Source organism: Sceloporus occidentalis, unplaced genomic scaffold, assembly GCF_023333645.1.
Source record: "Sceloporus occidentalis isolate IW3139 unplaced genomic scaffold, rSceOcc1.0.p SCAF_82, whole genome shotgun sequence".
In the NCBI taxonomy this organism is placed as follows: domain Eukaryota; kingdom Metazoa; phylum Chordata; class Lepidosauria; order Squamata; family Phrynosomatidae; genus Sceloporus; species Sceloporus occidentalis.
In genome coordinates, this window is record NW_028317062.1 from 3,210,850 (window position 1) to 3,282,938 (window position 72,089).

At 39.9% G+C, this 72,089-nt stretch overlaps 1 protein-coding gene across 1 annotated transcript; it reads left to right on the forward strand.

The window, feature by feature from the left end:
- The first annotated feature begins 3,551 nt into the window (after positions 1-3,551).
- LOC149285273 (vitamin D3 receptor-like) lies at positions 3,552-32,987 on the forward strand. Its single transcript, XM_089495632.1, has 9 exons — positions 3,552-3,576; positions 7,092-7,242; positions 18,389-18,519; positions 22,093-22,277; positions 23,998-24,103; positions 29,742-29,913; positions 30,284-30,435; positions 32,146-32,262; positions 32,728-32,987. The coding sequence occupies exons 1-9, from the start codon at positions 3,552-3,554 to the stop codon at positions 32,985-32,987; spliced, it is 1,299 nt and encodes a 432-aa protein (XP_089351758.1).
- The last annotated feature ends 39,102 nt before the right edge of the window (positions 32,988-72,089 follow it).

The window sequence follows — 72,089 nt, forward strand, 5'->3', positions numbered from 1 at the left end:
AGTGGTTCCCTTCCATAAGTCTTTATATCCTACGTACTGCAGGGAAGCATTTTATCTGGGCTGGTCAGCAATATGTATAAACATTAATCATTCTCTTATTTAGTATCAGAATAAAAAAAATTTCTATAACTATTGTAGGGCTGCAACAACTAATCGATAAAATCGATAATAATCGATAATGAAATTCGTTGCCGACGAATTTCATTATCGATTAGTTGAATCGATTATTATCGATTATAAAATGAGGGTTTTTTCAGAGCAAACGCTCTGAAAAATACCCCTCATTATATAATCCGTTTAGTCTGACTCACAGCAGCAGCTCCTACTTACCAGCCCCTCCCTGTAATCACTGTGACAACTTGCCCCGCCCCCTTCCTTCTCCCAGAAGGCCAGAACCACATGGCTGTGACACTCATCTAACTGTAAGTATAAAATTAATATTTGGGCTGCTGAAAGTTAGGGTAAGTGGGAGTTAATTTAGGGGCAGTTATGGTTAATGGGGTGTTTAGGGTTAATTTAGGGGAAGTTATGGTTAATGGGGTGTTTAGGGGCAGCTATGGTTAATGGGGTGTTTAGGGTTAATTTAGGAGCAGCTGTGGTTAATGGGGAGTTTGGGGTTAATTTGAGGCAGTTGTGGTTAATGGTATGTTTAAGGTTAATTTAGGGGCTGTTGTGGTTGACAGGGTCTTTAGGGTTAATTTAGGGGATGCTGTGGTTAATGGGGTGTTTAGGGTTAATTTAGGGGCAGTTATGGTTAATGGGGTGTTTAGGGTTAATTTAGGGGCAGTTATGGTTAATGGGGTGTTTAGGGTTAATTTAGGGTAGTTGTTTTGATGGGGTATTTAGAGTTAATTTAGGGGTAGTTATGGTTAATGGGGTGTTTAGGGTTAATTTAATGATGAGGACTGAGGGTTAATTTGATTAATTTAATAAAGTTAACTTAAGGTGCAGTTAGAGATAAAGGGGGGCCAAACTAAGGGGAATCTAAATCCTGGGGCAGTGAAGATTAACCCAGTACTTATTTAAAAAAGTATGATGTCAGTGTGATGTGAACGGGTCTGTGACTCTATGAGGGCACCATGAGATATCTGGGGGGTATAAGGCATATCAGGGGAGGACGGAGAGACATATCCGGGGGTATAAGGCATATACGGTATATAAGGCATATGTGGGGAGGGCAGTGTGGCATGTCTGGGGAGGACGGAGTGGTGTATCAGGGTGTATAAGGCATATCTGGGGCCACAGTGGCATATCTGGGGGTAGACTGGAGTGGCATATGTGGGGAGGGCAGCGTGGCATGTCTGGGAGGTAGTGTGGCATGTCTGGGGAGGATGGAGTGGTGTATCAGGGGGTATAAGGCGTACCAGGCACAGTGGCATATGTGGGGGTGGAGTGGCATATGTGGGAGGCAGCGTGCAGTGGCATATGTGGGATGCAGCGTGGAATGGCATATGTGGGAGGCAGTGTGGAGTGGCATATGTGGGAGGCAGCGTGGAATGGTATATGTGGGAGGCAGCGTGGAATGGTATATGTGGGAGGCAGCGTGGCATATGTGGGAGGCAGAGTGGAGTGGCACATGTGGGAGGCAGCGTGGCATATGTGGGAGGCAGCGTGGCATATGTGGGAGGCAGCGTGGAGTGGCATATGTGGGAGGCAGCGTGGAGTGGCATATGTGGGAGGCAGCGTGGCATATGTGGGAGGCAGCGTGGAGTGGTATATGTGGGGGGCAGCGTGGAGTGGCATATGTGGGAGGCAGCGTGGAGTGGCATATGTGGGAGGCAGCGTGGAGTGGCATATGTGGGAGGCAGCGTGGCGTGGCATATGTGGGAGGCAGCGTGGCAAGCCTGGGCTCAAACGTGCATAAATTGGGGGGGGCTGGTTGGGAAATAAAGACAAGAAATGTATTTTATCAAAGTTTTTTTTTATTCTGATGTTTGTATTTAACAATTTGTTATTTAAATTATTTTAAATAAATGAAAAATTTACATTCATTTTTTTATCCGATTAATCGATTAATCGAAAAAATAATCGGCCAACTAATCGATTATGAAAATAATCGTTAGTTGCAGCCCTAAACTATTGTGCTGTTTTTCTTTTTTGAAACAGTTCTATTTTTTGCATATGTATGTTTTCATGCAACTGCATATTAGCCATTTGTTAGCTTAGTTCCATCTACTAGACCAGTACCCTGACTCCTTATCATATTGCCTGTGGTAAACAATAGAATGGCTCAGTGTTAAATCAATCTGACTAATGAAAGTATATAGAGCAGGGTTGTCCAATTTTTTATTGCAGTGGGCCACTTCATCAGAAATGTATATGTTTGGGGGCCGCACTCATTTTTCACTGTGAGAAAATATAGCCTTTAATAAGATATGCAGATTAAAATAAAGTAAATGACAAAACCTTTTACTTTTCCTCTCACTGATTTATGAGCCTAGTAAGTTTTGTGACTACAAATTGAGGATTCTGGATAAGTAAAAATGAAATAGTTATATTTATTCTAGGGATGTACCGAAATGAAAATTGGACAAAAATTCAACAATATGACTTGGCATGATATGAGTGTGATTGCTAAGTCAACCAGTACATGCTGAAACCTGGCTAGCTGCCCCCTTGTGTATTGATGCTGCCAGCAGTATGGGGTCTGCACATCACTTATAGCCACCATGTGCCATGCCCCCCCACTTACACATCCATGCTATCACACACACACACACACACACACACACACACTCATTCATTCATATACTCATTCATTCACAGATTTATTCCCTCAGTCACGCATACTCATTCAAACACTATCCCACCGCCTTACCTGCACTGCAGCTCTCTTGATGCCGCACACAGGCTTCTGCAGGGGCTGCGGCCTCCCTCTGGGTTGTTCGCATTCAGTGCGAGCAACTTCTCTGCACAGAGGAAGCAGGAATGGAGCAGTCATGTGATGTCACGTACATTCACGTGACTCTGCTGGGTTCCGCTTCCTCTGTGCAGTGCAAAAGACCCTCCCACAGGTAAGCATAAAATCGTATGATTTTAATAGACAATAATAGCAGCCTGCGGGTCCGCAGCTAAAGGAATTAAAAAAAGAGGTTTTTTTTCCCCCCCAGTGGCTTAACTACTGGGGTCTCGAACACTGCTCTCTCCCTGCACACCAAAAGCTCATGGTGCAGCCTCGCTTTTACCGCGGGGGGCCTCGCTGCATTCCTGCTTCCTCAGTGCCGGTCCTATATTAATCACAGAGGGCTGTGATTGTTCTGTAAGGTAAGTATTTGTTTTCCTTTTTTCTGTACTTTAAAGTTGATGTCTGGAACATATGTAAATATTTTTATGGTTTTTCATGTTACATTAGTGGTTATATTGACATTAACCAAGGTTAATGCACTCTTTGCAAGAATGCAATAACTAAAGAGGATGCATACCTTTCAGCATTCCATCTTGTTATGTTTCAATGAGAAAAGCTATTTCTACAGCACTGACACTGGTGGACTGTAAGACTGAATAGGGAGGGTAGGAGCAAAGACTAGTAGAAGAAAAGTGTCATCAATCTAATGCTGCTGAAGACAGCAGGAATTTGTCCATAAAACCAGCAACTGAGAAGCTACTGAGGCTCAGGGACATAGCTTGTTTACAGAAAGATCTGCGTCTTGAACCCACAGCAATATTGAACAGCGTGTTACTGATGACCATGTGCACATGTGAAGGGAATCGTAATCAATAAAACAAAACATATGGTTGTGGAATAAAAATACTATACAAGTCAATTGAATGCCAGGCTGTGAAGGCTGTCTTTAACATAGGGAAAAAGGGGCAGTTGAGCCCGCAACAACTGCGGTTGCAGGGTCACACATCACAACTATGACGGGCCCTCCACTCTAGGGGGCCCACAGCTAACCTCAGGGTTGCTCGCACTGTGTGGGCTTATGTACATACCTAGGAACTCTTGACACGCCCCACTCCCTTCCTATTTTCCCTTTAAATGGGGGATTTTTCTGCTGCCGTCGGGGGGGCGGACGCCGACCAGAAGTTCCCAGGTATGCTTATGTACTGGGTTGGGTCTAGTCAATAAAGCACTTCTAGTGTTTGCTTTAGGATTTCATTTTTTTTAATGCGAGGAAGGTAAAGCTTAAAATTTGCTAATTACCTTTTGAATGTGATTAGCATTAGATATCATTATTATACTGGTTATAGAGAGGGCAGGTATTTTATTCTGGGAAGCAATGTTCTTGACTATAGTGGAAACCACATTTAAGAATAGTAAAAGCCCTGGGGTAAACTACTGTGCAGAATTAACTTGGTTGTATGAATAGAGAAGGTCTGACATGATTGGGTAACTAATCTACTTCTAGCTAATGAGGTGTGTGTGGTTTATTTATTTATTTATTTATTTTTTACATAAAAGGTTCATGATCAATTCATATTATCCCCCCCCCCCAATCAATAAGATATTATACAGTACATGCCTGCAATGTATGATGGTGCTTAATAAATTGGTAAAGTTTTTTTGGTACATGATCACCATAAGAGGGAGAGACTCTGATTCTGTCAGTGGCAGCTGGTGGGTAATTCCAATGGGGGTTCACAATATATAGATTTTGATAATGAAATGTACATTTTATGATGTAATGTACAGGTTAAAATAAATTTCCCTAAACACCTCATCAACCATAACTGCCCCTGAATTAACCCTCAGCAGCCCAAATATTAATTTTATACTAACTGTTAGATGAGTTGCTGAGCAGTGTGGACTCTATAAGGAAAGGGGCGGGGCCAATCGTCAGTGTGACTGCAGGATTGCAGTCAGTCACTAGAGAGGGCGGGGAGACTCCGCCTGGGCGGTGAGTTTGCTGACGGCTGGGAGCTGCCTCCCCGATCGCACAGCTTTACTGTGTGAATGCGCGGCTCAGCCGGCGCTTTCGCAAGCACGGCAGCATTGAGCCAAATAGGGTCTTCCTATCACACGTGCGATAGGCATAGGCAGGCTACATCAGGGGACAGGAGGCTTCATGGCATGTGAACCCCCAAGCGCAAAAAGAAAAAAAAAAATCTTTAGATTAAAATGGATTTTTGATGAATTTTGCTAATTTTTTTTTTCCTTTTGCGCTTGGGGGTTTACGTGCACATGTGCTCCTATGGAGGAGCCTCCACTACCTTAAGCTGACATGGCACAACCTTCCCATATGTCTGAAATTTTCCAGGTCACTCTTGGCAAATTCCTTAAAGGGAATTTATGCATATGATGGCAAACATTTTAACAAAGCATAAGATAGCTATGTGGTTGTTACAGGGTCACCGTACCCAAGGCTGGGTACCACTTTGGGCTGAGGAGTCACCAGTCCGTAGCCTCATACGGATAGCTCCTGCTATCCACGGATCAGTCAGACCACCATTCGTAGTAAAACAAGAAAAACTGTTATTACAAACTCATATAACTTGTATAGATCCTTTAATTCTATCAATATTCCCCTACCAGACGTCCTCAATACACACAGAACCCAACCCCAAATCCCATCAGCTCGGGGAGTGCACAGGCAATGGATCAGGTGAGGGGATTTAGGGATACAATCGTTTTTTCCCCTGCCTGTGTAGTGAGACTGCCGTCTGGGCAAACAGGGCTGTGCTGGCCAATTAAGAGCGCCAGGTTACATGATTGTTTCTTTGAAGGGCTGGAGGTGCAGCCACATTTCTTCTGGCTATAATGTTAAAACATCTTATAAACCACACTCGAATCTCCAACAAAGACCTCCAAAACACCCTCACACAACAAAACACTTTGTGCAAACTGTCCCCAGACAAACTGACCCAGAGTTCCATGAAAATATCTGCCCGGGAACAGGAGGTCCGGGGCAACTCCAGTTAACCTGTCACAGTGGTCCCTTGTAAATATTGTTGTTCATTCTGCAGATGCATGGGGGGGGTTCTGCAGAATATGCATTTGCCTCCTTTAAGTTTTTTTCTATTCAGACCCCAAAGTGCATGTGTGGAAAATGCTGCCATTTACCTTATTTCCCCATATTTAAGACGCCCCCATGTATAAGACGCACCTTAATTTTGGGGCCCGAAATTTGAAAAAAATGTATTATCATAAAATTCGTACTCATCCTCATCACTTCCATCCATTAACTCCCCCTAAATTAACCCTAAAGACCCCATTAACCATAACTGCCCCTTAATTAACCCCCAACTCCCCTAACTTTCAGCAGTGCAAATATAAATTTTATACTTACGGTTAGATGAGTTACTGTCTGAGCAGTGTGAAAGCTTTAAGGAAGGGGGCGGGGCCAATCGACAACGAGTCAGAAAGGGGCAAGGACATTCGGCAGTGTGACTGCAGGGAGGTACTGGGATGTACCATAAAATTGTTTATGCTAACGTCTGGGGATTTATGCGTTTTTTATTTTGTGACTTTTTTTTATTTTTATTTTTTTTTCTGGGACAGACAAATATCTTGTAAACATTCATGTGCTTTGTTCTGTTCCAAAGCAAATGGTTTGGTTTGATAAAATGTAAAATATTTGGTACAGTTTTTATATAGTTTTTCATTTGTACCGGTGCTTTTCCAAGGTCGACATACAGTATGATGTTAATATGTCATAGTTTGACAGCTAAATATGCTTTATTTTTACAGAAAGTCTTGAACGTGAATATATTATATCCGTGTTTTACATTGTTTAAATACCGTCTTTCAGCCTTGTGACTTAGTTAAGTATTGTTATTGTATTGAACAAATAACCATACCTAGTTATGGTTCATGATAATCGATGCATTTTAAAGGGGGGACTTACCCGATATCCTGATACTGATGCAGTGGAAACTGCATAGATAAGGTTTAGAAATATCAGGGGTCCAGTAGAAAGGGGGTAATTTGGCTTTTGGTTTCCTCTTTTGGTGTTTAGGAATTTTCTCAAAAGGGATAAGGCACTTTAGGGAATTGTATTATAAATGTGATTTTGGGGCAAAGTTTGCTGCTGACTGGACCAATCTGTTGGTTGCTTTAATGAGAAGACATTTCACACATTTTTAAACATAAGCCCGGTGTCTGAAAATAGTATTTTACACAATCTCTAATACACCACTTTTATCTATTTTAGCCATGGAATATATGGCAGCCAGTGCATCTATATGTGATCCTGATTTGGAGTTTGATAAAAATGTACCCCGAATATGTGGCGTCTGTGGGGACAAGGCAACCGGCTTCCACTTCAATGCCATGACATGCGAAGGCTGCAAAGGTTTCTTCAGGTGAGCCACTGTCTAATTTTGCTTTGCTCTTTGGTTATTATGGTTTTTATACCCTGTGTACTGTGCACTGATTTTAGTGATGTTTCTTTATCGATAAACATATTGCCCAATATATAATGCAGGTTAATTGATCAGTAACCAGCGCCAAGTATGAGTACCTTAAGTATGCAGTAAATTTGTAGGCCGGATGTTTTTTTTTTTTATCTGTTTTATATGTGGAACATCTATTTATGAAAGGGTTAGCTAGGTGTGAAATATAGACAGTTCTGTGCTATTTTGTCCAAGTAGAAGATCTAATGGAGGTTTCACCGTAAGTAGCTTACAGTACTGAAGGTGTCGTGTTTTTTGTACACATGTGCAGTGTTTTTAATACTTAAAATGACAGTCACATCCCTATTTTTTCCTGCCCTTGTTTCTGTTTAACCCGCACATTGTTTCACTGAGACAATCTGATGATTTACCTTGCAGCCTTCTACAGCTGCCATGCAGGTGCCTGCGCACGGTTCACTGTTAGGGAGGGACATTGCATTTTCCATAGAAACACTGTTTCAGTGTTTTATTAACCCTTTCTGTTCATGGCATACAATGCCATCATACAAATAATGGGCTAAAAGCATGGTGTGTCACAGTATGTCATGAACCCTACTTGAAATCTTTTTCCAGTGGGAAGAGTGAGTGCAGGAGACTTCCTCACACTGAAAAAAGTCTGCAGGAACTATCACATGTCAGTCTGAGACTGTAAGTATAGAAGCCTCAGGTTTACACAAAGTGCAGACGCTTTGACCGTGATCAAGAGAAGCTACTAATTGGCAGTGACCAATAAGCAGTTTCTCACTTATAGCAATGATTGGCACGTTCAGTAGGAAGCCCAATATATATAGCCAGACTGAACGGGTAATGGGAGTCCACCCAAACCTGTAGTGAAGAATGAGTTATAGTATTGTGGAAATATTATTAGTATTTAGCCATTTCTTAAGCGTGTGTCTACCCTGACATTTTCTGTCTACCGTTGTCTATATTGGCTGCATTTGCAATCTATTTACAGTTGCATACATAATTGTCGGTCACCTTTTTTTCATTATCCGGTTTGGTATATATGGGCAATCCATGTTATTTGATGCATGTTTTGTTGGACTGTACATATAAAAAGAGAGCCCCCCCCCTGAATAATTTTTATGGGGAGTGGTTAAACTAAAATTCAGAAGAGATTTGTGATTGAACAAAAATGTTATACTACTTTTGGTGTAGAAATGAAAAATTAGGTTCTGATCTTGACCATTCTGATAATGTAATATAAAACGCTGAATATAGCACTAGGGGGCAGATGTATTGTCAGTGACAACAGAAGAGAGGTCCTTGAGAGTAATTTATTTCCGAGGACTTAAAGTAAGGTAACCAGATTTTTTAAATGAAATCCGGGGCTTTTTTTTTTTTTTTTAAATTGGCAAATGGTAAAAAAAAAACATTTTATAAGCATGTTTTCTTAAAACTATACATGCAGCATATTTGGTATATGTTTATGAAGTGATTGTATGATTATATATGTTATTGCTCACATTTTGTCCATGAGATTAAAAAAAATATTTATTAGAATCATTTGGGTAGATTGAGAGTATCATGGGCCTGGTGTTATGGATTAAAATGGACAGAATCTTAACTCCTCGGCATCCGTGTGTACTGGATAAAGATGACATCAGTGTGAGGCAGATAATATAGAATATAATCTTATGTGATGGGATTGGGAGTACAACAGTACACTAAAAAAAATGTACACAAAGCCTGAAGCCACAATTTAGTGCCACTAATTTTTTTAATAAGATACAGATATTGAAATAGAGTAAGACAAAACACAAATCTTTTACCTTTCCTCTTACTGATTTCTGGGCCAATAAAGTTTGGTCCTCTGAAGTGACTACAAATTCAGGAGGGTGTTTGATCTCTGGATATGTAAAAATTAAATAGTTCTATTTATTCCTACAGTAAGTAAAATGCCAAGAAACAGATGACCAAACACACACACACACACACACACACACACACACACACACACACCAGGACAGGCTCTGCCACACCGACACACACACACACACACACACACACACACACAAACCAGGACACGTTCTGCCACACTGACACTAGGGATGCACCGAAATGAAAATTCTTAACCGACACAGAAAACAAAAAATTCAGAATTAAAAAAAATAAATAAATATTATATATATAATATATATATATGTGTGTGTGTGTGTGTATAAATATATATGTCCTGATGAAAGTCAGCAATGACTGAAACGTCATATATATAGTTTTCTTATTTCATCCCAAGTCAGCCAGTACATGCTGAAATCTGGGTATGTCTGGGCACGATAGGAGTGTGATTGCTGTATTAAATATATATGATTGCTAACCGCAATCACACTCCTATCATGCACAAGCAGCCAATACATGTTGAAATCTGTGTATCTTGCCCCCCTTTGAGTACTGATGCTGTCAGCAGTATGGGGTCCACACATCACTTACACTACACAAGGCTTGAGGAAGGCCTGTGTGTCGAAATGTTGCCTGCGTGAAATAAACGTACCTTTGCATTTGAGTGCTGAGCCTCTGCTTCTTTATTTTGGATATATTGAAGGACTTGCTGGTACCCTGGCTCGTGCACCATCTCACAACTGAGTGCTGTATGCCAACCTTTTGTTTCTGCGTACACATGGCTTACAGCCTCCCTGGGCCACCCGCCCCCACTTACACATCCATGCTATGACACACACATTCATTCATTCAGATACTAATCATTCACAGATACTCATAAATTCCCTCATTCACAGATGCTAATCATTCTGATACTCATTCATTCTTACCTGAACTGCAGATTTCCCGGTGTTGCTCACAGACTTCCACAGGGGCTGCTGCTTCCCTCTGCGTTGTGTGCGAACAACTTCTTTTGCCCGCACAGGGGAAGCAGGAACAGAGCAGAGTCATGTGACATAAATCCATGTGACTCCGCTGGGTTCCTCCTTTCCCTGGACGCTGCTCACAGTTTGCGCAAGCAATGCACTGTTAAGCAGCAGGGAAGTGAACATTAAACCGGCCCTGCATCCGGGGACTGTCCCGGGAAACCAGAGGTGTCTGGTCACCCTAAATTAAAGGAAAGCAGGGTGCTGGTATGTATAGCTAGATGCATTAGAAGAATTGGCTCTGCCAATTTACAGATCTCTGGTCAGACCACACCCGTATTTATGTACGGTTCTATTGACATTTTGGATTGCATTCGGAGGAGGAGGACTAAAATAGTAATGCTTATACTACAAGCCATTTATCAGGAAGAACTAAAGGAGCTCAATATGGCTTGGAAGAAAGGAGAGAGGACATATAGAATTTAAATACTTAAAGGGATTTAACAGGAGGGGTGTTTATTTCAAAGGGGTAGGAATGTTAGAACAAGAAGTCAAAGTTGAAAAACCAGAGGGTCGGGGCTTCAATGTAATATAAGGGAGTTTTACTTTACCAAGAGGGGGGTAAATGAATAGAAGAGCCTCCCATCAGAAATAGTAGAGGTTAGCACTGTAAGGGCTTCTAGCAGCAGGAAAATTAGGTGGGCCAAATGGTTCATATCTGCCATCATTCTATGTTTCCATAACTTAACCCCTTAAGGACAATGGGCGGTCCCTAAACCCATTGAAAACAATGCATTTTGAGCCCGTACATGTACGGGCTTTGTCATTAAGGGGTTAAGGAAAAATCATAATGTTTCCTATATATGTAAATCTGTTTTGTTTTCACTTACTGCGTATGTGGAAATTTATTCTCTGTTACAGGAAGCTATGACTTGTACCAGTTGTGGTATTAGGAGGAGCTCCAGTGTTTTGACTGGTGTAATTGTCTGTAGAATCTACTGACTCAGCCTGACCTAGGGCAAGTAATACTATCACTGAGTCCCTCAAGTGCCAAAATTAGATTTCTAATTCTTTGCAACATTTCCAATACAAGTTTACTTTGGGCAGATATAGAATGACATGCAATAGAAATTATTTGATTTCTGGATTGTAACATTGCACAAACAATACAAACCTATAGCAACAGAAATAACCACATTTGTTAAATCCAGTACATTTTTGTGGGCTAAAAAAAAACATTGGCCTAGAATATTTTTTCTGTAAGGAAGGTATGTTAGATTGTTCCTGTAACAAAGTTATGTCGGAATAAAAAAGTTCTACATTGCTGACTTAAAGTACAGCAAACAATTATGTCACCCTTGGCAGTAGGAACAGATAAGGAAACACTAGACTTGTGCATTTGTTACAAATTAAAATTTGAGTTATATATATGGATTTCGTTAATTTGTCTAAAAAACAAGGAGGGCCCCAAGAAACAAAAACTAAGCAGAGATGCTAGTTTGCATTTCGTTGATTTTACTCATGCTCTCACTCTCAATGTGTTCCTACCTTCTCTGCCAACCGCTTCTATGTCCCCGTATCCTTTTCTGCAGCTCCGTTCCTTGCCTTGGCTTTTCATGTTCTTTTGCTTTCTTCTGTCTACTTTTTTGGTGTGCGTCTCTCCGCAATCTGCTTTCTTAACCTGCCTTGCCGCAAACCACAGGGACGACATCACCCTCAATGGGAGTGCTCCCGAGGGATTTGTAGTGAAGTGTAGAGATGCTTCTCCCTCTCCATGGATGTGTCTGCATTATTCTACATTATTTTGCTCCGGGAGGCCTGGATAATGTACCGGATAAATAGTATAGTATATGATATCAGTCAGTCGAAATCCTATGTGTATATGGGCTTAAAGCGTTTACCCTGATTTTTATGGGAGAGCTTTCTTGCTGTTAAGGGGGAGCTGTAGCTTCTACTAAAGGGCATATTAAATTACTTTATCAGGCATATTTAGTAAGGCTGACTGAGATGGACAATAGACTGTACCTTTAATTTTGAAGTATCTGCGCCAGTCATGGCCATAATTAAAATGCTAGTGTTTTATTACTGACTTTTGCTAATTACCTCTTTTAAGCCCAGCAACTTTCCACATAAAGCAAATGATAATCATTAAAAACAAATACTTGGCAGAAATAGAAAACCCCACCCGTCTTTCCCAGTTAAAGCCGGACAAGAAATTATCCTTACCTGGAAAAGCAGGGTATACTTGGAAGTTATGCTGATAGATGTTTGATGGATAGCATATTGCTTTATTTACAGTGATTCAAGTTTCTGTTTTGTTTCTCAAAATCTAAAATGCAATGTCTGTACATGTCTCCTAAGATGAGTCTCTAGGGAGTAATTTGGAGCAGCGTGGATGTGTTAATGCAATACATTTTATTTTTTTTTACAAGCAAAAGTAGATAAAAAAATTAAAACATTTATGTTCACTGAACTTTCAAGTTCCAAAATTTAGTTGTGGGAATTTTCTATAAGGTCAGGGACATATAATTGAAGCCCCTGTACTTATTTGCAGGTATAATTCACAATAATGTTGTTTTCTGAAAAGACTAAAGTCTGTATTCTCCAGTGTTGTGTTTTATGCATTAAACCGAACTTCCAGTAAACTAATAATTATGTACAACGGCGACTTCATACATTTCTGACAATACCTCCCATTTAATGTTGTATACATATACAGCTAAAACAAGACTTCTAGGGGTCACTTGTCATAGGAAGGCCAGGTAGTGAATGTCCACTGGGGTAAACCCTGGATGGCTTTATATAGACCGTGTCAGTATAGTGACAGTGTGTTAAACTAAATGGTGCTAATTGTTAATTCACTCACTTGTGTTTAACAGGAGTTTTTTTGTTTTGTTTTTAAAGTATAACATTAGTAACCAATTTACCCGGTTGAAGTGCCAAAGTGTGAAATTCTAAACCTTGACAGCCACTAAAGGCCTAGATATTTGTATACAGGAAACAGTCTCACCAGCGATAAGTGCACATTGAATAAGGTAGTAAATTTGTGCATTTGTTTTTTGTAAGAATGTGTTTTTGTGCCGAATTCTGCCATTTTCTACGTATAAATAATGAACAACTGCAAAATTGGACGAAAGAAACAGAAAACTAATGTGGCAATACGAAAATCTTCGTCCATTCGTTCGCCCTGGCCGCCATTTTAACTATACTAAGAGGAGAAATCTTGCCATTTTTAAATCAACTTCTTCTACGCGTTTACTTATCGTTTCCATGGGAACCCGGACAGACAAATGGGATTTCCGAAAATGAAAATGTTTTTAAAATTTGGTCCAATATGGCAACGGATGACTTTTGTCGAATAGAAATATATATATATTATTTATTTTTTTTTCAAAAAATGACCACGAACCTTCAAATACACCTCTTTAAAATTTTCAATTGTGCCTGCAATCACCTGCTTTAGTGAACAAACCCCAACATTACCTTTTTTCGGGTATAAACCGTGTTTGTTTAGACTTCTACCTCACGCACCTCTTTGTGGTTTCTAGCTGTATCCATCATACAATGTTGAAAGCATGTTTTTCTTGGAGGAACACACTTTTGATGATTTCATCAACTGGTAACAGATTACCGTGACTCCTAAGATTACTTTCTCAGCATGGTAGCAATTGTCTGCTCAGGATGTCTTCTCTAGTGTTATATCAAGCCTGTCTGAATTTTTCTCTCTGCTGCTGCTCACTAGAATACAGAGATAGTTGGATCATTGCAAGAAACCGTTCAAAGGTAGACTCCAACCATCATAAGTACTGTAACGCTTATGGTAGTTAAATTTACGTTTTTATCCCACACAAATGGAAGGGGGAGTCTTCAGAATCCTCTCTATGCATTCACACTGCTTGTCCATCCCCCAGATCCCTTAATTGTAGGAACTGCATCAGCCAAACTCATCTGCTGCTTACCAGTCACTGGCTCACATGAGAGTGCCAGGGAGCCTAAATAAAGGAAGTTCTGCTGGAGCTTCTTCTAAAGGCAAATCTTTTTTTTTTTTTCTTTTTTTCTTCCATACACATGAAAAATACGTATTAAAGTACTTGCAAGACAGTTACACACATATAAAAGCAACTAAACAAAACATACAAGCTATATCATTTAATAAAATATTTAAGTCATGCTGAAGGTTGTAAAGTAGTCCGTTTCCTTGTTACAAGTAATTTGGGGAAGGAAGGGGAAAGTGGGAATTCTCTTTATATCCACAGAACGTTGCATGGCCTTTTAGGGCAAATCTAATGAATGAAAAGAGTCTGAAACCTGTTTTAGATCACACTATAGGATTAAATGCTATTATAATAATTTACTTAAATTGAGCCCCTTGCTAGGGATTGCCCTGCTGCCCATTGGCATTAAATACGTACCTGCCTGCATAATTAATTGTAGTACTTCGCACATTTAATGGCTTTTCAAAATGAAACCGTGAAATGTAAAATAATTAGAATTTAGTACCAAGTTTGTATGTTGCTTGTACATAAGTTGAAAAATATGCCAAAATGTTAACACAGTTTTTATAGTTACAAAATTGATTGTTACGTCTATATAAAAGGAGGAATATTGTAACATTTGGCACAGAACTCATCTTCAAACAGCATCGTTTTTAATATTTGTTTTTAGAATTGAACACAAAGAGCTGTGTAAGTTTATACAGACATTAGAAGCTACCTAGACACTTTTTGGAGCATATGTACACCCGCAGTAATAGTTTTTACTGATTTTGTATTAATGCAATATTGAGCAGATAAAAATAGTAAAAAATGGTTTAGCTTTTTGTATAGAAAATGTTTGGATAAAATCAGCTTTTTTTATATAAATACATCATATTGAACTACATATAAAAGTTGTTAAGCTAATAAATAGAAAATGTATATGCACATAAAGTAACCTATAACTACTTTGTACATTATCCATGATAAATCCTTAACTGCCTTTTTGTTACTGACTTTTTGATGAGTAAAAATTCATGACATGCAGCGAAATTGTGAAAAAAAGCTTCTCGTTAGTAATATATGCGTATGCAGTATTTGATGACAAAAATGTTTTCCCCATGTTACCCCCCTGTTTTTTTTACCATGTTTGCTCTCAAGATACATGGGATATAAGCTACACATCTTGGTAAACAATTTCCTTCTTGTTCTCTTTGAGACGTGGCGTGAATACAAACATACAATTTACACAACATTTATTTATAGTTCTGTGGCTCTGCAAGAATTTCTTAAGAGTGGAAACTGTAATGGGATTTTCTTTAAATAGCCCATATTTTTCTTCCATGATGTGGTGCCTTTCCTCTACTAGTACACCAGTGGTTATTTTAAATAACATCAAGTCCAGAGCCAAGGCACTTTTTTTTTTTACATTAATGTGGCTCCATCATGGCAGTTTGCATTACCATTATGGTTTGACCTTGTCTTCCTCCCAGATTCACAACAGAGATCTTTCTTTATCTTTTGTTTTTAGAAATAAGAACTGGCCAACCTGCCACATAATGTTCTTCTGAATATGTGGTTCTTACTTTCCTGTTTGTGTTATATTATTTTTATCTGTTACCAAGACAGATTTTAAAAAAATGGGATGGAGTAGGAGGGATGTAAATAGATCACCCAAATAACACCTCCCGCACAAGCTTCAACTACATCCATAGTTGCAGACTCTTCTGAAATGGCCAGGACAGTTAGTTGTGAGATCCCAATCAGCGTCTAGGTTAGTTTCATGGTGCTGGCAAGATTTTATCCATTTAAAAGCAAATATATGTCGATATATGAAATGGGTTTGACCAGAGCATAAAATGGATTAAGTGTGAAGTCCTTGTGCCACCCACGTAAAGTGGTTAGAGTAATGCTTCTGATGTCATGCACTACCAATACCGTATTTGCTCGATTATAAGACGACCCCCCAAAATCTAAATATTAATTTAGGAAAAAAAACAAAGCCTGAATATAAGACGATCCTATAGGAAAAAAAGTTTTACTAGTAAATATTAATTCATGTCATGTCAAATTTTTTGATATTTAATAAAAGCTATGATTGAGAAAAATATATATTTTTTTAATTTCCTTTTATTTGCCAACCTGCCCCCCCAGTTATGCACATCTGCCCCCAGGGTTGCCACTCTTCCCCCAGAAATGCCTTATACCCCCTATTTGCCACTCTGCCCCATGATGTGCCTTTTAACCCCCTATATGCCACTCTGCATATAGGGGGTTAAAAGGCATATCATGGGGCAGAGTGGCATATGGGGGGTTAAAAGGCATTTCTGGACATTTAAATACTCATTCATTCCATTAATCACACATACTTGCTCAAAAACCCTCCCCCACCCCCTTACCTGAACTGCAGATCTCTCACTCGAAGACTTCTGCAGGGGCCCGGCTGTGCGAGCAACTTCTCTGGCCCCGCCCCCAGAGGAAGGAGGGGGGAGGCAGAGTTATGTGACACTCTTCTAGCTTCCTGTTCTCCTGCTGCTCGCGACCAAAGCACCGGTAAGCAGCCTGGCCCCAGCGGACATTTTGAGGTCTGATTAGAAGACGACCTCGATTATAAGCCGAGGGGTATTTTTCAGAGCATTTGCTCTGAAAAAAACCTCGTCTTATAATCGAGCAAATACGGTATTTTGGGGTTTATTAGTTATTGTGGGGTCCCTCGAAATGTGGAGTGCGCAGTCCTTTTGCAACTACTGAGTTTCTAAACAACTTATTTCTCCCAGGTTCCTCTGTTTGGGAAAGACAGTGCTTCTGCACCTCTTCCTATTTTTTTTTATTTTTTATTTTTTTTTTTTTTAGTTGCCCGGATGAGTGCATTATTGGGCTCCTAAAACACACACTAAAAAAAGTATACGGTTTAGTATACCTTATCCAAGATGCTTGGGATCAGATGAATTTCAGATAACGGGTCTGTCTTCTCACCTGTGTCTGCTCTGTTGTTCAGGCTTCTCCTCGCGGTCCCAGAATGTTTCTAGTCTGTTTTTCAGGCTTCCCCAGAACACTTCTGCTCCCTTTTCTTGACTGCTTTGGGGAAGCCTAAACAGAGCAGACAGCAGGGAGAAGCTGAAAAGGAGGCAGGGAAAGAATCTACTTGTGGGGGGGGGGTCAGACACCTCTTTATTGCCCCCCCCAAATTGTAAGTATCCTTTATCTGAAAAAATAAATCTGATTTCAGATCATTTCAAATAAGGGATTTTTGCATAAGGGATACTTAACCTGTATATAGACCAGGGGTGCTCAACTCTGATTCAAGAAGGTCTCAAACGGGCCAGAAATTGTGTGCTTCCCTAAAAACATATAGTTAATATTTCTAGAGGGATAGGAAGGCATGCAACAAATCCAGATTTTGATTATAGGTGCTGTGTTACCCCCAATACTTCATAAAGAATATTTATTAATTGTGTTTTTGGGTTGTGGCAGTTACACATTTCTGAAAATGTAATAAAAAGGAAAACATGCATACATTGCATGAATAGTATTTTAGAAGGCAGTTATTGAAGAGCCTCAAACATTATGCCAAATAATAGTATGGTTTTAGTGTATTAGGCATATATTTTCTGAAATACTAATACATAAAATAGTAATGCTTTCAGCTATGATTAAGAACCTTTTTAAGTATATTTTAGTTGCTGCTTTTTTTTTTTTTTAACTTAACAAATCTTAATACATATATATATATATATATATATATATATATATATATATATATATATATATATATATATATATATAATATATAATATATATTCTCTAAGAGGCTTAAAAACAATATGTGGAATTGAACCTTACAGCATTTTGGTGACAATAGTTATATGTATCTTTTGTTTAAAAAATACTGTGAGGGCTACCAAAAAATTATGTCAAGAGACGCCAAGGAAACGTTCCTTACGATTCCTCCACTTTTGCAGGGACAACCCTAGGTTTTTGGGGGCTCTGAGCAAAATGCATTTAAGGGACTCCATCACAAATGTAGGTTTGGTATTCAATTGTACTCGCATTAAGGAACAACTTGGATTGAGAGTTTTTGTTTAGAAATAATTTCACAATTTGATAAATTGGCGCCCTAAGCAATTTTACTTGCATCTATGGTAGCATCACTTTTGCCACATTTGCACCATGTATACTTGTTATATGTAAGCTGCTAGTTCTCATATGATTCTTTTACAAGACGAGATGAGTTTCTTTCTCTGAAGACTTCACACGTCTCCATTTTCTTCTTGACAGGAGGAGCATGAAGCGGAAGGCATCCTTTACTTGTCCTTTTAATGGTCATTGTCAAATAACCAAAGATAACAGGCGGCACTGTCAGTCCTGCAGGCTGAAACGCTGTGTTGATATTGGCATGATGAAGGAATGTAAGTAAACCTATAAAAAAACATGAAGTAGGCTTGTCATTTTATGCATTTTTGCCAATGTGCTACTGTCCCTTTAATCTTATGTGAGTGTGGGTTCTCCTTTCATATTCATCAATAAAAGCAATATCAAAAAGCCCTTCAGAATTAAATATAGCTCAATGTGGAAAAGTCTAGGCTATATGGCTACTCAACAGAATATACTGAATAATGTTGCATTCTGTTTATTAAACATAATTTACATGTATTTATATGTGGCTGTAGTTCTTATTCTAAAACTACTGCTTTATACACTATATTTTACTTCTAAATGGCTGATCTGAATCTTCTTTACCTCCTTGAATGATACAATATGGGTTTTTTTCTGCTGTGTATACAAACTTTTCTTACTGTATACTTCATTGGTGAACATTTTTAACTTCTAAAATACACTTATATTAAAGACTGGAAACTTTAATTTAAACTGAAAAGTCACCTTTCTCAGAATTCCTCACTTTATTTAATTATTTTACTGTACGATTATGTTGTGAACAAAACCACGGTTCAATAAATATAGATAGATGAATATATATATATATATATATATATATATATATATATATATATATATATATATATATATATATACACACTAACCTTGAAAAGTCCATTATTTTTCCGTGTGTGAGCTGGAGGGGCTTTGAATATAATTATTTCTGTTGAAAATGGCCACTATTGTGATATCTGGGAAGTCATCTTTCTTAGAATCTCCCCCCCCTGGCTATGCTTTTATTGATGAGTTTTACTGTGGTCTGTTTGTCTGAGTGGCCAGTGGTCTTCCTTTAATGATAATAAGTGGAAGATCCAAACTGAGGGGGTGTTGCTGTGATTCCATAGAAAAGAGTTAGGGTGAGAATGAGTGCGGAACATTGAGAAACAGAATGAAGGGTGAAGAGTGGACAGAGCTTTGAACTATAGTTGTGGTGTTCCCAACACTGTATTCTTTTTCATTTTCATATTCATTTTTTTTTCACTTCACACAGAGGGTGGTAGATAAATGGAACAGCCTCTCATCAGAAGTGATAGAGGCTAATACAGTGAGAATTTAAACTGGCATGGGATAGGCATACAACTATCCTGAATCCAAGACAAGACCAATGACTAATTAAGGTCTCAAACTTTACATCAGGAACAAATGTACAGACTAGATTGGCCGAATAGTTCTTATCTGCCATCAAATTATATGTTTAAGCTACTGATTAACTGTTTTTTTAGACACACATTAGCTAAAGCGTGAGTGCAATGATCTAAGCATATGCTTTTGTTTTTCGGTACGGTAAAAATAGATGAGACATAGGACAGAGTTGTTTTTTTTTTGTAAACAATCCATAAATAATTTGCTTACAATAGAAATGTTAACAGGTTATCTAGAAACCTAAGTGTGTGTTCCTAGCCTTGCTTCCCGCTGCATTGAGACTATTAAACACTACCCTTTCCTTAATTCACTGCGGTTACAGACAGGACAGTGGAAATATTACAGACAGAAAAGATTAAAGTCCCTGATAAAACCATTACTTTATTAAAGAATACTAATCTAGTTTATCTAAAAATAAAGCATGTATCCACTAGGTAGTGATGAATGCTTAATGTGTGCCAAGTAGTCACGTTCTGGTTACGGAAATCTGCTTTGGTCACTTATTAATTGTAATTGAGAAACAGATTAAGCTTTTTATTTACCAACAAAGCGATATTAAACTTTGCACTGGATTGAAATTAACTGCAGAATATTTTACCTTCTACTATATTTAGGAAATATCTTTTCCACTTGTTTTTTTTTTATTTTCTTCTATGGCACTTATTGAAGCTGGTCTGTTCTTTCCCATACATTCTACTTTTTTTTTTTTTTTTTTTTTTTTGCATAATTATACCTACCCATTAGCTTTTCTTTCTGTTTGTTGTTGATTGGTTCATGCAGCTTTCGTAAGGGTTGGGTGAGAAGAAAACTTTCAGACAGGTTGTGCTCATTTTGCCATTAGCTTCTCCTTCTCTGGGATAAAAAAAAATCAATTTCAAAATCTCACCAAGATAATTATACAGTTCGAAAAATGGATGGTATAGGTAGTTTTAATAAATGTATTGTGAAAGCTCTGAAGGCAACAATTACTCCAAAAAAGAAAAAAAAATCTGTTTGAGAGTCAAGAAGTGTTAACATTCTGGACCTAAAGGGTGTTTGCAATTTTTCGTTTTTTTGCCACACTTACAACGCTCTTTCACCATTAGGTGTCAGCTAGCCTTAAAGTACTAGGGCTGCCTCACCATCCCCGGTCCGACCCTGATCAGCATACAAACATCTATAGCATACTCTACATTTCTGAGATGTCCAAATCAGGATATCCTTGTTAGGGGGCCGGATAAGAGGTGGGGGCTCAGGTTGTGGAAAGGGGTGCAATTATATCTGGCGACCTCAGTGTTGCTGTGTGGCCACATAGGAGTATGGTGGGCTAGCCAGATGATCTCCCCAAATGGCCCATGAACCCCACTTCCCACAAAAGCAGGACAGTGAGGCAGCTCAGTGGGACAGTGCCTGAAAATAGTGTGTCCCACCACAAATAGGACAGTGGGTGAGTATGCTGTAAAGTCCTTGATAAGTCTGGTCTGAGCATATGGCAAGTGTACATGTACAAGGTGTTTTGTTAACGATAAATTACTATGATTTTTTTTTCTCTAGGCTTCTCCTTGTCACATCTTTCTTGATGGCTAATTATAACTAAGGAACTTAAACTATTACGGTATATAGTTGATTTTTCAATTTAGGTTATGAGTCTCAGTAAGCAGTAAAACACCACACATCATTTTCATTTAACCATAAATTATTACATTATAAACAACAACTCTAAACCAGGATTTATTTGCTGTTGCCTAAAGGCAATTATGACTGTTTACATTTTTTGAGTATTTCAAAATTTCATCTAGACCTCTTAAAAGATTTGGAATAGACAGCAGGCAGCATATAATTATACAGTTAATCTTTCTCCCATTTAGTGAACAATTTTAGAAAAAAAAAAGATTAGATTTAAACTCAGGGACACACAAACTGAACCATAAACTCTTTGACCTTTTAAATAGGAGAAGGAGCTAAATCTGTACAGAAACTATATTCTTTAATACCTGCATGGTTATATAATCATTAAAGAAAAAATCCAGCAGTTTTCCAATAATTATTTAGGGGCAGTTGTTCCAGGTGTTCAGCGTTACTTAGTGGATGTTAATGAGTGAAGTAAAAGCATGTTATTTAAAAATAAAAGACCCTGTCTGAGGCTAGTAAAATACTCAATACCTTACAAACTAAGGCACATTGTGACTACTCAATTCTTACTTCTGGCTTATGAATGTTTTACTTGCTAGGCGATACTTTTCATGCCCTAGCTAATTTCAAAAGTAATGGTTCTCTTATTTAGGATTCTTTAACTCATTTTAATTTGAGGCTTCAATCGTTTGTTACAAATGATCGATTTTCTCTGTTGAAGTCTGTGAATAAAACTGGCCACAATAAATTATGAGGAGAGTTTATGAATGATATGTTTGTTTTGTATGCAGTTATCTTAACAGATGAAGAGGTTCAAAGGAAGAGAGAGATGATAATGAAGCGCAAGGAGGAAGAGGCGCTGAAAGAGTCTCTAAGGCCCAAAATCACAGAAGACCAGCAGAAAATTATTGATGTCCTTTTGGATGCTCATCGGAAAACCTATGACCCAACCTACAAAGATTTTGGCCAGTTCAGGGTAAACAATTCTGAATTTGTTTGTGTAACAAGAACCCATAATGTACACCCACCATTTCATATTGCACATTGATCCCTCTAGTGATCTGGTTCAACCTCCTAAAGAAATTTGTCTTTACATTTTATCTCTCATATGTCCCATAGATGAATAAACTTGATGCTTAAAGGAACATTATGGTCTCTAAAAATGTATATTTTGTTAATGCCATTTAAATATACGGCTTTGTACTTTTACCCCATGCAATTCAGCGACTGCGTTTTTTAGTTGTTGAAATTAGAAAAAGAGACTTCTATCTTATTTAATGCTTTCCCTAGAAGACTATACTGAAACCAGGGAATATAAAAAAAAAAGGCTAAAAGTTCCATTTCCAACTCCAGTAACTAAAGAATCAGTAAAACACATTGGAAAATGCATTCAGAATGAAGTGCAATATTTATTTAACATGAAAATAAGGCTGCAGCGGAACTCTATGGAAATGACAGAGGCAAAACAATCCTCTGTCTTTCCATGTGACTTTGCTAGCCTTTCGTTCGTTATGATTACTGTTACTTTGATCCACCAGCATTTTCCTAATTACTGTTACAAAAGTGGGTTTGGTTACCTTTGAGTCACATGCTCAGCTAACTACTCTTATTGCACAGCCCAGCACATTGTAGCACGTGATAAACAGCGACACTGGTATAATTTTGCATACCATATCTCCGAAATTTAGCAAAGAGTGCATATGTGTGAGCACTTTTATTCTACAAACTAGTGGGAATGTAAGCTTTTAGTACTTGTCCACCCTAATCCTGCTTGGACAAGCAATACACAGCCCTGAGATGTGAGATGTTTACACAGCACAGGTTGTGATACTGTATACATTTTATTTATATGTATGAATAATGAACATGGACTTGACGTCAGGAAAGTATTACGATTACTAGACATTGGTACGTCTTTCTGTGGATTCTTGGTACTCACAAAATGGCGTCTCTCTTAAAATCGATAAAAAGTTTACATCATACCCAAGTTTTATTAGTTTTTATTTTTGCTGATTTACGTTAAATTGTGTTTTCTCATTTATATTTTTGAGTGAATTTGTTTTTGTTTTTTGTAGTTGAATAAATAGACAGTTTATATCAATTGAAAAATGTGTACAAAAATATTTACAGTTTTCTTTCTCGAATTCTATTTATGGGTATACACCACATAAAAAAAAAAACCTTTGGGAGTTTCTGGTATCATTACCAAAAGTTTGTGGAACAACATTTTAGTTTGAAAAGTCAATGTGACTTTGGAATTCCAAAAATATTTGGAATGTGCAACAACCAACTCAAGAACCAGTAAAAAACAGCCAGACTGCTTTGATTAATTGGCTCTTGTCTGCTGTTACTCCCTTGGATGTCCAAGGTTATAATAGAACTTGATTGTAAAGGGTAGACAGGTTTGTAAGATCAAGGCCTTTGTTGGAGCCAAGTTAGACCCAGTGTAGCCTACACTCGAGCCACTTGCACATGACATGAACACAAGGACCATCTGCTGAAGGGGAAGGATTTGTTTGCAGTCCTTCTCCCAACATCAAGCCAGGTGGTTTGAACCTACGCATTTGTTATTGATTGTCATTATCCTCCTTGACATTAATTATATCTCTTCACTTCCTAAATTTAATAAAAGGTAGCATACTTTGCCAAATTGAATACAAAGTAACCCACAGTTACGTCTTTATTTTTTTGTGCAGCCTCCTGTTAGAGAAAATGCTTGTGAAAGAATCGATACACGATCATCATCTATTAACACAAAGAGTTATTCATCGGAAGACTCTGATGCTTTTAATTCATCTCCAGGTACTTTACATAGATTTTATTCTAATCTGTCATTATTACATTTCCTAAAGAAATCTGTATTGATAGTTTATAAACTAAACCCAGGATGGGACCGGAGTATTTCGTAGATAAACATAATCTATTATATTTTTGATAATGTCCTACTTACATATTTCATCAGTAAACTCATTAGTAAAGGGAAATTTTAAAAGGGAGAACATAATTAAAATACATGTCTAATTTAAAGCGGGTGAATGTCTACCACATACCATGACAAACACATTATAGGATATACATATGAAATATGGTCATAAACATTTTTTGCTTTTTTCCCCAAAAATATGTTTAGTTTGGGTATTGAACTTTTTAAGATGTATTTTCAAAATGTAAGTTACATTTTTAAAACAAGCAATATTGTTTTCGTAATTAAAAATGGAAAGTTTGTGTTTTTTGTAGAATTCTACTACTTAAAACGAAATTTGTTTCAAGTAAAATTGTGTGTGTAAACAATACTAGGGCTGCAACTAACGATTATTTTAATAATCGATTAGTTGGCTGATTATTTTTTCGATTAATCGGATAAAAAAATGCAATTTTTTTTCAATTTAAAATAATGTAATAAAAAACATACAATTTACACTTTCATCTCTTTATCGCAATGGCCTCCCTCTATTCACCTTCTTATTTTACCGACATAATAATAAAAGCTACAAGAACCCAAACACAGTGTTTCTCAAACTAGGTTTTAATACAAAGTTATTGGTAAATATGAAAAATAGTTAACATATGAATTAATATTTAATAAAAACTATGAGAAAAAAGCCTTGTTTAAATTTTTTTAATTAACCAAACTGCCCCCGGTTATGCACATCTGACCCCCAGTTTGCCACTCTGCCCCCATATATGCCTTATACCTCTTATATGCCAGTGATATGCAACTGAGCCCCCTGATATACCTTTTACCCCCAGATATGTTTTATTCCCCCCTGATATGCCTAATATCGATATGCCTTATACCCCCTATATGCCACTGAGCCCCCGATATACCCTTTACCCCAGATATGTTTTATGCCCCCCTGATATGCCTAATATCGATATGCCTTATACCACCTATATGCCCTGAAATTCATAATACCCCCCATACACCACTATAACGCACCCATACACCACTCTGGCTCCTCCTCCTCCCATACACCACTATGGCTCCTCCCCCTCCCATACATCACTTTGCCGCCTCCCCCTCCCATACACCATACTGGCTCCTCCCCCCTCCCATACACCACTCTGCCTCCCCCCTCCCATACATCACTTTGCCTCCTCCCCCCTCCCATATACCACACTGGCTCCTCCCCCTCCCATACACCACTCTGCCGCCTCCCCCTCCCATACATCACTTTGCCTCCTCCCCCTCCCATATACCACTTTGCCCCCTCCCATATACCACTTTGCCCCCTCCCATATACCACTTTGCCCCCTCCCATATACCACTTTGCCTCCTCCCCCCTCCCATACTCCACTCTGGCTCCTCCCCCCTCCCATACATGACTTTGGCTCCTCCCCCTCCCATACATGACTTTGGCTCCTCCCCCCTCTCATACATGACTTTGGCTCATCCCCCCTCTCATACATCACTTTGCCTCCTCCCCCCTCCCATACTCCACTCTGCTTCCTGTCAGCAACGGAGGTTCACAAGACACCAGGGAGCCGGGTAGAGAGCCAGAGTGCCGTATGGGAGGGGGAGGAGCCAGAGTGGTGTATGGGAGGGGGAGGAGCCACCCTCCCATACACCCCTCTGACTCCTCCCCCCTCCCATACACCGCTCTGCCTCTCTACCCGGCTCCGTTACTGACAGGAACTTTCACTGCAGCTTCATAGAAGCCTCAGCGTAAGTGAAGGTGAGTAACGGAGGCTGTCTGTGCGATGCAGACCCCCACCGGCTGACAGAGAGGATGATTCTCTGTCAGCCGGTGGGGGTCTGCACGATGCGCACAGCCAGCCTCCGTTACTGCCCTTCACTTACGCTGAGGCTGCAGTGAAAGTTCCTGTCAGTAACGGAGCCGGGTAGAGAGGCAGAGTGACGTATGGGAGGGGGAGAGAGACGGAAGTGAGAGACCGGCCGACAGTGAGGGGAATCCAGGTCCCCTGCAGCGTTGCGTGGGATCTGGATTCTAGTGTTATAATCCGATCTCTGTTTGAGGTCGGATTATAATTTTTATAATCGATAAAAATCGATTTGATCGATAATGCAAATCGTTGACAACGATTTTCATTATCGATTATTAATGATTTTATCGATTAGTTGTTTCAGCCCTAAACAATACTGTATATGTTGCAAAAATAAGAATTAGTGAGTCTGTTTTTTGCCCATTTCTGGGTTTTTTTTCGTTTTTTTTAAGATTTCAACACCGCACTGTTTTGTGTTGTTTTTTTTATTTATTTTTTTTTAAATATTATAGCTGGATGTTTCTGGTCCTAAAGAAGGACACTTTTTTTGTTGAGTGTTGTTTTTTTTTGTTTTGTTTTGTTTTTTGTCATCTCAAGGCTAGGAGCTTGCTCACCGAAAGTTCAATACATAATACATTTTTAGGTATCTCTTGAGAAAGAACCCTAAGACATTTCAAAAGTTTTACTATATGCAGTACTTAAAGATCCCAATATGTTAGCAATTGTCCTTGTTCTTTGAGTTCACCCTGTACATAACGCCTCATTTAACAATCTTTTACAAAGTTAAATAACCCAAATCTGGAGTCTTTGTGGTTTATAAATATGTATTGGATGATTTATTAAAGAATTCAAGAAATTGATGCATCTCCATTTCAGGGTACATTAGTCACTCAAAGTGCTTTAGCTTGATTTTGATTCAAATAAGTAAAATTTGAATAAAATTATTTTAAGAAGTTGCTAACGACAACAAAGTACATATTTGCAGAGATATGTTAAAGTATGAGGTGGTTTCAAGTATTTATGATACTTTAGCTGATAGGGTTTCTTGTTTTTCAAGAGATTTTCAGTACCATGCTGGGAGTGCGGTATACCCCAACACTGTGAAATCTAGAGGCAATAACTCCTTCAGCGTTCACGGTCTCTACTTTTTTGCTGACTCTTTTTGCTAATTGGCTGAAATTCAATGGCAATAACCTATGAAAAATGCAGGAATTAAGTCTAGTGCTATATAAACTTCCTTATAGACACAAATATATTTGTTTTACATTCTTAGATGTTTATATAAGTAACAGAGGGACGCAATGGTAAATCATATCCGTTTTTGATGTGCTGGCAGGGGAAGGTGTTGGAGTCCTCAAATGGGAAAACGGATAGCATGAAGTATAGCCGATAAATTCTTGAATAGTGATGAAAGGAATATAGTTAATTTAAAACTCGCGTGACCATCAGGCTGCATATTTAGGTATTTATAGAAGACTATTCTATATATTTATTTGTGTGAATATTCAATAGCAATCCTTTCATATTATTCTTTCATTTAGATGTACCATGATTTTACTTCCGGTATGTATTGATGCAGATTAGCTGTAGTATGTATTGCTTATACAGAAAGCTAGAATTGTGCCGTATGTTGCACCGTTGGTGTTCAGTTAGTGCTCAGACTACTAAATATTATGCAGTGACTTCTTACTGTGACTCAGTAACGGTAAACGGGTTAAATCTTTTGAATTCTTTACCCCTAGCTTTTCTGAATAGTATTCATAGAAATTAACAGTTGTTTTGTTTTTGCATACGGCTTTAAAGTTGATAACAAGAGCTGTGATTTTCACTAATTGTCTAATTTAGCTTTTCCCAAATGCATGGCCATGTTTTTTTTACATTTTTTTTGTTACATATAGTTTGAAGTATTTTGTAGTACATACTAGTATTACCAATCTAAACTATAAGGAAACATCAGAAAAAAGTAGCATAATTTGTGTTTGAAGGATGTGCCAGAGGCCCACTATTTTAACATCAGACCAGTGACAATTTAATTTGGGGCCAGTAATACTCCTGTGGAAGTAATGCCTTGACCTGGGCAGTGCTTTCAGAGGTGGTTAGGGGCATCAAGTTTGGCTCTGGTTACACCCCCCCCCCCCCCAGCTCTACCTACTCTCCACAGTGGCTAGTCTATCTTCCAAACTATGCTTTATCGGCTCTCGTCCACTGGACCACTATAAAAAAAATAAAAATAATAAATAAATATTAGATAATAGAATAAAACAGATATTTATTTTTTTTTATTCAGCACTTTGAGGGTTTAATACTACATAATTGCATCTGTAAAGTAGAATTTGTTCCTTAACTGGTCCTTGTGCGTGTAACATACTGTATATAGACTGTAAACCAGAGGTGGACAGCAGGCTCCTTTGCAGTTGTTGTGATATCTCTAAAAATGCATGCCTATTATTTGTCCTGAATATGATGTCATTGCCCTGGTGCTTCCTCTTTCAGTAGCTAATTCACATGATTTTTTCTTAAGTTTTTATCTGCTTTATGAAATTCTAGCACGTAATCACAGCGGTCAAAATGTTGCATATTTCCAAGCTAGAGATTTAAAGATTAGATTAGGATATAACCAAGCTCTAGTACTAAGTCTCCTCAAATTCATAAGCAGACATTATTATTGCTACTATTTCTTTGTTGTGTATTGTGACCATTACTGATTATTACACCAGGAAAAAGAAAAACCTATATAAACCTAATCAATGAAATAACTGTTTTACCCACCAAAAATGATGATGGTGATTCAGTGGTATAACAATCAGACAGATTACCTCTTCCTGCATTTTTTGGAACTGCAGTACTACTTATTTGTTAATATATTACATAATACATACTGTCAGATGTAAAAAACAAATAATCATTGTGTAGTCTGCATTATAAGCAGGATATTGACAAACTTTAAAGAAGTTATAGTACTTAAGATAATGTATTTACCATGGCCTTTAATGTCTCGCTCTTGCCAACGCCTCTACCATCTATAACAGTGCCAAGTAATGAAATGCCATTAATGCCTCGTAATTATTTGCTGCCATTGCTCAAGGGGTTAGGAGCTTATAGTATAACCATATACTTTGGGCCTCTCCTAAATAACGTTAATTGTCAGGGTGATGTTGCCAACCAACTGCATGAGCCAATTTTACCTCCTACTGTAATAGTCAAAAACTACTTATGCAAGATGTTTGTTTTTTTAGAACCACGCCCTTAGATAAATTTAGACATGCCTAACTTAAAAGAAGTTCTACACACTCGGATCTTGACATTGCAATATTTATATCATCTTCTTAAAAGGGACATCATGTCCCAAGGGGCCCTTCTGCTCCACTGCCCTAAGCCAAGTAATATGCCTTTATACTTTAGGAATATAAACGTGATTACTGGTCAAGGATTTGTAAATAGTCCCAAAGAATACCTCCCGGTGCTTGGTTTAGTAGCTTATAACTCTAAAACCATTTACTCCCTTAAGATCATCATTGTTGTTCTTGCATCATATACTAACAGAGCCAGACCAGGGCCAACATTTTTGAATAATTAGTACATACTTGTGATATACTAAAATAAGGAACAGATATAGAGAGATGGAGAAGGGTCTAACATCCAGTTAATGTAATTTATTTTCCTTATTTGTGTTTCCATGTGAATAAATTATAATGCACTTTCTCTTCCTCCACAGATCCATCTGAACATAGTTTTTTCTCCAGCTCCTTTTTCAGTGATTACAGCAGTGCTAACTCTCCTTTTGCCAATGGTTCCTCAGAGCTGTCAATGCTTCCTCACCTTGCAGACCTTGTTAGTTACAGCATACAGAAAGTTATTGGCTTTGCCAAAATGATACCTGGATTCCGGTAAGAATTTGTTTTATATTCTTTGAATAGCCCCTCTCCCCATAAGGGTCACAGTGTCACCTGACTATGCCATGGAGAAAGAAAAAGCACCCATGGGATGTTGCTGAAAGCATTTCTGTCCTGTGTATACTGTATTACATCCAGGTACTGTAGAGTGAGTTGTTGCTTACCCGTGTTAATGGTTCCTATTAAAAAAAATAGTTGTCAAAAATAAACATGGTCTACAAACTAAAAACAAATTAACACTTAAATTTAAATGTTTTAGAAATAATTGAATGTTTTACTTTCCTTTTTATAAGTAGACATCAGCTTTGCTACATTTTAGGTGTTAAACACAATTAATGTCGGTGTGTATGTTGAATCTCTGTAGAGACCTCACTGCAGAAGATCAGATTGCCTTGCTGAAGTCGTCGGTCATTGAAGTTATAATGCTAAGATCTAATGAATCATTCAACTTGGAGGATATGTCTTGGACATGTGGCAGTGAAGACTTCAAGTATAAGGTTGATGATGTAACTCAAGGTATGGTTTACTTCTTGTTTATCAGTAATACATGCTCATTTACAAATTTGTAAATCATGGCATCATTTTCATTAACACAAAATAACCCCTTGGAACAGTGCAAATAGAAAAAAACTTTGTATTAATTTAATCCTGTTTTTTGTTCCATCCTCATATGCGCCTAACATAGTGGCATATTAATTTAAATTGAAAAAAGACACAAGCCCATCAAGTTCAACCTTGCTGTTGATCCAGAAGATGGCAAAAATCCACTCTGAAGGGATTTCCAATTGTACCTCCAAAAGAAGAAATGTTCCTTGATTGGCAACCTTTTTTTTTTTTACTGTATTAACAAGTTATAACTGATCCTGTCCTATAATCAATTACATCCCTGTATATTCTTCTTTGCTAAAATATCTAGATGTCTATTGACTTTAATAGCACATAATCGGTGGGTAGTGAATTTCTCATCTTTATTATTCTTATTGTAAGGAACCCTTTTCTATACTTTAAGTGGAAATTCCTTTCTTCAAGTCTGAATGGATGACCCCTTGTTCATTGCACCGGTCTATTAATAAACATGTCATAATTTTGTAGGGTAGTTTAAAACTATTGATTTCATGAAGGTCTAACCCGGTGAGCTTCAGCTGCAGGAAGAGCTTGGCTGGCCCTGTATAATGCATAGCTAAGTAACTGATATTTCTCCAAAGTCTCCTTATCAATTAAATTATGCATAATGTGTATTAGGAGAACATTGTGTAGGCAAAAAGCACTTGTACTCTACATGTACTATAACAGATATATTCTGTAAATGGATAAACAATCATATTTGAACAAATTGTATGTTGCCGGCTGGTGTACTCTATTACCAGTTAATTGTCTACCCAAAAGATACGCAGCACAAACAGTTCACTGATACCTGGTGAAAAGGCTTGTCGTGTACCAAAGAAAGCCAGTACTAGAAACTACAATTTATACGCTATTTGCTTAGCGGGTCAGTGCATACAGATATACCTACTGACTTGTTGTGATCAAACTAGCATTTAGTCTGGTTAATCATTTTCTTCTCGCTAATGAGTCCATATGTTCACAAGTCAACCGTGTCTATTGCACACTTAGGACCGTATACAGATGTCAAAGAGGTTATTTTAAAAACCTGACCAGCATTCATTAAACAAAGGGAATATATTGATCATTGCCTTTGCAACAAGCTTGGATTTGATTGCAATCGTCAATTCTTCACTCCACTATACATTTCCTTAATATGGAAAAAATATTTTGTTTTGTTATTTACCATATGGCCATATTGTAGCATATACAGTTGTGTGTCTATAAGTTGGCTGGGATGGGCGATCATGTGGACAATTTGAACTGCTCTACTTTTTTGGGAATGCATAACTCAAAATTAACAGGCCCCAATGCATCCCGTGCAGGGCATTTACCTCACTAGAATTTAAAAGGGCCACACAGCTATCATTTGCTTTAAAGTGTGAATAATGGCTGGAGCGTCACTTTAATTTGGTTTCCTTACTAAAAGTGTAATCTGTGTATATGATTGCCACCTACTTTTTTTACGTCTCTGTACTTGGTCTTTGCGCACATATTCTCTTCTTTCCAATACAATCATGAGTGAGTATTCTGTAAATTTTTGGTTTGCAAAATGATGTAAATATACATGAGCAATAAACTGATTTATGTGAAGCAAAACTGATTGGTTATTTTGTCATTCAGCTGGCCATAACATGGAACTTCTGGAGCCTCTTGTTAAATTCCAAGTGGGCCTCAAGAAATTGAGCCTTCATGAACAAGAACATGTGCTTTTGATGGCCATCTGCATTCTTTCACCAGGTAAATCGAAAATTCAAGAAGGTCAACTAAAATTATATCTGATCCAAATAGGTGTATCAGGAAATGTAATAAAATCAGAGGAGATGAAAAGGGAAAATCTCATAAACAGTGGTTTAATACAGCATTTTTTTTTTATTTTTTTTTTTTAAGTTCAAGGATATTTTTTTTTTTTTTTTTCCTTCAAGACGGCATAAGAGAGTGGTAATTAACTGACATACTATTTTCTGAAAGCAAGTAGCCAACTTATGTAGCCTAGAAGACCAGATAGTTATTTTCAATAATCAGAACAGGATTGTTTGTTCATATACTATATTAGTCTAGAATTTAACCCCCTTTTGTTACTATTATCTCTATTTTGACGTCTACAATCAAAATCATAATAGTAGAATTAGCAGTTTTCATTGTTGTTGCTGTTCTATTTAAAACGTATTATTATTATGATTACTACCACCTTGTAATCTATAGATCGCCCAGGAGTGCAAGACAAAGCACTGGTTGAAGCAATTCAAGACCGCCTTTCTTCTATTCTACAAACCTATATTCTTTGCAAACACCCACCCCCTGGGAACCGGCTGCTGTATGCTAAAATGATCCAGAAACTGGCCGACCTCCGCAGCTTAAACGAGGAGCATTCCAAGCAGTATCGTACCCTTTCTTTCTTGCCAGAACACAGCATGAAACTTACACCACTCGTGTTGGAAGTATTCGGAAACGAAATATCTTGACCTGAATTTAGACTTTTACTTAAATTGAAGTGTGAGTAATTGGAGGTGTCATTGAACAATGATTATCGTGGCAGTGGGTCTTAATTCTGTTTCTGCAATGCAAAAAGGCTGGGAGTCCAGATTTAAATGAAACCAATCGTTCGTTGAAGTTTGTATATAATGCATCATATAATATTTAAGAGTTATCGTAAAGCACTCAGAAATAGGAACAAACATTTCTGTTCTTGGCTCAAGTTGTTTTTGGCATGTTGTGCTTACTGAAATGTTCAAATTGAAAAAGCTTTGACGTGCTGTGTGCCTTCTATGACAGGAAATGTCATGTTTGTTAAATGTATATATGTGATTTCTATATGTTTGCAAAAGCCATTATACTGAACATTTGAAGCCATAAGGACTCAGTGTTGTGCCAAAATGAATGTTCAGCCTTAGCCAACTTAATCCTTTGTTTCATGAGCTGATATATACAGTACATTTAAATAGTTAACGAAACTGTTTATCCAAAGTCATATTTGCATAGTTTCTAGACAGATTCTATTGATTTTTTTAATTCCGTGTGTGTGTGTGTGTATATATGTATGTGTAATATATATATACACACACAAATATAAAAATAGATTTTGACACTAAAAATATGTATCTCAGCTATATGATATTGAAAATATGGTATTTAGAGGAATAACATATACCTAATTTAATTTTAATAATAAATACAACACAGGTTGAAATGTTGACCGTTGTAAACTAATAAAACACAAATAAGAAACTAAGTAGCTTGCTACTTTCTGGAATAGGACCGATATATTGATATTAAAACTTCTTGGGCATATTTAAAATCACGAAAAAATATTTCTTAAGAGTGTCACTTTTTTAAACATGTAAACATTAAAATTCAAAATCTGAAATGGTGGTTACATTTACACATTATTAAACAGTGGTTGTGGGTTACCTATAATGCAAAATCTCGCATAAATTTCTTTTTTCTTCTTTCAATTCCTTCGTTATGCAGCTTAACCCCATTTGTGACTAGTAGTTTTACTCCTTAAGCGGCCAAAGTTGCTTTTTTTGTTTTGGATATATATATATATATATATATATATATATATATATATATATATATATATATATATATATATATATATATATATATATATATATATGATGTGATATGTGTATATATATATGTTCAACCATGATCCCTCTTTTTCCATGTTTACTGCACCCTTTTAAAGACATTAAAGATCTCTCTTGGAACTGGATAGGTGACCCTTATGATCTCAAGATGACATCGCTGGAGTCTTTTTATTTTAAATTTTGTCATTTTTATTTTCTTAGATTTTTTTAAACTATTTTCTTTTAAATATTTTTCACTTTGATCCCCATTGCTGCTGGTGGGGCTCATCAAAGGTCTCAGGAGACTCTAGACAGACCCCCTGGGAGCTTTTCACTTTCAATGAAACTAAATAAAACCATGCTATTGTATTGATTAAAATATGCAATACATACAATAAAATGAACCTTCTATGTCATGTTAAAAGACATCCGCATGATTATTTCTGCCCATTATGTTATTTCTGTCCTATTGTTTAGTTGAGGTAAACTTTGCCACTCACAGACATAGATCTCAGATTATCTAAGGTTAATATCTAACAGTCCCAAAACAATTGGACTAACTGCAAAACCAAAAGCACAGGCTATGGATAGTTTAGAATGATTCATTTTGGTATTTGAATGTCTGGGGCAGCAACAGTTACCCTTTTACCCCCTTTCCATACCAGAGGAATGCATGTTGAACTCTGGCATTCAAATTGTTAAAGAAATCATATTCTGTATGGGTTCAAGATAAAATCCCTTGTTAATATCCTGGCTTTCTAATCTATATGCTGATTTAACACATGCAGCATTAGCTTGTTTGATGTGCCATACTTGGACTTTGAACTGTTTGTCAAATAAGTGTGCAAGGCTGTATTTAAAGTGATTTCTTAAAAAAAAAATAAAAAAAAAATCAATGGTATGACTGCTTGTGTCTTCAGAATATGATATTGCTTTTTGTGGTGTCTTGAGTATGACTGTGTATACCCTTTTTTTTCTTTCTATACCTCTATCTCATATATATATATATATATATATATATATATATATATATATATATATATATATATATACACATACGTATATCACACTTTGAACATACTTCACTGATGTTGCATAGCCTTTAAAGCTGGCCATTCCAGATTCCCCCATATTTCGTGGTTTGTTAAACTTCCATAATAACTTGTAATCATTAGTCCCTAGTTTAAATGAGAGGGATTTGAACCGCTCATGTAAAATTTTAACCTATACTGCTGCTAACAATGTTGCTACAACGTTGTAGAAATGGAACCCTTGGTTCCCACCAGAAGTGAACCTTGTCATATCCAAATATGTAAATACCAAACATGCACGAGTGGGAGTGTAGTGCATAAAAATGCCCATGGCCATGTTATCAACATGCATACAGTGCATAAAGCTTTTGCTGGTGCCTATACACTTAAACCAACCAACTTTCAGCTTGTGCTGTATCCAACTAGTGATTAGAGCCCAGAACTACTATGGTAATGAGCCATTCTGATAAATTAAATATAACAAAGTTTATTGCAAAATGATTACATAGTCCTGTACAAAGTGACAAGACCGTTGAAGGTGTGGCTTTGACATCCAACTGAAAAGGTCTGACTCACCGGTAATGATAGATTGGTTATTTGTAAACATTGATGTGTTCTTAGTGGTTTCCCACAGTATGTTGTGAACTCCCTTGTTTGATGTATACTATATTATGTGCATTCTTCAACTGACTTTTCTATGCCCCCGTCCTAAGAAAAAAACAAAATTGAGTCCCACCTCATTTTTTCCAGTCTATCTCAGCAGATGGTGTGTTATCTCTGTTTTTCTGAGCTATTTCTCCTCGTTCTCGCTGTCCTGTGCTCTGAGTGGGACGGAATTTAGAGAAACATTTCCACAACCCACATATTTCCTACTTATTAGAAGCTAGTCATCACAAATGGGGCTAATACTGCAGGATTCTCTCCATGTTGTGGGGTAGAGTAATCGGATTGCTACTTAATAACGAGTATATACTACTGGCGTGGTATAAAATCACTTCTATTCTTGCATGATGTTTAATTGATGTGTGCTTATAGTGGCTGTCAAGCTGCACTAGTACACTTCAGAAACAAATCATACTAACCTTTTTTTTTTTTTAAATATTTTGTAACCCATCAGCGGAAGGTTATTTATAAATGCTAATTCTTATTATAAATGTAATTAATTTCACGTCCCCGGAGTTCTTAAGTTTTAGCATTTAGGTTCAAATAGTCAATCAGAATCATATATAAAAACTGGTTTATTTAAGAACATTTTTGCATATATTGTAATATATGAAGGAATGATCTTCAATGTTTACAAGTACATCAACAATGTAAGCCAAAACACTATTGTTAGTCAATAAATTTGCACGTATTGGTCATTTAAAGGTATAAAAACAGAGTGCCAATATAATGTGATTTGGATTTTAAGATAAAAATATATATTTTTGTAAATATTCATTTATTTTAGATAATTATGCATACTAATATTTTAAATTGAATATAGGACAGATTGTTAACTTGTCATTTCGAAATATTAAACAAAAAAGTAAGACTACATTTATTAATGATTAATGGATTTAAAATATATATATATTGTTTTTTGATAGCAAAGATTGGACATTGATGCACTTTATAAATGATTTAAAAACATATCAATTATAGTTATATAACTAATGTTCCTTTCTCTTTGTAGACATTGTCTTGTAATGGTTAAACTGAATATGTGAATGTGAACCTTTCTTTTAAATGTTTTACTATAATAGTAAGTGGGAAGGGGATGTCATTGTCAGTGTTGTTGATGACAATAAATGTGTGTTGCTTTGTGGTTTAAAACTGAGCCTGTTTTTTTGCACATTTGCACAGCAATTTCACTGTTTTTTCACAACATAAGGAAGGTGGATAGAAAATACAGTAAAGATGTATATATCAAGCCAAGTATCTCCTACTATATGGACACTGTATATAGCTAGGTTAAACTCAATAGTTTACCACCATATTTTATTCTGAAAAGAACATACTTTGGTCGGGAGGTGGTTTAAATTAAATGGTGTAAATTAACATTTGAGGATAGCAAATCCAACAATGCTAGTGAATGAGTAGGGGGCCCAACTTGAGTGAGTACCGATATTATTTATCTAAACACATGCACCCACAATATATTTTTTTAAATTAAAAATAGTACTTTTCGTCTGTTTTATTTCATCTATCCATGATAATGCAAGATATCTGTATTGAAAAGGGGCAAATGTATCATGTATTGATGGTAGTGCATTGATACACCACTACTTTTTATCGCCACTGGTTATGGTTCCAGGATGAGCAAACCTTCAACTAAGCGTGAACAAAACCTAGAACACCTGTTAAAAATATATAAGTTAAAAGAATAAATCATGGACAGTTCACAAATGTGTGTGCGGTGAAAACATTGTAAGTAAAAAAAAAAACCAAAAAACTCTCCCTCCCTTTCTCTACCGCCTCTCTCTCTGTTTCTTAACTTGTCCCTTTCTTTCCCGTTATTTTTTATGCTCTGTCTTCTCTCTCTCTCTTTCTCTCCCTTACCACATTCTCTCTGCTGCTGTTTTCTCTTACTCTACCTTTTTTCCTCTCATCTCTCTTTTGCCATTGGAACTGAAATCCTGAGCTGGACAAATACCAATCATAGTGAATATAGGTTATAAGGAATAATACTGACGGCTGTCAATCCTCTTATTAATATTTCAGAACCTCTGATCTTGTATATATTCAGTATTTGTTTTCCATTAGGCACTGTAGAGTTAGAGATTGAGAGGATGTAATTTTTGGTACTAATTTGGGTGTTTTTCTTAGTTTTATGGCTCACGGTTAGCACATTACTTTACCAGTCCAGCACAAGTAATAACAATACCACATCGAAATGTGAGTTCCTTTACAACAACGTCTAAGGCTTTGTTGTTGGATACAGAAAACCCAGATAAAAAATCTATACAAAAAGTGTATGTGTGCAATGTATTTTTTATTTCGAAATCGAGTTTTATTGAGGGTTTTTCAAAATTTCAAAAGGAGGAGGAAAGAGGACGGGGTACAGAAGAAAAATAGGGGAGAGGGGGAGTAGGGGCAGGGGAGGGAAACACGGAACCATCCATAGCAGCCAGTGTACAGAACAAGGCATTGCACATCATACAGTTATAGAGGCAAAATGCTGAAAGTAAAAGGCATGCATCCAAGGAGCAAATGAGACGCATCAAAGAACTAGAGAACTAGACGAGGCGGCTCCGGGGCCGGACCGCAAGGAAACAAGGCACAATGCGGAAGCGACGCGGAAGGAAGCCTAAAAGGCGCCCCTGGCCACATAAGCGAGCCAGTGGAACCACGTGGCCGTGTATCTCTCTCTCTGCTTCAATGAGACAGCAGTGAGATCCTCAATGATCCTAATCTCCTCCACGCGGGACACCCAATCCCGAAGCGACGGGGACCTAGTTTGCTTCCATAATAAGGGAATGAGGCTGTTAGCAGCATCCAATAAATGGCGAACAACAGACGTCTTGTAGCTGGCGACCGAGTGTGCAGTGTGATGTAACAGCATGGGCATGGCCTGAAACGGCGGGGGGGAATCAGAGAGCTCGGAGAGCACCCGGTGAACGTCTGACCAAAAGCCCCTGACGCCGGGGCAATCCCACCAGATGTGGAGCAATGAACCCTCGTCCCTCCCACATCGCCAGCATCTATCAGGGGTATTGGGGAACATAAGGTGGAGCCGCTGGGGCGTCCGATACCAACGTGAAAGAAGTTTGTAGTTCGTCTCCTGGGTTTTAGAAGCCCTGGAGCTCTTGTGTGTAAAGAGAAAGATCCTCTCCCAGTCCGCATCCGTAAGGAGCACGTCACATTGGGATTCCCAGACCCGGCAGAAAGATGGCCTCGAGGCCTGTGCAGAATCCAGAAGGAGCGAGTAGAGCAAGGAGACAGCCCCCTCCGGCGGGCGATCCCCAACACACCAGGTTTCAAAGCGAGTCGGGTCCCTGTGCAGGAAGTGCCGATTGGGAAGGTGAGTAATATAGTGCGTCACTTGATGATGGGTAAAGCGCTCCAGCCACGTAGGGCTAGCGCCCGTGAGAAACACCTCCAAGGGCAAAACACGACCACCCCTCAGGAGCCCCTGAATACGAACAGGTAAGGGCAGCCCCAGGAACCCTCGGTCGCCCCAGGTTCGCCCCGGAGCAAAGTCCGGGTTGTCCCACAGGGGCAACAAAGGCGACGAAGAGAACGGGGCACCACGGCCCACCGCCCTCCACACCGCCAAAGTCGCAGAGATAAAGGGGTGTGCGCCTACTCCGCGGCCCGTCCCGGGGCCCCAGACCGCGTGCAACACCCTACCCCGCTCGGAGCCCAACTCTAGAGCCACCCAAGGTTTGGCGTGCGCAGGCGAGATGTTCCAATCTATGATCCGGAGGAGCTGGGTGGCCTGATAATATTTATGGAAGTCCGGCAGCGCGAGCCCTCCCCTGGATTTGGAGCGGACCAGCTGCGAAAACTTCTGCCTAGGGCTCCTGCCCCCCCAAACGAAACCCGCGACCGCGCGACGGAGAGAAACAAAGAAACCTCGGGGTATCCGAATTGGCAAAGTCTGGAATAGACACAGGACCCGGGGCAGCAAGTTCATTTTCACTACGTTGACCCGTCCCATCCATGAGAGGAAGAGAGGCGACCACCGCTTAAGGTCCTCCGCCAGTCTGAGCAGTAAAGGGGCAAAGTTAGCACGAAAGAGATGGGCAGGGTCAGATGTCAGCCAGACCCCTAAATACTTCATCTGCCCCGGACACCAGCGAAAGGGAAAGCTAGAGGCAAGGTGCGGGACCTGAGGCGAGGGCACCGAAATGTTCAGTATTTCAGATTTAGAGAAATTAATTTTCAGATTCGAGAGCTCCCCATAAGAGCGAAATTCCTCCAAAATGTTGGGCAAGGAAACTACCGGGCGATCGACCACAAAGAGGAGGTCATCCGCATAGGCGGCCACCTTGTGGTGCACGCCCCCATCACTAAAGCCTAATATATCGGGATTGGAGCGGATGGCTTCAAGGAAGGGCTCCAAGGTGAGAACGAACAACAGAGGGGATAAGGGACAACCCTGCCTCGTGCCATTCCCGATCGAGACCGGGGGTGATAGAACTCCGTTGACCCGGACGCGGGCCGTGGGGGAGTCATAAAGGGCCGAAACCCACTTCAACATGACAGGACCCAGCCCCTGGTGGTGCAGAGTGGCGTGCAGAAACGCCCAGTCCACCCTGTCGAACGCCTTTTCCGCATCGGTGGACAGGAGCAGAATGTGGCGAGCCTCCGCCCGCGCCCTGTGGACGATATTCAAAAGGCGAATAGTGTTATCACGGGCCTCGCGGCGGGGAACGAACCCCGCCTGGTCCGGGTGGACCAGCCGGGGAAGGAAACGAGCCAGTCGCAGCGCAACGGTCTTGGCAAGGAGCTTAAGGTCGGCATTCAGCAATGAGATGGGCCTGTAGCTCTGACAGAGGCAGGGGTCCTTGCCCTCCTTAAGCAGCACCGTAACTGTGGCCGCCAATGTCTGGGGGGGAAACCTATGGCCCTCTTGAATGGAATTGACAGCCCTAAGGAAATGGGGAAGGAGCCTCTCCGAAAAAGTCCTATAGTACCCCAAAGGCAACCCGTCCGGACCCGGGCACTTCCCACTCTGGGAAACCTTCAGCGCTGCGGAGAGCTCCTCAGCAGAGATCGGCTCCTCGAGCGAGGCCGCCTCGTCAGGAGCGAGTTTGCGCTTAATGTGACGGGAGAGATACTGATGCCTGGACGGCGAGCCTAAAGGGGGCCCCGGTTGGCGGATATTATAGAGGGATGTGTAGTAGGCGTGGAACGCCTCCACTATTTTGGAGGGAAAGGGGGACACCGCGCCAGCAGCGGTCTTAATCCTATGTATATGTGTGAGCCTTTTATGCGGATTCAGCGTCCGCGCCAGGAGCCTACCACACTTGTTGCCATGCTCCTGAAAAAAACGACAATTGTACAGCGAAGTCCGCCGGAAACGAGAGTTCAAAACGTCTGCAAGTTGGCCCCTTAGGGAGGACAGCTCGCCGTACGAAGCATCAGAGAGGGTGTGTTTATGAATGGATTCCAGGTGCGCGATGCGTGAGGTGAGGCGCTCTATCTCCTGGGCGCCAGCCCTCTTTCGCTGCGCCCCATGCCGTATAAAAAATCCCCGAATCACACATTTGTGAGCCTCCCAGACAACAAAGTACCGCTCTAGCTCTAACCCCGTCTGAGCCACCAGAGTCTCATCTAGCAAAAAGGAGTCATTGAGTCTCCACGTCCACTCCCCAGGCTTAGATAGAGGCGAAGTCAGAGATAAGCAGACAGGAGAATGGTCCGACCAAGTCATCGGCAAAATCGTGCAAGACAATAAGAGGTCAAGATGGGACTGGGAGAGGAAAATGTAATCAATCCGGGAATACCGGTTATGAGGTGCGGAATAGAAAGTGTAGTCGCGGGCCTCCGGGTTTAGGGCACGCCAACCATCGACCAGGCGGAGCTCCGCTAGGGATTTACGCATGGAGCGCAACTGGTTCTCCGGGGTACTACAGGTACCAGAGGAGGTATCGAAGCGAGGAACCAGAGGAACATTCAAGTCGCCACCGACTAGCAGTACGCCTTCACTAAACTCAGAGAGTAGAGACCGAAAGGAGCGGAGGGCGGTGTGTTGGCTCCTATTAGGGAGGTATATGCTGGCGAATGTGTACATGACCCCAGAAATAAGACCCTTCACGACAGTGTATCTACCGGATTCATCCAGGAGAGTGCCCTTAAGCTCAAAAGGCACCGATCTAGCGAACAGGACTGCAGTCCCCTTGGCCTTGGCCTCTGGATTGTTGCTAAAAAAAAGCCGGTGGGGAAATGCCTGTCCCGGAGGCCAGGGGCCTGTCCCTCTTTAAAGTGCGTCTCCTGCACAAAAACTACCGAGGCCCTATGGGAGCGAAATTCCCTAAGAGCCCTTGACCGCTTCTCAGGGAGATTAAGGCCCTTGGCGTTTACCGAGTAAAGGGTCAACGGAGTCGGACGACAGGCCATCTATGTGAGGATGAGACCCGGCCTCCCAGAGAAAGGGGGAAAGGGGAAAGGGGAGGAAATAAGAGCGACAGGAAGGAGGAAAAGTAGGAGATGATGAAAACAAGGGCAGGGGAGAGAGTAAAGGAGTAGTAGGGAGAATGTGTCGCGTACTGGTAGGAAACCTGCGCCTCAGCCGAGGAAGACAGGACCACCAGTATCGAGTGTGGTGACACCAAAGCCCCGCGGGGCAAGTGAGGCTAGGAGACAAAGAAGTGAACGTTGCAGCAGCAACAACGCAACGGTGAGTAACAAATAAAGTAGTGTGCGAGGAACACACCACCCGCACAGTAGAACAATCGCGGACATTATAACGCCAGCAAGAATAATGAAAGCATACACCGTGATGCTTGTGAGTATAGAAAGTGGTACAATATTAACAGACCAGAAAACAGCATCAAGTGTGCAGAGCATAGGTCGACATGGTACATGAAACGAACAAACCGATAAATCTAACCGTAATGGGCCAGAGGGTCCAGCAGAGCATAGTGGCACCCCGGCGGTGAAAAAAAAAAAAAAAAATATATATATATATATATATAGAAATAATATACGGAACCATACAGAGGAGTGAGTGAGTGTGTGCAGAGAAAGCTCCGGTTAGAGACTATAGGAAAGCATAACTGTCCAGAGGCCTATACAGCCATTCGTGTCAATAGAGGGGGAGGGGAGTCAAAAACCAGACGAAACCCAGCAAAACACCTGGATCCCCCGGACAACAGTAGCGGCAGGCCCGAAATAGAACACACACACAAGAAAAACAAAAAACACAAAACAAAACAAACAAAAAAATATTAAAAAAAAAAAAGGAAATATCACAAAACAAAAAGGCAAGCAAAACGTTGGCTCACGTGGGCCATGGGAACACATGGCGGGCAGCGTCCTAAACACGGCGAGGCCCGGCAAGGAGAGTCCCACAAACGACCGCGGCGGCGGTCACGACGGGCAGGCTGGCACCCACAGAGCAGGGAGGCAAAGACCCGAAAACAAAGTCCAGCCAGCTTCGAGCGCCTCGCAGCAGGAGCGGCTAGAGAGCAGGGCCCATCAGTCCTCCGGTGGTCGGGGACGATCCTCACCGCCGCGTCGAGCGGAGCTCGTGCGTCGGTCACCTCCTGCCCCGCCGCGCAAACGCGGCGTCCTGGGTCCCGGGTCCCTGTCGAGCCAGTCGTCCGTCTCGATCGCTGGCAGGTCCAGGGCCCGAAGAAACGGCGGTACGTCCGCGGGGGTCCGCACCGTGGCCGTCGTAGCACCGTTGCGTGCCACTAGGGCGAAGGGGAGCCCCCAGCGGTAGGCGATCTTGCGCTCCTGCAGCATCGCTGTAACCGGGCGGAGTGCCCTCCTGGCCTGGAGCGTATATCGGGAGAGGTCCTGATATAGGGAAATCTTATGGCCCTCAAAGGACCAAAAACGTTGGGTCCTCGCCTTCGCCATAATCTCCTCCTTGAGCGCGTAGCTATGGAGGCAGCAAATTATGTCTCTGGGAGGATCCCCGGGGCCCCCTCCATACCTCAGGGCCCTATGAGCCCGGTCGAACTTGATGGGCTTGTCATCGGGGCCGTCGGGCCTGCCCAAAATCGAGGAGAAGAGGGAGTGTAGGATGCGCTTGAGGTCCTCAGGCCGTTCGCCCTCCGGTAAGCCCCGCACTCTAATGTTGGACCTCCGGCCCCGGTTGTCAAGGTCCTCCAGGTGGGAGAACAGCGTAGCGAGTTGCGAGGAGCAGGACCTTTGGAAGGCAGCAAACCGGCGGTCCGCATCCCGCGCCCGGGCCTCAGTAGCAGAGAGCCTCGTATCGAGGCGCGAAATGTCCGCCCGCATGGCCGTAACCTCGGTGCGAACCGTCTCCTTCACCTCGGCAACCAGGAGGCTGAAGTCGTCCTTCGTCGGCAGCGACGAAAAGATGCGGCGCCAGTCGCGCGAGGTGAGTTCAGGTGGATCGTCCGTGCGTTGCAGGGAAGGGCAGCCCTCCGAAGATTGAGAGCACGTGGGGGTCGGCACCATGACAGGCCCCTCAGGCTCCGAGTGCAGAAGTGCCGGGGGATGAAAATATTCCCAGAGGGACGCCGGCGGGTGTCTGCCGCTGGTCCCCGGCGTAGCAGGCTCGGTGGGAGCCTTCTTGTTTCGTCCCATGTCAGGCAGAACAGGCGTTAATCAGCGAATGTTAGAGCGGGTGGCGCGGAGCTCTCGGATTATGCGGCCATCTTCCTCGCCTGGCTAACCACGCCCCCCGTGTGCAATGTATTTTTATTCCTCTTCAAGATAAGATATATCTGAATAAATGTTTGACAAAGCATTACAGGGTGAATTAAGTTTACAGCCACACCAATCTAACATTTCACATTATACACTCCATCAGTGTATGTCACCCACTGACACCAGGACCACCAACCCAGTGGTTTATTTACAAAGTGCATTCAGGTAATAGTGTTATTTTAAAGCTTTGCACAGTTTTGAGCAGCGTTTTAGTTACTTCTACTACTTCTACTACATTATTAAAATGTTGCAGGTTGGAGCTTTGGAAAGATGCACACAAGCACAAAGAGATGGATGATTTTCATTATAGATTGAGTTAACATTTAGAAATACAAAATCATCATGTAACATGGAAACAGAATTTGACAGCATATAAGGAGCATTTTGATGCTAATGAACATTCAGGATAGGCTTATGTTTATACCATTGCAAGCTTAACTTCCCTAATATGTCTCACCCCCCCCCCCCCCCCAGCCTCCTAGTAGATTGTATATAAACTGGCCCTTTTATCTGGACCGAGATGTATTCTGATCATGTTATTGGTAAAATTATAATATACTATTGCAATAGCTCTATTTAATCTGCTGGTGTTGTACAAATTAAACGTATTCTTATATTCAACATCAATCAACCATAAGTATCTGTAAGGCCACCAAGGGATAGCAGGAGAGCATTAAAATGTACCCCTAACATTGGGCACAACCACTAAGTCATCCTGCTATAGCTATGGTATATTTCACACCTTTAAAGTGATCTGGAGAGGCAACCTTGAAGGATTTAGAAATTACTGTCATTACATGTATGGTCATTCAAGATACATAAACTCATGCAAGCTACGTTACTCTGAACACCACTGGCTGTGAGTCTCTGGTTAGGTCAGCAGATGCATGCTAAAAAAAATCTTGTTTGGCTGTCTGTCTAGCTCTAGCAAGAAACCACTTGGAAACATCACCAACCTGAAAGAAAAAAAAGACGGTAATCTTATCAGTAGAGTGCTTAGCACTCTGGGTCCCCTCCACACAGTTCTAGTTAATGTTTTACAATGTTACAATCTACTAGAGCAATTACAACACTCAACACTACAATCATCGTGTATAAAGAGCAATTCTGGTACAAAGTGCTAAATGTAAAGTGATCACCATGGAAATTTAATATTTCTTCTCATTTCTCATCACGCTTTGCACTTTGCAATAATGTCAAGTAAATCTATATATGAACTGGAGGTTGTCGAGTTGGCCAATTGCCCGGCATAAGCAAACCATACGGATGTTCTCGATGACCAAAATACAGCATAAGACAACAAACATTCTTAAGCAGATTGCCACACTTGGCAAGCTGGGCAAAGGAAGCTTTCTGACAGATGATACACACAAAGAGTCAGAAAAGAGCATACAGTATGGTGCAGAGACACACATACTAGAAGACAAATACTGACAGCTTAAATCCTTTAGACTTGCAGCCGTAAGGGAATTTCCTAGGTGTGCGTTTTTAACAATGTTCTAGACCTATAAAAGTTACAGTAATGTGTATAGGTGGGCCCAGGGCCAATACAAAATTAAAAAAGGTCAGTCTGACGTGAACTAGTCCACTTGTGAAGGCAGGAATGTGAGCAGATAGAAAGATGTCTCTGGGAAAGTAAAGGGGTGAAGGGAAGGAAGGAGTGTGTCATGGAAGTCTCCATGCCCTGGGCTTCTGGAGGGGCCTAGGGGCCAGCCTCCTCCCTACAGACTATGTGCCTATGAAAGGGGTTCTGTTTTTGGGGAGGTGGGTACAAGGGGTACATTGGGAGTACTTTTTCGACCTGGTACAGAGTGCCACGTTTCCCCAATTACTAGAGACTCTAAAGACTGTGGAGATTGGATACAGATTTTGGGAGAAGGTTTTATGTGTGGTGTTTTAACTCTCCATAGGGTCAGGACTTTCAGGACAGAAACCTCTATGGCCAGCATTTGCACCAAATAGTTCAAGGAACTGCCAATGTTTACCATCTTCCTCACAGACTACAGTAGCAACCCTTCACTGGGCTGAAGTGGACTGAGTGCAAATACTGAGCAGTGTGCAAAGTATATAGCGATATGTGTGTGTTTTGCCGTGACTATTGTATGTAAATTACCCCCTTGTACTGCTTTAAATATTGATGTGTTTCCCATTAAACGCAATTCAACCATTAAATAAAAGTAAAAATTCCTGGGGAAATGCATCAGGCTTAATGGTATGTGTGTGTGTGTGTAAGCTTAAGGAATAGATGTCGGATTATTATAATGCAGGGGGGATGGGGGACCATTAGGCAGTACCTGTTCCTCAGGACAAGATGTGCCAGCTGACCCTTGCGCTTTAAGAAGTCCTGAGGTTTATGGTTCTGCTTATGTTCATACTTGGGTTAATGGTAGAGACCTCTAGGTTATGTATTATATATATTTTATGATTCAAGTTTATCAGTATGCCATAATGTTCATTGAACATTGTGCCCTTTAAATTCCAACTGTACTTCTGTTTGTATTGTATTTTGGGGTTTTAGTTGGGGAGCACATTAAATGAGTAGAGAATAATCATAAAATACATACAACCATATTTGAGGTACCTGCAAACTAAGATGATTACCATGTGGGGGCAGTATTGTACAGTAAAAAAAAATAAAATGCATGTAAATTTGATAAAGCAATTAACTTATTTATAAATAAATATTTCTATTTGTAGTTCCTTTTTTACATATTTTTATTCCTAATGCTCTATTTTGCATTAAAACCATTTCAGATACTTGGTTATTCTATTTTTATTTTTTTAAATCAACGTGTTGGACTTAAAACATAATTAAACTGAATGTTATTCGAGTTATTTCAAAATATATGTGAATCAGTTTGAACAATCTATATGTCAGTGATCAATAGTGGATATGTACAAATCTGTATTTATTTGTATATTATAGGGTATGTGTATCGATGATGTGGTTGTGTAGAAGTATTCAGCAATTCAAGTGGTATGCATTTCCAGTTTTGATTATTGACATGTAAGTTTTTTTGAAGATGGTATTCCCACAAAAAAAAAATGCAGACATGGGTTCCACTGACCATGTGTCAACGTTGTCTTGTGATGAATCTACCTTTGATTTTGTAAAGCAGAGTTTAATAATGATTATGGGAATCTACTGATGATCATTTTGGATAAAATACTCCTAATGACCACATGGTATGTTCCCAGTATATAAACACAAATTCTTAAATAAGTGCCTCACATTCATTTAGCATAATCAGTTCTATAGCTGGCACATGGAATTGTAATACTAAAATATATTTGGAAACCTTTTTACATAAAAAAATATTAAGTTGTTTGATAAAAGCAGATTTGCTTTTGCAGTGGCATAACAAAAAATGCTGTGGCACTCCTGTGAGACATACAGTGGGGGCCACCAAGCTCCACAGACACAGTAACATACTTGCACACGAACATACTAACACATACACACACTTACATACACTAATGCACACACATACAAACAGAAACATATCTACTGGCACTCACTAACATACTAAAACACACACAATGACATACTTACATACACAATAACATGCTAACACACACATACATACACAACCATACTTACATACACACCTACCTTTTTGGCTGAGGAGGGGAGTCCAGTGACATAATCACACACACGCACACAAACAGTAACATACTCACACACTAACATACTCACAAACACAGTAACACACTTACACACACAGTAATGTGATATCTAACTCAGTCTAGTAAGGGTTTACAAGGCTGCTTCAGGGCTAACCAAACATTTTTAGAAATACCTCTGAGGCGTTTAGTAGTGGCACTTCTGATTTTGTATAGTTTTGTATAGGCCAGAGAATTGTTGGAATGCATGTAAGTTTTATTAACGCATTATAGAGCGATATTGGCTGATAAAATGCCGGCAGTAGTGGGATCTCTGTTTTCTTTTGGAAGCACTATCAAGCGAGATAGGGCAAAGTCTAAAGGTTTTCAGTAGGAAACAGAATTCAGAAAGGGAGTCCATTTAGGTGTGGTGTTTTTCCAAGTTTAAGGTTAATAAAAGTGATGGAAATTTCCTCCTCTTTTATTGAGGCGTTTAATACATATTTTTGGGCCCTATTAAGTGTGGGGAGTTGAATCTCCTCCAAAAAGAAGTCTTGTTGCAGATGGTTAGTATTGTCTCAAGCATAAAGTTGTTAATAGTATTCTGCGAATGTCATATTCATTTTCTGTTGTTTGATTGGACATTTCCAGCTATCCTTTTTTTTGCTACAATTGGTTTGAATGAGGAATTAGGCTTTGTCAAGCAGGCTAACAGACAAATGTTTTGGGGCTTTAGATATGGATCTACTTAAGGTACTCAATTTTTGCTAAATATGAGATAATATGCACCCTTAGTGCAGCTTTGGCTGTGTACCAAAAAAACTATTGAATCTTCTTTATGTTGGTGATTTTTTTGCTTCAAATTCTAGCCAGGTCCGTGATAGACTAGCTTTAAAATCTCTGACAGAACTCTCTATCGCACTGAATAGTCCTGGAACAGTAGAAGTGGTTGGTTCTGGTTTCTTTGTATTTGATAATTTGTTAAAAGCTTTTATTTTGCTCTTGGCCCTATTTTGCTGTTGGCCCTCAATTCTTGGAGTCAGTAGTTGTACCACATTTTGTGTAAATATGTCTGCATCTGCGCCTTATGAAGTTGGTGGAGAGGGAGAGTTTGCATAGCAAGAGTCCATGTCTTTTGCTTGAGTTTTATCCCTTTTGCTAGTTTTGTCTCTTGGGGGTTTAGCAGACATGGTGATCTGTGATTTAGGATAATATTTGTTCATAGAAAAAGCACAGATAAATTCAGGGTCTAAGGTATAAAGTGTGAATGCGGTGAGGGTCTGCGGGCTCAGTGAGTCGCAGTTTCATATCAAAGTAGACAGAGTCTTATTTTGAAACCAGCAAAGTTAGATTGTTAGGTTGTGATTCTTGGAAGGACGGTTGTATAGTCGTGACTATTGTTAGGTGTAATGTCTGGTGGGAGCTGGAGGGGATTAGCTGGTAGATAATATTCTTAGTATGTTTTTGTCACCTTTAACCACAAGGTGGCTGTATTTGTTAGCAGATTTTCAAGGCAACAGGTGTTCAGTATAGCTGGTCTAGTCTGTGTCAGACTTTAGACTTGTAGACTGTATTCAGCAGTCTACAAGCAATATTTTGCTTCTGTATCCCTTTTTGTCCACTGGACAATGTAAGTTAGGTAAGTGCAATTGTATGTCTTTGCCTTCTTGGTGTATGATATGTCAGAATCAGCTCTGGATGTGTTATACATAATTGGTTCCTCTCTTTGACTTTTTGCAAGTTGTTAGTTCCTCTCTGAAGTGGGGCGGCCCTTGTAGATAGCACTTGTTTCCAATTTTGTGGGATGCCCCTGAGATTATTCAGTGGGCTGACCCACGTTGTAAGGCCTTCCTGTGTCAGCGCGCCCAACCGATGCCAACAGTACTGCAAGACTTCCAGGGGAGAGCACAAGAACAGACTCCATCAATGTTGGTGCCCAAGTATGTAAGGTGGCCTTATTGGTTAAGGTGGGCAGGTGGCCATGCCCCTTGCCCTGCCCACTAGCCCATACAGCCCTGCCTACTCCTATTACTAGCCACACATCACCAAAACAATGATTTGGTCACCTGCACTGTTAGGGGGCATGTTAAAGTAATGTTTACATTTTAAATTTAGACCAAAATATCTCATGAAAACTTACAATGGCAGCCTCCAGATCTGCTGATGAATGTGGAAAAATGTTTCTCACTACTACACTATATCACTGAATACAAGACTGTATTCCAACCTAATATTTTTTTAATGATATTTTCCCTACAACGTAAAACAGACAGGTTCTTGAAAATTCTGTAACGGCACACTGAATTTTGTTTGTGTGTTTAAACATATCACACTGTAAAGGAAAGGAATTTCATAACATTATAAGAAGTATAATAATAACTAGACTTGGGCACCAGGGGGCTCTTCGTGTTCGTCTTCGTGCTCGTCTTCGGGGGAAAAAAAATCTTCATATTCCGCCAATATTCGCCTGTTCCTGTCTTCTCTTCGGGCGAATATTCGTGGACATTCTTCGTGTTTGGTTTTTCTTCATTTTTTCAGGTTAAGGAGTTAATACGGGGTTAACGCGTACCGCAGCAGCTCTGGTGCCAGGAGTTTAAATGTCCGTATGAGCAACTCTATTGGTCGTCAGCAGGGGGCTCGTCTGCCAATGGTTGATGGCAGACAAGCCCCCTGCTGGCGGCCAATAGGGTCGCTCGTACAGACTGTTAAACTCCTGGTGCCGTAACTTGTCCGGCAGATACCATTGGTCTCCCTGTTCTATCATTTATTAACTGATAGAACAGGGAGACCAGTGGGATCTGCCGGGTAAGTTGCTGCATTAGGGTTTTAAAAGTCTGTACGAGCGACTCTGTTGGTCGCTCGTACAGACTTTTAGGCTCCTGGTGCTGTAACTTGTCCTGAAGATCCCACTGGTCTCCCTGTTCTATCAGTTAAATGTCCGTACGAACGACCAATAAAGTCGCTTGTATGGAAATTTAGCTGATAGAACAGGGAGACCAGTGGGATCTGCAGGGTAAGTTGCAGCTTTGGGGTTTTAAAAGTCTGTACGAGCGACTCTGTTGAAGGGGGGAGACTGGTAGATCTTCGTGGTGTGTGTCTTCGTCTTCGCCTACGTTTTACCGCTGCTGTCTTCTCTTTGGCGTGTCTTCGGAACGAACACGAAATCTTACTCTTCGTGTTCGTTTTCATGTTCGCCCGAAGACGAATGCACAAGTCTAATAATAACTATTCCAAGTGTTGATGGTACAGGGGAGTACCTGGAATGAGATCAAGTGTTAAACACTGTACAGAAAGCTCAATTCTCAGTTAAGAACTGATAAAAAAAAACATTTAAAGGCAAAACAATACCCCAAATCTCCAAGTAGGTAATATAATACCATCTTTGCACTCACACAAACAGTAAGTACTCTTTAAAAGTTTTTTTTAAAAGGTTTTATAGATAAGAAAAGGTTACATATAGGCCTGGAGTGGCCATCTGGGCTGCCAGCCGATGTGACTGTGACCTCGGGGAACATGTGGAAGCGTCCCCGGGAATAGTCTGTGTGGTAGCTGGGCCAGAGTTCCATAGCCGCGGCCGGGTAAACCCCGGTCCTAAAGATTGGTAATAAAACCAGGGTTCCCAAATGAGCTCTCTCTCCGTAACCACCACCGAGTGTTGCCCACCACGAGCATAGTATAACCCCAAAAGAGCGACATGGTGGGAAAACAGGTGTCTGTAGCGACGCAGTTCTAATTGTCGGCGGGCATCTTTGCGGTTCCTAGCCGCCGCACAGTTCCATGGATTTGCGGCTTGGTCCCGGTCAGGCGTATGGAGCGTTTCCGGCTTTGTGGAGCAACCACAGCTGGCTAGTTCATGGGAGTCTGGTTAGGGCAGACCAGACAGTGTTTTCCGTTCTTCCTGTGCCCCCAATGAGCACAAAGTGACTTAGACATAAGAGGGGGCTGGGCAGGAAGGCAAGGAGTCTCCCCAGAAATCCATCAGTATCCCCCACCCAAACTCAAATCTACCCTCTGTGTCCTCAGCCTTAGAGGGTTACCATGCTAGGTATTATTCCAAATAAATCTGCTTGTGGCCTGCCTAAAAGATTTAAAGAAGGCCTGGGGTAAGTCAATAGGCACTGTTTGGAAGAGGTATGATAAGCGGGCAAGATATACATTTTTATAGTTGATGTGCCTTTGCTACGTCTTTTTTGGTGAGAGAACCCTTAGGTACTTTAACTTGTCAGAGTTAAAGTACCTGTTTTGGTAATTAATCTTTAAGTTTGAGAGACGTCTAAAGGTCTAAAACTCTTTCATGATCACTGGCAAGGGGGTCTCAGGCTGTGACATGAAAAATAACATGTCATCCGTGTAAGCCGCGACTTTGTGCTGGAGGCCATCAACCTCCAACCCGCCCAAAGCATGATTTTCCCGAATCCTATCCAGAAAAGGATTCAAGGAGAGAGCAAATAGGAGGGGCGAAAGGGGGCATCTCTGACTCTTGCCCTGGAGCAATCATATAGGGCCTTAATCCAGCCACACGTTTGGTCCCTTCTGTGCAAGAATCGCCCACCCCATCCTATCAAACGTTTTTTCAGGGTCCTTCAAGGGCAATATTATGCATCGCCAAGGCGCAGATGGTGTTATCCTTCACTTCCCTTCAGTCTGTAGCTCTGTGGGAGGCCCGGGTCCTTCACGACTTTTGCGAATGACAATTATATTTGCCGTCACCGAGTTTGTCCCTCCAGCAGAGAATTAAACAATTTGGCCAACCATGGCAGCAATTAATCTTGGTATTTTTGTAATACGCCAGGAGGAGCCTGTCCGGGGCTATAAGAGTCCATAGTAGTTGACTGTCACAGTAACCCCCTGAGGCTGAGGGGGAGGTTTTAGTATGGGAAGGGGGTCATGAACAATTCATGGGGAGACTCCTCGTCTGCCTGCCCAGTCCCCTCTAATGTCAGTCACCCTGTGTTCATTGAGTGCACAGGCGAGAGAACGCGCCAGATTATGTCCGCAGAGATGCAGACGGAGATAAAACATAAAAAAGCAAGCAGTTGGTAGAAGTACAAATAATACAGATGTATAATACGAGGCCTACCAAACAGGTGTAAGCATGCTGCAAAAACAGTGTATTGGCTGTTCAATATATACAAAAAAACTAAAAATATTTGCGCTTCTTACCCTAATAAAGTTGACAACAAATATAAACATAATATAACATAATATAAATGAGAGGTTTTGGTTATATGAATTAGCCAAAGCATAATTAAGCTCACCCGCCAAGTCAAGACACACTCTAAATAGGGTGAGATCCTACTCTCACCTCCTACATAGTGAGCACACAAAGCAGTTTATACTGCTACCAAAACCTTATTAATGTGTTGGGGGAGGTGCAATTAAACCTCCTCCCCATTAACCCCTGGACAGAAAGCTGCAACCAGACTGATGAGGAGCCAACAACCTCAAATATGTGCAAACAGGGAAAAGAAAAAAATGTTGGTGCGCTAAGCTAGTCTCAGGCTCAAATAATACAAATGTAAATTATATGAGACCTACCAAACAGTGTGAGCATGCTGCAAATACAGTGTGTTGGCTGTACAATGTATATAAAAAAATACTGTCTGCGCTTCTCACCCTAATAAAGTTGGCAACAAATATATAAACATAATATAAATGAGAGGTTTTGGTTATATGAATTTGCCAAAGCATAATTAAGCTCAATATTTTATTTGTCGTTTATTTTACTTGTTGACCCTGGGTCCGTATCCATTTTCCATATCTCTTTAGTCAAGGACTCAACAAACCCCAGGTACAAGGTCGCCATGAATTCCTTCCTGGCGCCTAGTGTTATAAAGGAGCAGTGGGTTATTTGAATAAAAGTACAATGCCCATCTTAGAGCTAAATTTAAGGGTTAAGGTGTGAGCTGTACTTTGCCACCCCCTGCATACCAGGCACACCAATCATACTGCTGGGCCATGCTCGGTCAGTCCCAGCATTCTGACTGAGTCTGAGCATGGGGAGATGATGTCATTTCCCAGCGCTTAGATGCAAGCAGCACGTGAGGACTACAAGAGAGCAGAAGAGCTGTCCTGACCCAACAAAAGTTAAGGTACAACAGTGTATATGTTTATATAAGTATGTTACAGCGTGTGTGTTACTGTGTGTATAAGTATGTTAGTATGTATGTGTGTTAGTACAGTATGTTACTATGTATGTGTAAGTATGTTGCTGTGTGTGTTAGTAACGTTGGGAAAAAAACTGGCTCCTATATTTTTTGTCTGGCTCCTTGATATAAACAACATTTGCCATACTCTGTTTTAGTCCGTTTGAGAGGTTCAAACTTTTTTTCATATTATCTTTTCTGAATTATTCAGATGGTCCAGTTGTTTGAACAATGAAAACATTATTAAAATGCGTGTTCTGGAAGATAGAAAGCATCTTCCCCTATTTACGATTGATCTCTAATTATTATACCTAAAAGGGAAATCCACAAAACATGTGTATGTGATATCATAATACTTTGGATCTTTACTGTGAAGATTTAGGGTATAAATTTAGAATTTTTAAAGTCAGCTGTCCTTTTTTTGAAAAACTAGGCAATACGTTATAAATCTAGACCTGGAAAAGGTTATTCTCACTTGACAGGCTGGCAACATTCATTTAGCGACCAAACCTAGAAAATGACCCAGACTACGATATATATTTTGCACACAGGGTCCTCTGCACTGCCCACTGCCCAGTTGTGCCCTCTACCTAGCAGCACTTGTTGATAATATAATAAATTATACATTAAACCTGGCATTTTATTAAAGCATCTATTAAACATATTTTGTCAGCCGCATTCTGGAAGGCTTTCATTGCCTATTATCATTGTCATTATCATTATGATCGAGATTGGTACCTTTAAACACTGTAGCCATCCAGAACCAACAGGTTCACAGATGTTTGTGTTTTTTAGTTCCTGGTGTAGTCTGATACCTGTTCTGGATCTTCCATCAAGAACACCCTTTATTAGCCTGTACCTTCTTAATGGCAATGTTATGCGCATTTGTGCTTTTGTGATTTTTTTGGATTTGTAGTTACTTACCCATACTCACTTCATACTTAACTTAAGGATAACAAGATCTGAGAAACTACACGTTGGCATTACGCACCAGCCAATTTATATGTCAAATGCATATCTAGTATTAAGCATCATCGGTATATTGGTTTGAATAAACCTTTCCATATCTTTAGAGTGTATTGGTTAAAGTGATATTTAAGAAAAACAAACATATTTCCACTTGGGTAAGTTTCATGAGAAATCTGTTTCAAAGTTTCCAAACCACTGCTCGGAATGAAACCTGTCTGCTAGAAAATGATCCACTAAAAATATATTTCATAATAACAGCTTGATTTACAATTAACTGATTCTTGTAAACCCCCTTATTTACTTGTTTGAGGTAACAACTGAATTGTACAACACTTAATATTTTCAAATTTCCATATTTTTAGTGTTTCATAAACATTAAACATTTTGTCCAACACTCAGGGGTATATCAGGTCTGTCTTCCAGTTGCAATTGCATGGGCTAACCCTTCTTCTATCATCTACATCTGAAACATGTTTTTAGCTATTTTATTTGTAAATGAATGACTCCATGCTCAGTTTGTGTCTATTCAAACCGAGAGCCGCCACTTTTGCCTTTCATTCCTTCTACAAATAACCCACTTATCTTCTCGCTTACCTTTAAATTTTTTCAAACTTTACTTTCCCTTAACTGGTATGGACCTCAGTGTGAGTTTTGACACTAAATAACATTTTGGTCTATCATATCTTCAGCAAGAAGACACTATGGGCCTATATGACATATGTTGGTAAAGATTTCATGTTTCCAATAAATGTTTCCAATAAATGATGCATTATATAAATAAAACACAACATATATTTTGTTTCTAAAACAAAAAAATCAGGGTTTGTAGTATTTTTATTCTAGGCTTTGTGTATTGTTATATAAAGTAACACATGGTGAAGTTATTTAATATCATGACCAATTTTAAAGTACTATCACAAAATGTGAATATTTAAAGAACATGGTGCCAACATATGAATAATGAACATGAAAAAGAAAACTACAAAAGAATACCTAGAATGCATTGAAGTAAAAGAGTTATATCTGGTTCATGAATTATCATTGTCCTTAATTACTTATGATAATATCTAAAAACATGCTGTCACACCCAGTTATGAATAAAAAAACTCTAAAAATAAGTCCATAAGTAAGCAATGAAAACAAAATCCTTCCAGAAAGTTAAATAATTCTTTTGCTAAGATGTCTATAAATATTTTCACACAAGTGATTTAACCATTGATATACCATTTACTCATAAAATGTCTTACAATTTTGAAAGCTTTGTAATTTAAGCTAGTTCATATCCAGCACTCAGTCATGTTCATACCTGGGAACGGAAGGCTACCAGGGGCTCTGCCTCTTATAGGGGAATGGCTTTGTGAAAAGAGGATGTTAGCCATGCATAGGGGCTGAGTTAGGCACATGTAAGGGGGTGCTAGCCCAGCCAACCTTAAGTGGATGTGGAATAAGAAGGAAGTATGTGGGAGTAGACAAGAAGTGAGCAGGAACACTGCTTTCCAGTCTGGTGAAAATATAAGGCCGTGGGTCAAAACCTAGAGTTATGTTCATATTAAATAAGGGATGTTAACTGTTCTCTGGTCTGAGAAATTAAAAAGTATTGGTCAAAACAATTTAGCACAAAAATGTTGATCGAAAGCCAAATTATTTTCTCAAATCATCTATTCAGCTACGTCAGCCCTTTAGGACATGTTTTCATCTAATGCTGTTGACTGAACTTTATCAAAGGAGGTTAATACAAAGCAAAAATGTCAGAAATACTACAGCATAATGTAGGAAACCTTCAGACGTCACTTATGAACAATAAGGTGTCTATTGCAAATTATTAATTGCATTTCTCTTTGAGCAGCTATAAAGGGAAACCTTACAGCATCTTGGGTTTGTTGTGTTTCCCCTGAGTTAAAATCTGGAGTCAAGTCTATTTTGAAATTAACAAGAGGCTTAAATCAGCATAGCTCACTTTGTAAATGTTTTGAGATATTATCTCTTAATTAAATAATCCATAAAGCTCACTTTTAACATATCTTCTAAAAAATAAAAGGACACACATGTAAACATTTAAATACTTAAAGCCAATAAAATTGGTGAATCTTCTAATTAACTTATCTTTCACCACATTGCACAAATGCTTCTCAGATAAGTATGCACTGTCTTTGAGTAAAACTCATTCTTAATTCCTGTTTAAAGTTACAGTCACTAAACTGGAGTTTAGTTTATCCAGAGCTAGTCAGTGTTAATCCATTTTACACTATGTGTCCTAGGTTCCAATGAACTATAATTTGTCTTATCTTTTTATTATTTTGAATTTATGTGATAATGATCACATTTTAGACTCAAATTAGAATGAATTATATATTTAGTGAATATTACTGTTAAAAATATATATTTTTTTAACTTTAAATCAGTATGCATTACAAGAATGACATAGAGCAGCGGTCCCCAACCTTTTTGGCACCAGGGACCGGTTTTGTGGTTTCCACGGACCAGGGGCGAGGTGTTTGATTCAAGTGCATTACATTTATTGTGCATTTTACTTCTATTATTATTATTGTTAATATATTTATTATCTATTATTATTATTATTATTAATAATGATATAGTTATTATTATTTATAATACTCCACTTTCATTCTCTCACTCATTCTCACTCTTTATTTATTTCAATATTCTTACTACCCCCTTTTCTCCCTATCTACACCCCCTTTCTCACTATCTACACCCCCTTTCTCACTATCTACACCCCCTCTCCCCCCTTTGAAGTTCACTTACTGTCCAGGAGTCGTACGGTGGGAGTGAGAGGCCTCTGTCTCCCTGCGACTGAGCTAGAGGCCTCGCGGAGGAGAGTGAGGGATGCCGAACGGTTGCTGAAAACTTCATGAGCGACTGCTCGGCGCCCCTCTCCTCCACGTCGCAATAAATAAAAGGACGGCGTTTGAAGCCATTGATTCCGGCTCGGTGGTTGGTGACCCCTTACATAGAGCATGACCACAGCTACAAAAATCCATAATCTCAAATGAGAAATAAAAAAAGTTCTTTGAATAATAGACACTAAACTAAAATTGTATTTTTTCCCCCTGATGTAAACAGAGATCCAGAACTCTAAAAGCTCCATTTCTTTATTCATGTCTATTTTTAAAAGCCGTGTATGCCTCAAGGGGATAGTTTGGATGAAATTCAATAAATCTATTTGTATCTTTTTTTTCTTTATAGCCACAGAAGAAATTATTTTTTGTAATAGGAACTTGGGTACTATTAATATTACTGTGCAATTACAGAATGATTTATTATCTCTGGATTCTACAGAAGAGTTAAATTTGGTTTGCTTATAAATGGCAAGTTGTTTTTGATGAAAAAACTACATCCTGGCAAACTATACACTAAAAAGTTATCTTGTATGCTACTAAAAATAATATACATATCATAGATGTTTACTTAATGCACACTGTGCGTGTACCATTTGATTTTTATACTGAATGTAAATAATGTTTAGAAGCTGCAAATGTCCATTTTACAATCCTGTTTCTTTATAGCTAGCCCCCTACCTGTCCAACCCTACAGGACCACCAATGCATTATATAGCATTACATGCAAAATAATTTGAATAATAACTTTATGCCAGTATGAGTTTAAATTATGAATTTCCTGAACTTTCATTTTGTTTTAAATAGTAACATAGTAACATAGTTCATAAGGTTGAAAAAAGACCAAAGTCCATCAAGTTCAACCTATATACATATTGTGTCCCTACTGTGTTGATCCAGAGGATGGCAAAAAAACCCTTATGAAGCAGATGCCAATTGCCCCATACCAGGGGGAAATGTTATTTTTAAATATATAGTACACATAGTAGACAAGCTACTAGAGTCACAAAGGTGCAACCACTTGCAGCAAGCATTTGGGCTTTAGTGAATTCTGGACATCCAAAAGCATGTATACTAAGGCCAAATGTGAACAGAGAGTCTGAAGATTCTAAGGTAATAGAAAGAAGATCACTTTAACGAGCCGGTTAACAATTCCAGGACAAGAAGGAATTTTTTCCCTGGTTAGTGCAAAATTGGAAAGAGCCAAACTGGGGGGTTTTGCCTTCTTTTTTGCCCCATGTGGTATTTGGGGCATCTTTGAAGCCAGCAAATTAAATTTACCCCACCAAACCATATATTTTTGAAAACTAGACACCCCAGGGTATTTTAGATGCTGATAGTTTAACCCTTTCCATGCACTAATCCTACCACCAACCCTTGTCAAAGTTTGTGATAGTAATTGTTTTTGCTGTTTTTTAAACATACTTTGTACTTCAGGTGTAAAATTACAGCTCCTGGTATATGTCACTGTCACACAACACGATATGTGTTCAGCAACATCTCCTGAGTACATTGATACCCCACATGCATGGGTTTGTCAGATTGTTTGGGGGCAAAAGGGCCAAATTTGGAACATGCCTCCTCAGCCGTATACCGCTGCATGGCAACAATTGCAGCAAAAATAGTAGGGAAGGAAAGGGTTAATGGCTCTAATAAAAAAAATTAAAAAAACCCTAAAAAAAAGTACAAAAAAAAATAAAAAGTAAAAAAAAATGTAAAAAAAAAGAACCCCAAAAACAATTGCCACTATGCAAGATCACTGTTTATGCAGTGATCAATGGCAATGAAGGGGTTAATATTAAATGGGTGGCTCTTATAAGAGCCTTTGGATCAATAATAATATATATTATTGAGAATACCTAAAAACACACTGATCTGTCTCTCTCCCTCACTAGAAGCAAGTGAAGGAGGGAGGCAGATCCAATACTGATCAAAGGCAATGTTTAGAAAACATTGCCTTTGATTTATCAGATCATGATCACTCTTATGAGTGATCTGACCACTAGGGGTGTTATTCACTGGATGTCCATGACATCCAGCAACACCCCCCCCCGATGATGACAGCAGGCTCCGCCCCGGCTTGATGGGCGCCGCCATCTTGAAACACCGTGTTTCGAAGACGCCGGCACCGGGAAGGTAAGTTGAGCATTTAGGAAGCGATCGCGAGTCGCTTCCTTTGCTAAACAGGTGTTGCAAAGATGCCTCGATACTGAGGCATCTTAGCAACACCAGCTAAGCAAAGGAAGCGACTCGCGATCGCTTCCTAAACCCGTTTTTCGGCGGCGGGCGCCGCCATGTTTGAAAGACGTGCAGTCTTTCAAACATGTTTTTTTATTTGCTCCTAGGAGCGATCGGGGGGGGCCGGGAATGTTTTTTTTGGTGTTGCTCAATGCCTCGATGTCGAGGCATTAGAGCAACACCGTTTGAGTGAAAAAATCGATCACGGATCGATTTTTTCACCCGTTTAAAGACGTGCCGGTCCTGGCACGTCAATTGTCATAATCGTCACGATTTTCGGTGACGTGCCCGGACCGGCAATTGTCATCAAGGGGTTAAACACCATTAGAGCTGGGCAAAAGTATTGACGAGCACAAAAGTGGGTGATCACACAGCACTCGATTCTTGAGGTTTGGGACCTAAACATCACATGATCACCAATGACCAAGTGACCTGGCACTGAAACTGGTGCTTTCCACTTATTTTCTGGGATGAACCATTTTTTTGCCCAGCTCTAATCACCATAGCCACAATTGGTATGCTCCTGTGTAGGCTTTTCAAACAGGCACTTTGTTTAAACTGTGGACCAGAATCCATTTTTTCTTTACATCTTCCTGGCAGTGACATGGGCTCCATTCCGTGTAGGCCAAATAAGAAGACTCCTACAAAAAGATAAAATTGTCCTTCCCAGTACCTACTGTTATCCTTGTTGTCCAACTTAAGGTGCACATTAGACTCTTTAGGCACTTTCCTTATTACCAAACCTATGTTATACCTCTAGGTCCTGTATGCTGAAAAAAGTATGTAGCTTTTCCCCCTCTGTCTCTGGCTTCCTTCTTACTCCTTTTCTAAGTCTTCTGGGGTGGTTGCCCTGACAGGTAGACCTTTTTTCTTCATTTTCTTGAGAGGAATCAACACAGGGGTGCAGGATTGTAGAACCAGAAGAAATACTGGACCACTGAAAGCTAGGCTTCAGAATAGTCCGACTCTGAGCTTGCTGGATCATCCACTGATAATAGTGCGGGTAGTGGCACAGGCACGCACGTCAGCAAGGGGTGAGTGGCTCCACCCCTAGCTGCCGTGCGAATGGATCCTGGCGGATCCTGGCCCTGGCATGGCAGAGGGATGCCCAGGGACCAACCTGTAAGAGTGGAGGTACGGGCACTGTGATAGAGCCACCCACCAAGGCACGCTTTGCAGGCGCGAGAGATAATAGGCTTCTCAGGGTACCAAAGATGAAATGCCTCCACCTTGGCTGGTGCATGAAGATTTTCAACAGGTTCCCAGGACCGTTCTTTTGGAACAAAACCTGGAATCCAAAACGTCCTGGACCTCATATTCCTCATCCCCATTAACGGATACTAGAGCAGGTGGTGGAAGTTGCCTGAAAGGGAACAGATCCGGTCGCCAAGGCTTGAGAAGAGAAATGTGAAATACCAGGGGTAGCTTATATGACGGGGAAGTACTAATTTCAGTCACAGATGGGCAATAGGGAAAGACCCAACATAGCAAGGGCCCAGTTTCTTAGTAGGGCAAGAGAGTCATAGGTTCACTGTAAACAGGCACACCTTGTCCTCAATGGTGTAAGTGAGAGGAGATGATCTCCACCGGTCCACTTTGTGCCTTTTGATATGCTTGTGCCTGACAGAGCTGACAAATGAGTGTGCGAAGATGAACCCAGAGTGCTCGAAGGCGTTGAGAAACCTCCGGAATCAGAGTAAGAAGTGGAATATAAGGTAGTGTGCTGGGATAGTATCCATAATTAGTGTAAAATAAGGAAATGCGGCTGGATTTGTGCACTTAGTTATTGAGGTAGTAGTTTTTTTCCAGTTGTCCTGCAGATGGGTAGTAAAGCATCTTAGGTATTGCTCTAGGGTCTGGTTCATCCTCTCGGTTTGGCCGTTTGTCTGAGGGTGGTAACCGGAGGATAGACACCGGGATATTTTAAGTCCATGACAGAATTGTGTCCAGAACCGAGAAATTAATTGGGAGCCTCTGTCTGATACCACAGAACTTGGGACTCTGTGGAGCCAGGTTTTGCTTCCAGGGTTTTATTGACTCCCCCATGGCCGCAGGAGAGTCATGATGATGTTGAAGAACACCCAGATGAACCTCTGGTGGCACATATATCTGGTGCTCATGAAGCAGGTACTTCTGGGTGGAAAAGAGGTGTGCCGCTTCTGGATGAACAGGATAGCTTTTTCCTTTTGGTTCTTTTGTGTCTATGTCATAATTCTTTACTGCGGAAATTAGCTTTCTGGAATGAAATCCCAGTTCGCTGGGAAAGGACAGCCCCCATGGCAGATTCGGAAGCATCTGTCTCTAAGAAGGGTAAGGAAATATCAGGCTATATCTCAAACGAAGAGCCGTCTTCCACTCGTCACCCTTCCGCACAAGCAAAAAATGATATGCTTAGCGCAAGTCAATGTTAGTGAAGATACAAGCATCTTTTAGTAGATCCAGTAGTTCGGGAATTTAAGGGAGAGGATAGCGGATTTTGATAGTAATAGCAAATAATGATAGTCCACACAAGGTCATAGACTGCTATCCTTCTTTCCCACGAACATGCCCACACCTGCAGGAGATGTCAAGACAGGGGGCTCACTCTTAACCTGAGGGGTGCCAGGGGTCAGCGGCGATGTCGGTGACCCACCAACCCATCTTGAAACATAGACCATGGAGTCTAGCGCGCAAGAGTCAAGGGCTCTCAGGGCATAAAACCCTGTGGCACAGGCCTAGGTGGGAATCCCGCCGTGAGTAATAATGATCGATAAGTATACAAAACAAAGCAAAAATTCAGCACATACCCAGTGAATACCCATTAAAAACCACCTATCTAAGGCATTCTTTTACACCATATGGCCATATATATTGCTTAGCCCACCACTACTTCAAATTACCCAAAGTTTAGCAAATCCTATATGATTTTTCATGGCTATATTGCTGAATCAGTGAGAATGCTTTGCATTTTTGCTTTAAGTCCCGCTGATGCCAGTGGGTGGTCCCTCTGACCTTGTTAGGCAGACACCCCCTGCTGTTTAGGGGGGAAATGGGCAAGCGTCAGAACATCGCTCCCATGACCCGGAGTTTTCCGGTGGTGAGGTCTCGAATTTATGAAGGCAAAACAGAGGGGACTATTCACTAAAAGGTTGAGTAGTCTGTCGAGTTAAAGGTCAACTCAACTGACCACATTAAACTCAGGTTGCATGCCCTTGTATGCCAACACTCAAACTCAATGAAATTCAAACCTAAAATTTATGAAGCCCCCATGAGCAGTGGGGTTGAGGTAACTACTTTAACACAGTGGTATATATTGCCCAAAAGAGGGGGGGTTACATATGAAGAAAAATACCCCAAGCCATGCCTCCTCTTTACATCCCACGTATACTGTTATGTTGGGATGGAAGAGATAATGTATGTTTTACTCTAATAGGAGGCATCCTTGGGTCTCACCTTTTGCCCATTTGTGCGATAAGTGCCTTTAGAGTGACCTAGACCCCTTCTCATGCCCCTTTCTCTCCCTCCATCTCTGCCCTGTCACTGTCCAACCATTTGACACTCAAAGGGTGAAAACTTGGGATAAATAAGTGATTCACTTGCCTTTTCAGGGTAAACATTACATTAATGTATTTATATAGTGCCAGCAGATTCCTTAGAGCTGTTTCCATTAGAAGATAATTTTAAAGTTACACACAAAAACATGCTGATACAAAAGGAGAAGAGGGGCCTGCTCTCGCAAGTTTACAATTTATATACCTTGTATGAAAAGAGTTCTACACAGGCCCATATATTAAAATATATTTATTGTACAAAAAAATTCTTAAATATAAAAACATATACAGTATTTCATAATTTAGACAACAGATGTTTCTAGGAAACTAATCAGAGCATATGGAGGAGCTATGGTTGTATATACATAAAGTGTCTCAAGTGCATGTAAACAATAAATGAATCATAAAGTGCTTATTTATACCCCTCCCATCGGCGATGGCCGTCATGAGGTCCTGCTTTGATCTGGTGCCTCGTCCGTGGTGCGCATGCTCGAGAAATAGTTTCTCGGACCTGCGTGCTATGGGGGTGGGCATTGGATACGAAGCAGTGAATAACGGGGCGGAGACGCAGCATCGGCGCCAATTTGGGTTTCGGCACGCAACTTCCGATGGGAGGGGTATAAATATGTCTACATGACAAGGCAGTAATAGCGACCCCTTGAAAAAGGAGAACCGAAACGGCGTAGGGGAAGTGGAGGATAATACGGGTAAGCATTACAGCACTCTTAGAGAGGACATCTCTTTGACCATTTAGATTATTTATATACTTACTATAAATGTTAATAGTCCTTTACATGTTTACAAAATCAATAGGTGCACTCCATAGTGAGTAATAGGCAATAATATTTGAATAACTAAGCACTTTATGATTCATTTATTGTTTACATGCACTTGAGACACTTTATGTATATACAACCATAGCTCCTCCATATGCTCTGATTAGTTTCCTAGAAACCTCTGTTGTCTAAATTATGAAATACTATATATTTTAATATAAGGGCCTGTGTAGAACTCTTTTCATACAAGGTATACAAGTTTATAGGAGTTTCCCTGTTTCAAGGATGAGATTCTTATATACACCACAGTATTTATAACATTATATTATTTGTGGAAAGTGTGGTAGGATTCTTTTGTGTTATAAAGTTTACAATTTAGTTGGTGGTAGGGGGGGGAGTGAAACAATAGGAGAGGACTGCTTGTATGGGGATGAATTGATAAGATCTCCATGATCTGTTAAAGTTGTTGATTGTTAGCAAGAAAGTTTGTACGCTTCTGACCGGATGGGGAAGGGAATTCCACAGAAGGGAGTAAATTTTAAATACGGGAGTGAAAAGAGGTAATGACAGTAGAAGAGGAATGGAGCTCATTAGAGCAACAAGAGGGCAGTTAGGGGTGTATTTGGATAGGAGGGTACATATATAGGGGTGCAGACTTGTTAAGGGCTCTGTAAGTCTGGGTCAAAAGTTGAAATTCTGTTCTGAGGTATATTGGGAGCTGATGGAGTGAAAGGCATAGTAGAGGAACTATTCCTCAAAAAAGATTACTCTACAAATTAACAGACTGTACACAGGTATTAAGTGGAGTGCCTCAGTGGTCTGGCCTGGGTCCTCTTTTTCTAATTTGTTTATAAATGATCTCCCAAGTTGCATTGAGAGTCATGTCGCAGTTTTTGCTGATTACACAAAATTATATTCTGTTCTGAGGTATATTGGGAGCTGATGGAGTGAAAGGCATAGTAGAGGAACAGATGAGGAATGGTGACAGAAAAGGATTAATCTAGTTGCATTGTTGAGTATGGATTGGAATGGTGAAAGGTGGGAAAATGGGATACCAGTCAGTAGGGAGTTGCAATAGTCCAGACAGGACAAGAAAAGATAAATATTTTTGTTGTTGCTTGTGTGAGGAATGGATGGATTCTGGAGATGTTTTTCAGGTATAGCCAGCAGGATTTGGTGAGCGACTAGATGTGAGTGATGGCCAGAGACAGGTCTGCCACCAAGGCAGCGAACTTGATCTGTTGGTTGGATAGTGGACTTATCAACATTAAGAGATATGTCAGTAATTGTGGACAGAGTGGAAGGCAGGATTACCATAAGCAACTTGGATATATTGAGCTTTAGGTAATGCGGTTCCTGAGAGGGTGAAGGGTCAGTAGAGGAAATAGAGATTATGGTGTCATCTGCATATAGATGGTACTGGAAGCCAAAAGAAATATCAGGGGGTCTAGCCATGGGAAAGGGGGGTGAGAGCAGTGGTGGAGTTAGCATAGACAATATGGGGCTACATAGTACAAAACCTGCAATCATGATCAAAAATGGGTAGTGACTTTAAATGTATTTTAGCAAAGGTGAGAAGCTTAGCAAACAAAATGGGTGAGCTGGAAATATTGGTAAGGGATGAACAGTATGATTTGATCGGTATCACTGAAAAGTGTTGGGATGATACGTACGACTGGTTAGTTAATTTACAAGGTTACTCTCTTTTTAGAAGGGACAGAGTAAATAGAAAAGGAGAAAGGGTTTATTTATATGCATGCCTAAGCTAAAGCCCAGTATTAAGGAAGGTGTGCATGATGACAGTAGTGATGTGGAGACACTGTGGGTGGAGATTAGCCTAAATACATGTAGGTCTATGCTACAAGCCACCAAACATTAGCAATAAAGGGGAGGATCATTTGCTATTTCAAATTGAAAAGGCTTCAAATAGGAATGAAGTTGGGAGATTTTAATTACCCAGATATAGATTTGAATAGTGGAAGTAATTCTTGAACCTGCTTAATGACCAATTTATGTCACAATTAGTAGAGACCCCAACCAGAATGGATGCCTGTCTATATCTGGTAATAACTAACAAAGAGGAACTTATCTCAAACATCAAAGTAAGAGAACACTTGGGGAATAGTGACCATAACATGATTTTATTTGAGATAAATTTCAAAAAGCAAATGGGTAACTACCTTACCAAAACACTTATTTTCAGAAGGGCAAACTTTGACAGGCTAAGGTCAACTATGGAATGTATAGACTGGGATGGATTGTTCTCTGGACTTAACACAGAGGACCAATGGAATACATTTAAGCACACATCCCAATATATACATATGGGAAAAAAATACAAAAGAAGCTTATCAAAACCAATGTGGTGGTTTACCAGGAAAGTAAGACAAGGAAATGAGAAATAAACAAATGGCATTTAAGCATTATAAAAATGATGGATCAACAGTATTATTTATGGCATACAAAGATACCAACAAAGCCTACAAAAAGGCGATTAAAATGGCTAAATTGGAAAATTAGAAATTTATTGCCAAGGAGAGTAAAATTAATCCCAAGAAAATTTTCAAGTATGGAAATGGAAAAAGGATACAGGTAGAGAATGGAATGTTGGTCCTTTATTATCTGAAACGGGAAACCTGGTTAGAGAGGACAGAGAGAAAGCTGACATCTAAAATACTTTTTTTTCTTCTGTTTATACCAAGGAAGAACCAATGAGGGAGCCCCTGCTGGCTAATTTTAAGGAACCATTACAGCAAATATGGGATTGGCTGCACTTTGGGAAAAAGTGCTCAAGCAATTAAATACTGTTAAGGTAGACAAAGCCCCTGGTATACACCCAACCATTATTAATGATCCCTATGGATTCTTTCAGTTCAGGCATATTCCATTAGATTGCTGCAAGCCAGATGTGGTGCCCATATTTAAAAAGGGATCACAATCTCAACCGAGCAATTACAGGCCAGTAAGCTTAACGTCGGTAGTGGGGAAATTATTTTATGGGTTGCTACAGGTATACATCAGGGGCGTCCAAATGTGGTGTGGCCCACATGAGATCGGCAGCCAGCGCAACCGGGAACACAAGGGCCCTGCTGCTTACCTGTGGGAGGGTCTTTTGTACTGCACGGAACCCAGCAGAGTCTCTGAAAAGTGGGTACATCACTTGTGTTGTCCTAGGTCCCGCATAACAAAGGTCTTGTCAAACCAATTTATTAGCATTCTATAAAGAAATATAGACCTGAGTGTGGCCAAGGATTTGATTTATTTGGACTTTGCTAAGGCATTTGATACGCTTCCTCAAAAAAGATTACTCTACAAATTAACAGACTGTACACAGGTATTAAGTGGAGTGCCTCAGTGGTCTGGCCTGGGTCCTCTTTTTCTAATTTGTTTATAAATGATCTCCCAAGTTGCATTGAGAGTCATGTCGCAGTTTTTGCTGATTACACAAAATTAGGCAAGGTAATTAAGACTAATCTTGATCTTTCTTCTTTGCAGGAGGATTTAGACAGAGTTGGGGACTGGGCGGGCAAGTGGCAGAAGAGGTTCAACATAGATAAATGCAAAGTTTTGCATTATGGTAAAAATAGTAAAAATGCAACCTATACTATGAATGGAATATCCCTAAGGAAAACTACCAATAAGAAGGATTTAGGAATAATGGTAGAAAACAGACTTGGCAAAAATGCGCAATGCCAGCAAGCAGCAGCAAGGGCCAATAAGGTTTTGGCATTCATAAAATGGGGTATTGAGTCACAGGAGGAGGATATCATCTTGCCTCTTTACAAGTCAATGGTAAGAGCTCACCTTGAATATGCGGTACAATTCTGGGCATCGGTCCTGAAAAGGAGAGTATGGAACTAGAAAAAGTGCAAAGGGCTACAAAATTAATTGTGTCACGGATGTCATGAGCATGGAGGGTTTGTAGGAGGAGGGGGTGGTCAACCGTGTCAAAAGCTGCAGAGCGGTCCAAGAGAATAAGTAGTGAAAAGTGGCCTTTTGTTTTAGCGGGAAGGAGATCATTTTAAATTTTAGTAAGTGGAGTCTCGGTTGAAAACGGATTGCAGAGGGTCAAGCACAGAGTTCGAGGAAAGGAAATAAGTTAATTGACTATAAGTTATTCCAGAAGTCTGGATGGTGGGACGACGAGAGGGCCTCAGAAACTTCAGCAGGTGTGACTGGACTGAAGCAGGTGAGGGTGGCTTGAGCAGAGGAGTGAGGTTGAGGTATCATATGATTAACACCATGAGGGAGGATGTTATCCCTGATGGTGTTAATTTTTTTTTTAAGCAGGTGGCAAGCTCTTGGGCTGCGAAGTTGGAGGGCGAGGGAGGTGCTACAACTTATCCTTCTTTTTTATCTGCCATTTAGCCCACCTACTCTGTCCATGAGTGGTGATCCGGCCATTGCACCTCTTACCCGGGGTTTGTCTAAAGGCTGTCTTGTACAGCGGGCAATTACTTTCAAGGCATCCATGTATAAAGTGGATATAGAGGCAAAGGTGATAATTGTTAACCTTATTTGCATGCGCCTACCCAGAATCCCTTGTGGTTGTGGCAGCACCATAAGATTTCTGAGGGAAAAACAAGCCTTCTGGCTTGCCTGGTGTCTGTAGATGAGTGTTTAATAATGTTTCTACTAGCCCTTAAATTTAAGTGGAAGGGTTTTTCCATCACCTTTACCCACCATAACTTATGTAATGGCATTTCTTTTCTCAAACATTTATTGGTCCTTGGTATTGTCTTTGATTCAGGATAGCATATCTCATGCATATTTAAGTTCCCTCACCGCATTAACCTCTAACTCTTCTGCTAAGAGGCTCTTCCACTTATGTACCACCTTCTCAGTATGCGTGTCTAGTACTGTTGTAGTTCTCAAATGAATCTGTTTTTAGTTTGCTAAATGCCCTCTCACATATAAATATACAGCATTACATAGGACTTTTAGAAGTATCTATTGAGAGTGCAACTAAATTACTTAAATTAGACCCCAAGTAATTGTTTGGCAACAAAAAGCTTTAAACTTTTACATAGTTTAAAAATAAGCCATTTGTGCTTAATGATGTCTATCTTTTTTTTAAATCAACTTAAATGAAAGAGGGGAATCAGATAATAACTATAATTTTGCTATTATCTATAAGTGGCACTCAGCTCTATCAGTCAGGGCAAGTGAAATGATTTTCTTGATGGATTGGGGAACACAACTCATATGCCTAAATTAGACTCCTCATTAAAAAGACCGTAAATAGCATAAATCAGCATATAGTTTTAAAATTGATGTATTGATACCACACCACACACAAAGACAAAGTCACTTACATAAGGATAGTAACAACTAAGAATATAATGTAATAAGAAATTCAAATCAAGCAAGGTAATCAATACAACATGCCACATTGTGTAAAGACACACAAATATTTATTGCCACAAGCAATGCCCCTGACATAAAAAAGAACCATGTTAGGAAACAACACAAGTGCTTCAGAAGTAATCTTGCTCGAAGTACTGATCTGTGTTATTTTTATTAAATTATACCTATATTGACTAATACATATTATTATCTGCAAAAGCAATAATATTATACAAAGGTAAACACGTGCAGACATGACATCAGTAAACATAAACATACATTGAATGTACTGATGTACTCTTGGGGCGATGAGGCTCCCCAATGCGCTGCTGCTCAATGGCCCAGTTACAGAGGAGGTATCTGATCTCCCCAACAGGCCCGTTTACACTATGAAGGACTAAACTGAGCCAGCACAGTCTCCATAGACTGCATTAAAGGGGGGTTTGCACCTTTAAGGCACAGACTGCTGGGATATGAATGATTGCTCTCCAATCCACCTAGATTATATCTCATTGAATGCATTCAACAATAGCAAGGACTTCCACATTCTCAGCTCTAGTAGTGAACAAGATTTCAGAAAGTGACCCTCAAAATAAACCCCTGTCTCCTGTAACAGAAAGCTTTTCACTTTAAAATGTTTCACTACTTAGTGAATGTTAACCGATCTGTGTTGTGAGAACTATAACTACAATATCAATATCTCGTGAATATTTATTTGTATCTTGGTGGCTCTGTGCCTATTCTACCCTAATATCATTTTTGCATTCATCATTGGCAGAAAATATTCAGCAGTGCAAAGTTCTTAAAATTAAAACTATATGACACATAAGAAACATAGACAGAATCTAACTCCTGAACTTTTTCTCTTTTGTAATAATTACAATGAACATTACAGTATATGTGGAGATTGTGAGACATGGCACGGTAGAAGCCTATGCATTTACCACAGACTCACCACACACTTATCTTTCACACACGTCTTTTATTGTAATGTGTTTGCCGCAGTTCTTTTGTGCACACCTGGAGGATGCTTATGATATTATCAGATGAGAAAGGCTCGTCTCCTTGGCATACAGCAGCTGTTGTGGTTTACGGGCATAATAGGAAGGCAAGAATTCACTTTCACTCAGAGGTCTAAAATTTGTCAAACTGAACCATACCAGACTTCAACAAAGAAGACAAGACCAGATAAAAATAAATACTTTTTTTGGTCATTAAATCTTTTAAATTGCAATAGATTACTGATATTACTGGTTCTTAAACCAACAAGACTAATACACAAACATTATTTTTTAATTATTAGGCTTTCAAAATATACAGTGCTGTATTGTCAGGTTTTAGTTAATTTTAGTTTATAATTTGCCCTTCAGAACATGACTTACATAATTGGAAAATGCATACCTGCTCCAGACAAGTTCTAATCATAAGCTGTTAGTGAGTAAAAGTACTTCTTCAATTCCAAGAACATCTCTTTTATTTAAGGTTGATTTTTTAATATTAAATCTATCCTACTGCAAATAAGTTATAGATCAGTAAGACATATCGAAATATTAACTGGATAACTGGCAACGAATACTATTTTTGATGTAATAGCCTCATATTACCACAAGGTGGGGCTCCAAATCAGAAACAACCTGGTAACATCTGGTAAAGAATTTCAGAAATTCCAGAACAATGATATATTTAGAACACTGCATTGCAATGGAGCAAAGCATGCCAAGATTTTTAATACACAATTTGACAGTTCACAGATTAGTGTTATACTTTTCTTTGTACTGTATTTTAATACAGTCTGGAACTGTTTACTATAAATGTGTTAAAACTGCTTTAAAAAAGGGGTTGTTTGCTTGACATATTAAGAAGTGAAATGTATGAATACCCTATATAATAACAAATTATAGGATGGTCACTTTATCTAGTTGACTGCAATGGCATTAGTCCAGGGCCCACCCTGAAGCTAGGATAACCACTGTTAAACGTTTTACAGAGTGAATAACTGAGATACCTGCCCGTAGAGGATTTCCATCAGAAGGTGACATTGTTATTTGGTTATTTGACACTCTGAGAAACACATTTCATGATAGACATTTTAATAAATGTCCTATATGGACTACTTTCCACAGGCCTCGTCACAAACACTGGAGTCGTGGTATGGGCTGTGC

Excerpts from the sequence above, each read along its gene's own strand:
- LOC149285273 (XM_089495632.1), top strand. The coding sequence starts at position 3,552 with ATGCTGCTGAAGACAGCAGGAATTT. Across the intron at positions 22,278-23,997 it reads AAGATTTTGGCCAGTTCAGG|CCTCCTGTTAGAGAAAATGC; the intron begins GTAAACAATTCT and ends TTTTTTGTGCAG. Across the intron at positions 30,436-32,145 it reads GGTTGATGATGTAACTCAAG|CTGGCCATAACATGGAACTT; the intron begins GTATGGTTTACT and ends TTTGTCATTCAG.